Below are 72,089 nucleotides of genomic sequence, written 5' to 3' on the forward strand. Positions count from 1 at the left end.
CCTCAGTTATGTTGAGAAAACCTCCTTTTTTTCCTTCTGACATCTATTATGGGAAATTTGTAATTTTTAAAGTAAATTTTGTTTCTGCCGCCCCACCTGTGCTGACTGCCTGATGCCACAGGAACTATGTGAAATGGACGCGGCAGCTCATGGCTTCTTCCTCAAAACATGAGTTAAAGGGTTGGACAGACAGCGCCCACTGCTCTCTGCAAGGTGGCATAGAGCAGCAGTGACTGTGTATGATCTGTCACCATACCAGACTCTTACTCAATCAGTCTGAAGGTGATGCTTTAAAGGACAGGAGTGAGTATGGCAGAAATTCCTCCTCAGGTTGTTTGTGGTAGTTTTGAGCATTAGTATGTCATGCTCTGCGGGAACTCAAGAGCTTGTTACACTCTTCACACAGGCATGACCAATCAGGAAACAGCAATGTGGAGATTATCCCCAAATGCTCATTTCTCATATGCACATTCTGTGTTGCTGAGTCCAGAGCTGTTTGACCTTGCCAGTAATGTCAAAGAGAAGTTTTCTTTCTTCATATAGAGAATCAAATGCAAGTGGAAGCAGTTTTGTTGATTACAATAACCTGATTAACTCAGAGGACAAGTTAACAGTTGGTTTGTTTTAGCATTGACTTTACTCGTAACCTGAAGGTTAAAGTGCATCAGGCAGCTGCCTTCAGTGACCCTGCACATGATGAAGGACAGGCTGAAGATTCACCAGAGAAAGGGCTTCAGCATTTGAAGCATCACTTGTCCTCTTCAGCTTGTTACTGCTCTTTTCTGGAAATGCAGTCCCCACAGCAGAGCCACTGGAAGGGACATGTGAAGGCTCAGCCATAGTTCCAGAGCACGCTCAGCCTGCTGGGTTCCAGCTGCTCCAGTGAGCTCTGGGAAGGATGTCTGGGCACTGCTGAGGGCAATGCCAGGGTGGGTGACCCCAACGGCAGACAAGCAGCCGTGCTGGCTGTGGCTAGGGTCACTTCTCTCCCCTCTTGTGGAAAGATTTAGTGTCTGACTGTTAGCAGTTTTTATTTTCTCTTTTTTGCTAATGCTGAAAACTCTTGTCAGGTGTATGTGGCTGGATGCTTTCTCCAGGCAGAAGTGCTAATGGGATTGTCCACAGGCACCGGTTGGAGCAAATGTCTGGCTGTTTCTGATTCCTTTGGCTAAAGGCTGCTGCTGGGACTAACAGCTCATGTGGAGGCATGCCAGTGAGCAGTGCCAGTGAGGAAATGGCATTTAACACACAAAAAAAGATCTAATCAGTGCTTAATAAACAAAGACAACTTGTCTTGTGTCAACAATACACTGTGCATGTGGCCACAGCTTCCTCCAACCCTGTGACCTCTCTGATTTGTTCAACAATGTTTAAAATAGCCACTCACACAGGCTGGCTGTCTTAAAAATGACATTGTTCTATGCTGAGGCTCATCAGTGTGATGAGAGACACTAAAAAAGGAAATGCAAAATACAGTTCTTTATATTGCATAAACTTCAGGACTCAATTCATGTGTTTTCTGCTGTCAAATTGAAACTCTGCCTTGCTTCTGCCTATCCTTTGATAAGGACATAACTATGGACAGATGTGACAGAGGACAGCTGTCAAACACACTTTCTGAAGATGGGACAAAGTTTCCACTACTGCTACTACTAGTTCTACTATTACTACCTTATACGTTTACTTTCAGTTTCTGATTGGGATTTGATTACCTCACTGAGGTTATAATCTCTTTGAACTTTAGATGTAACTGAGCTGAGTGCTTTCAAAGGGCACATTAATATTATGAGTAGATCAGCAGAAACTAAATGCAAATGTATTGTTTGACATTCAGCTGAATTCTATGTATGCAGGATAAATAGAAATATAAGGTGATTTTTACTCAGAAGTTAGAAATATTGCACATTTTGTTCAGTATGTCAGGTGCTTGACACATCATACTTTGTGTTCCTGATTTCAGTGAATATCAGAGAACAATGACACTCCAGAAAAAAAGCCTAAAGGATTATGCTATAACTGATATTTTATACAGGAGTGACAGACCTGATGGAATAAAGTACATGCTTAGAGTTAATCTGTATTAGTGTTTGCATGATTTCCTTTAATTAAAAGATAATACATGGGGATCCTCAAAGGGGAATTTTTTTCAGGAACACGTTTCATGTGTTTCTTCTTGTGATTTTGTTGCTACTTTTCTTTGGGTGCATGTGAATTTTTCTACTTGCTTTTATTGGAGTAACTTCATGCCAGACTGTACTAGATATATGGTGAATCAAGTCTATGTACCTTAGCAGAGATGATCTAACTCTTTGTGGCAAACAGTTGACTGATATTTACTGACTTCTGAGCATTGTCATAGGAATACTTGGATTTTTATGAATACATTTGTTATTTAGTTAGTTCTGGATGGTTTTAGTCAGATGCTGGATTTCTCACAAACTATTTCCCATCACTTGTTTCAGCCCCAAGTGACCAGTAACTCACACAATATATGATGCATTGGCCATCTGCATCCCATGGGATTGTGCCTGCTGTCTCTCTGGTGAGCTGAAACTTTCCATGAAGGCTTGAATGAGTCCCTTGAGGCTTGGACCTCAGCACAAACATGTATTAGTATGAATGTTTCTATAGCAACGTGTATTTGCGTATTATCCATCACAGATTGCATGTCTCCCCAAAGCGGCAGCAGTCATTCTGCTGAATTCATTTGCACATTGGCGCTCTCCAGGCCATCTCTGCACGAGAATTGTAATGAATGAAGTATTTCTGTGGACAGGAATGAGGGGAGTGGAGCACATGGGTGGTATTTGAGCAAGTGTTGGAGAAAAGTTAGTATTTTCCTAGTTCTCCACCTTCTGCATGCCAGCTGAGAGAGAGGTTTTCATGTCTCCCCTCTGGAGTGAGGGTCAGATGGTGGAACCTGTCATTCTGGTGAATCTTTGTCCCTTGCCTTGTCTTGTTCACCACCTTCAGCATTGCTATGTACCAATGTGAATGCACTGGTAAATTTACCAGAGCAAATAAAAAAGCTTTTCTTCATTGGTCCTTAAGGGGACAGATGTAACTAGAGAGTTTTTTTTTAATCCTTGGTGATTTTTACAGTAGATGCTAAAATACAATGTTTAGATAGCTGTAGTTACTAGCATAGACCTCCAATAGGGACACTAGCAAATATCAAAGGATTAAGATATCCAGAATATATGAATCAAAGAAGTTGATGGAGTAGTTTCCAGCGCTCAGATGAAATCTCAGCACATGAAACCCAGGAGCACAAATACCACAGGTCTTCTTCACATGTGCTGAATATTGTATACTAGAGGCTAAGAGTGCCTGTCCCCTCTCCCCTCCCCAGTCCCTCAGTAATAATGTTTATGAATTCCGAACTTCTCTCAGTTTCACTGGTTTTTCCTTTTTTTTTTTCTCCCCCCCCTCTCCATGCAGGTTTGCAGGAAAGCTGTTTTTAGCTTTTGGGAGGGGAATCTAGACTACAACAAGCAATTTCTAGTTGGAGCTCCCAGTGAGAGAAAGCTGTTCCTGGCATCTACAGCTGAGGTGGGAAGTGTGACAGAGCCTTCTGTGACAGACAGGGTGGGCTTGGACATTTGGGGTGACCTGCTACTTTTTTTCCAATGCTGGCTTGTGCAACTCACTGTTTGCTGTGTCCAACAGGGAAAAAAAAGTTGCTTGTCTTACTGGTTGCTCTTTTAGAATGGAAACAATCAATTTTGAATGTAAGAGAGTTTTTTTTATTCTCATTTTAGTAGTTTAATTCACGGCGTTTATCATGATGATCAGTCAAAATATATTATCAGGCTGTACTATTATAAAATGCTTTTTCACACACACATGCACATAAAACTGTGAGGCCTTTCTGTGATGTGGCATTAAATCTGGAAGATGCTGGGTTAAGAGTTCAGCACTTAGTCGACTCCAGTGTTTTAGCAAAACTTCCTCATACTGAAGAAGTAACCTGGCCCTCATGGTAGCTATTGTGCTTCGAAGTGGCTGGATTACAGGCTGAGCTGGAATTTACTCACGCTCCCAACTTCTGAAGTTAAGGATGTGATCCTTCTTCTTCTGGTGGCACAGTGTCTATGGCAAGGAGATGGTTTTGGTCCCATCCAGATGATGCAGGTGATACAGGTGATAACCTTTTATTTATTATTTTTTTTTTCCAGAAATATTGAGCTTGTCCTTGTCTTTCTTTAGTACCTGAAGCCAGGTAAGATATTCCCATTTAACAAAAATGTCTGTTTGTGGTTCTTGCAGCGTGTATGAATATATAGAAGAAAATGTTATCCCTGACTAGGTTGCTTGACTCACCCCACCACAAATGCTGTTACACTGAATGCAACTTGATGTATTTCACATAGTACTATGAGATCTCAGGAACTGGAGACAATGCCAGGGTAACTTGCTTTCTGAGTAATCTTGTCTTTGATTTCCCAATAGCTTATAGGAACACAGTTGCTTTAATTACCTGCTGTTGCTTCAGCTGCTTGTTGTGTGGATGTTTGCTTAGCTCACTATGGGAGAAGTTAGAAGCAGTATGCAGTGTCTCACAGACTCTTAATGAGCAATGTAAGGAACCACATTCCCTGTGACAGCCTAAGGTCTGACATTAGATTTCCTGGAGAAGATAATGGGGAATATAATTTTCTGTTGAGCCTGTATCTGCCCAGTTACTCACAAATGTAAAAGCAGGGGTAATTCAAAAGTTTGTTTTCTTTAAGGCTGGATTAAAAAAAGGCCTGAATTGCATCTTGCAGAGTGTTTATAAAATGAATTGTTGAGTACAAAACATTATTAAGAGCAAAGGGGCGTATTATGACATCCCAGGCTCCATTTGAAGATTTCATTGCAGGTTCCAGAGGTGACTTATATCACTCTGTAGCTGAAGGAGCGAAACAGGTGGCTCCTAACCCCTGCAATAAGGTTTTGAGGACATAAGTAGGGCACCTGTTTCTGTCCACTACTGATATATAATATTAGACTGAAGTACTTCTGAATGGTGAGGAGGTGTTGTTGCATGTCAAAGGGAGAATATCAAGCAACCTGTAGGAAACAGTAAGTAACATGAGGTGTGTGAAAAGGTGTCTGCCTCCACAGCTGCTTCTTCCTGGGGAAGTTCAGAAATCTTAGGCACTGGTGGCTTGTTTTGTGCTAAGCCCTCTAATTTTGCTCATGATGGACCAAGTTGAAGGTGGGGATTTAAAGGAGGAATATCACCCTTAGTGTGAGCACTTGTTTTAACTCATGCACATGAAGTTGTTTATTGGGTTGATTTGACCATGGCAATCTGGAAACTGGGTAAATTGCTTAAGCTAAACCCAGCCATCTCAGAAAGAAAGGGTGGTATGAGCTGGATGCTCTGTGATGGAAGATGCAAAGTGTCACCTTGGTCAGAGAGGGAACAGGAAGGTGACTGATGGCGTGCAGCCATTGCTTCCCCCTGAGAGGAGGTACAGACCCTCCTTTTGAGAATACACAGTTAGGTAATAATTTACATGTAGACAGTCTGTTACTGAGGACGGACAGCTTTCCCAAGCCTTAAGATAAACGTGCCAAGAGAGGCACGTGCTGCATGGAAAGCTGAATGAATGCTATGAACACTTTCCATTTGAGCATGTGGAACTTGAAATATCTACTTCAAAGTGTCCAAGAGAGCTGTGGCTAAGCTAGCATCCTTCTATATTTAGTTTTGCTTCTTCTGGGAGATAAACATCTTCTGTTTCATCGCTAATAACAGATCAAGGTCTCCATCATTTCGTGCAGCACAATTAGGAAATTGTATTGATTTCTAAAGCTATTTATCATTATATGATGCACTGGGTTTTGAACTTGGCTCAGTGGGTGGGCAGGGGAACTCAGGCTGCACATGACTCCTTTAAGTGTTTCACTTTGCTGACAAAGGTGTCAGATCTGCAGCACTGCAAAGACCACGGGGCTGCCCAGGCTGCAGGGGAGCTTGAGGCTCCCCCAGCACCTCAGCATCCAGGGGGTACTGGGGTGTCAGCAGAGTCGTCTGTGTAGCTGGAAACAGCAGCTCTTCACAGGCATTAGTTAGTGGTTCTGAGTCCAGTGAGCACAGCAATTATTATTTTTTTTCCGTGTAATTCACTAAATGTCTGAAATGAGCAGGTGGAGACAATGTTGCTGCCTGCAAACACTAGCCTAAGATGGTCTAGCCCAAGTGTGGAATAGGAGGTTACTTTAGATCCCCTACAGCTTCATATCTCTCAAGCTCTTACGAAAACAGTTTTTATCACCCAGATTCAGCACAGGATGCAACTGTACAGCACAATATACCATGGAAATGTTGATGAGATTGTTCACTGCAGTGCTGAGGCCAAGCTCCATGGGAAGAAACCCTGAGCTCACCCTGGACCCCCAGGCAAAGCACCTTGGCTGCCTATGCTGTCAGAGAGCCCTATAGCAGGTCCCCCACCTGAGGGACCCAGCTTCCAGGGGAGGTGGAGGCCGGGAGATATGGATCCCGGGAACGCCCAGCACCTTGCCAGGCAGGTCAATGCAAAACCAGGCAGATTTCCATTTTGGTCCGCCTGGGCTCTGCCAGAGTTTTGTGCAATAGCACATTTTCAGTAAAACTTCCATTGAAATTTTAAGTCAGATGAATGGAATTTTTCCACCTATACCACCAACTAGACCTCTTGGTGATTAATTGCTGACTAGCTCTAATTACTATTATGTCAGCCATTGAGAACTAGCCAAGCATGCCAGGGTTTACTGAAAATTAACACCAGAGCCAGCTGCTTTGTGACTTATCTAGGCCTGCTGCCCTTCTTTCAGATAGATGTTGTTTAACATCATCTTTGAGTATTTATGGACTGGAGAGGACTTTGCCCTCTGATGGGTATCCCTTTTTCTGCCTCTTTCCAAATCCAGGGCTGAAATATTTATTGATTATTTCTGTTTTCTCTATATTACTTTTGGCATTCTTGTCATGTCCATTTAATGACATATCTCTGTGACCACTAAAATGTTTAATAATTTTCATTGCTTTCCTTTTTGTCCTCTAAGACACGTTTCTTCATTTTTTTTTTTTTTTTTAAAATCCCTCATTCATTTGCCCCAATTTTAATTGTTTAATTAAAACAACCTCCTGCTGCGAGGAATTAACAGCTCAAGAACCATCAAGACAGAGCAAAGGAGATGCTGCAGGGAATGAAGGATACCTAACCATAAGGGAAGGAGAAAATCGGGGTGGGGGGGGTGTTTGTGTTGCAGGTGTTGAACAAGCACCTGGGGCTGCAGTGCCTCCTTTGTTAGTGAGCAGGTTGGAAACACTGGCTGGTGGTGCTGCTGCATGGTTCTCACATGAGCTCATCCATCCTGGAGCCCTGCATAGACCAGTATATTTTGGGCTACGATTATACACCAGAGAAATATGTAACAGCAGGAAAACCTACAGCTGCAACGATAGGAAGTATTTATACAGAGTGGTACCATCTGGTCTGCGCTTCTAATAGTGACTATACTTAGCTGCTACACTGTGTATCCCGGCTAATCCCATGCTGTGAAGAGCGAGGCATTCAGTATCTGACTTTTAACACCAGCCATTCTCTACTCGGTGATGTCTACGCAGGTCCATGAATAGATACAAAACAGGGTATGGAAAAGGGATATTATACAAAGGGGCAGCCATATCTGCTGTCTTACTCATCTGCAGAAACACGGACACACAAATTTCTCTCTTAAAAGGGAATGCAGTTTTAGTGATGCTTGTGTTAAGGATACCAGTTGGATTCTCTTTGAGTTTACAGAAAAAAAAAAAAAAAGTGTCCTGCTAGCCTAAAACAGAAGAAAAAAGATCTGCAGCCTTTGAAAAATTCATTTATTATACATCCATGGATGGTTTTGTAATAAAAATCCTCAAAAGGCCTATTGTCAGCATTACAAAATGAACAAGAAACTCCAGCATCCACCATTCCCAGGAGTGCTAATAAGTTAGTGTACAATACCACCTCTACTCCAAGTGTGCATGGCAGCTGCTTATTGCTGTGATCAGTATATGTTAACTTGAAAAACTGACATTTTGCAGACTCTCTACCTCTATTTTAGACACTGAGAGTTTTGTGCCATGAAAAGGCAGTGAGTTATGCCATTGTTCCATAGTTTTTATGTTATTTTTCTTGACATTATCTATATTCTAGGTGGGTTACATGAATTCCTAAGTCTCTACATTCAGCTGCACTCACTATATGTGCTTTTGCTGTAATGCAAAGAGAGGTGTCTGGGTATGTTACCATTAACTCTAGTCCACATTAAAGGTCTCTTCAGTAATAATGCAGGATTATTTGTGTTAGTACGCTTAAAATAGAACAAAGATTATTGGCATCTTTTTCTTTAACAAATGCAAAGCCAGATTTAGCATTCACAAAGAAGTGTGCCCCAGTATATGAAGGATACAGTACTCAAGTGAGCATAAAATAATTGTCAGAAAGAGAGCATTTGGTATGGACCATATATTTGATATGCTTTTCCAGTTAACCTGTGCATATCTACACATTTATATACACACACACAGAATTTCATGCGAAGCTGAGGAGTGACCAGAGACAATTTTTGTGTGCTTTATGGCTTTCTGAGTTCACAGGTGTGTTTTCAACAAACTTCTAAGTTGGAAAATGTAAACTCCAATGACATGAGCCTGGATTTGTGAAACTGTGTTAAAACTAACAGTCGCACCTTCCCACTCATTCCCTCTGCTATGGAGTTAATGTGACTTCTCTGACTATTTTTCCGTGGTGTGTACAGAGAACATATGTACTGGGTACTCCACAGCACAGCCAAAATCACAATCTGGAGGGTACTGAGCATTAACTAAGCACCTGTATAACATGGAACTTTTTTTTTTTTTCCTTGTCTTGCACAACTACATAGCATGATACACTTGGCAAGTTACCCAAATTTGTAGCGTATAATGGTAATATAGAACTTTGAGTCATGTATTAAAAATTCTCAAGAGGAAAACATCTTGCAATTTATTGTAACATAAGAGGTAAACATCTGAATGTGTTTTTACACAGGTAAGAGTTAGGGCTTGCTACAGATATATTTCAAACGTTGTTGAAAAAAAATGAACCTTTTACAAATGCACCAATCCAATATGTTTTATCCAAAACAATATGAAGTGTGTGGCTATGAAAACACAGTGACACATTAAAAAAATTTCAAAAATCATTTGCCAAAGGGTAACATTTTTATAACTAGAGGAAAACAAAAAATTATGTACATAAATACATATATTTTTATATATAGCAAATTACAGTTTCCTGCACTGAACATTTATCAAATACACAAGTACTGAACAATACTGGATAGGGTGTTTTGCCACACCTTATGGTCTCTAAATTCCTGTGAAAATGGAAGACAAGTTTCTATGGAGGACACAACTTGTTCAGTGATGTAAGCTCACACAAGAATTAAAAAAAGTAAATAGAACCATAAAAACCCACAGCAGATAAGCCTGATGTTTCCAACACAGGCATCTTTAACAACAAAACACGGATGCTCAACTGTTCTTCAAGCACATGCCCCAGCCAGAGAGCTCTGTTCTGTATGACAGCCATCACCAACCAAGGGCGACAAATTTGGGCAACTAATAGGATGCTTAGCTTTGTCTGCTGGCTTGTCAAGGCCATCATCTTTCTGATAGGTTGGTAGGGAGCAGTGGCTTTCCAGATCCCCTACAGAAACTATACCCTTTCTCTTGGAGCTAGGCAGCAGCTCCCACAAGCTCTAGATCAAAAACAAAGCACCAGCTGGTTTTCCAGCCATTACCTTTCCAAGGCTCTAGGAACTGTGGTTATTAGCATGATGGGAGAGGTTGAAAAGGGTGATACCAAGATATTTTTGAGAACTATGTACACAGTTATTTTGGTTTGGAAAACAGAAAGCATCCACACCACACATTGCATTTCACCTGGCCAGAAATGCTGAGCTCAGGTTCCTAATGCATAAATAAAGATCCTTAGTGAAAAGGATGACGTAAACTCCATTGGGATCTAGTGACCATACCAGAAACTGTCTTCAGAATACTGCAGTTACTAGCTAGGAATAACAGTTCCATTTAGATGTCCATTGGAGCACACAATGCAAATATTTATGGTATAAAAAGCATTCAGTTTTCTCCACAGGTTAGTGATGTCTGGAACTTGTGGGATTGTAAATCCAGTCCATTACAATAAGAGTCATACTCACAAACATGAAGATTATGCCAAGTATGAGAAAAATCAAAGCCTGCAATTGGAAAATGAAATTGTATTAATAGAGCAAGTGACTGAGCAGACTGTAGTTCACAGGCTGTCCCACTGGAACCACAGATATGTAACACCCAGTGTCCGAGTTTGGGTCCTTTCTGTGGCCCAAGTAACGATGTAACACAGGGCTACATGAATCAAAGTTAGTCATGTGTGAATTTCAGCCCAAGAGAGCCAGGCTTTGTAAGACTAGACCTGAAAACCTCCCACTTTGTTATTATGGATAATAGTACAAAGTAAAACAGAGGAATATTTTTTTTTCTTTAGATCTGACCAGTTTTCAATGAATGATTGTTGTCTCTGATATCAAGAACAGCTTCAGAATTAATCCTTTTCATTCTTATTAGACAAACAGGTAAACTCATCTCTCTTCTCTGAAGCAATTTCTGTATATATTCAAGTGATTCAGATGCTTACATTCCCCCTTTTCTTTAGTGGAGTTTAGTTTGCCATAATCTGTCCACACTTAACAATATTCAGCCTTGCAACACAAAGATGAATATTGTATTTGATCTCATCTCAGGAGGTGAAATTCTAGATGTGCCTAGCACACTGCAACATGAAGAATGAACAAAGAGGCATGAACAAATATTCATAGTCTCTCTATAATAATAACAGCTCCTAAAATCACCCTCAGAAATAATCTTATAATAAATCTTTTTTCTTATACTTGCAGTTTGTATTGGTTGAACTTCCACTTCCATGTTTTTTTGCGAACAGGTACATTGATCTATAAATGTACATCTGTTAATATTATGTGCCTGCACATATATTTCAACAATAACTTTTCTGATTAAATTTTCAAAGGGCATCTCCTTGGTGATGCTGTTAAATGTGCAGACAGCTATTGATGTTCAAGATGACAGGTACTGCTGTGGCAATCCAGCATGACACAAATGACAGACCTTCATTTATGTCTCCTGTAGGTGTATGGATCTGTCTCAGTGAGGAGCTCTCTATTACTTAATTATCTCCACAGTACAAATTTCTTTTCAACCTTGACCTCAACTCTTCCTCTTAATCCACAGCTTGCCTTCTAGCATGAACCAACAGCTCTTTATACACTGTCTAGGGAATATTTGTGCAAGTACAGGTGTTAACTAGAGACTAGATTGGATTACATAAATGCCTTTTTCTAGTGTCTTAGGACATACTTTAACCTAGACAGTATTGTGTATCCGTAGCAGTTGGGCCCTAAAGTCTTTGGCTTGTGAGGCCTGGCTCTCCACTAAGCTGAATCTCACTGTCCGACCTGTGTTTTGGGTGAGACACCACGATTTGCGATCAACTACCAGGTGCTGTAAGTCAAAGGGCCGAGTACTTGTGACCAGTGGAAAGCACACACCCTCCCTTCCTTTCTTTTGTAACTGCTGCCAGCTCCCTTACCCCGATCTTCTGGGGAGACCTCAGGGGCTCCTTCTCAACGAGCCGCAGGTAAAAGGCAGCAGGGAGGATGAAAATCAGCATTGTAGCAGAAGAGGCACCTGTAAGAGAAAGCAGAGCTGAGTATTGTGCCATTTGACACAGCAGCAGTATGGTGTACCTCCAAAAGAGAGCTTTTGGGGAAGCAGCTGCTTTTCTAAGCTCAGCCACACAAAGGGCTCTCTCTGTAGACAACATTCATGCTGAGCTGTAGATGTCCAAACACTTGAGTGCTTGAGGTCCAAAGAGGCACTTGTTACTGCAAGATTGTTTCAAACCAGTGTGACTGCCTGTGATTTGGATGTCTGCATGTGAGCTGGTCAAGTGAGGACAAACAGGCACTCCCAAGGCATGATGACCCTGGAAGGCAGGTGGTGAAAAGAGGGCAGATGAACAGTGCCCTGGAAGTGCCTGTTCCGCTCCTCTCCTCAGCCCAGCATGATGGCCCAGGTGTAAAAGGCAGGGAGGAGCAAACCAGCTGCCTGTGTGGAGTATAAAATATGAAAAAGGCAGAAACTCCATGGAGGCATCTTTCTCAGGGGCATCTACATCCCCACCCCCAAATCCTCAAGCAGCTCAGAGCACGGAGGCTCTTTGGTGAGAGGACAAAACTGACTAAAAGAAAGAGGCAGGGAGAGAACCGTGAATGTCAAAAGAAAAGTGTCACTTTTTTCCTTTTTCTAACATCACAGTTTGGAAGCCAATACATTTTGTCCAGGCTATAGATGCTTAACAACCAAAGGTGATTTCCCTCACTTCCATATGCACCAAGTGCCCATTTTGTCAAAATGGGAATTTCTTACCAGTTTTTATACTGGGGTTTTTGGATTCCTTGTGCCTCATTCAAGGTAGCAACTAAGCTGGGTAGCATTTAGCTTTGTATGTAACCTCTTTGGGATTTTTTATTTCCCTTTTAACTAAATTGTTCTATTGTAAGACATGAACTGAATCTGTTTTTCAGTCCATAAAAGTAAATACGTTGTGAAGAGGATTAACAGAGTAAACCAAAAGTATTTATGAAACCTACCAATAAATCCAAAGATGTCTTTAATGGTTGGGACAAAAATTACAAGAAGGTTATTAAAAGCAAGAATCACTGCTGCAATCAGGAAATGTCTTATCCAGCTGAATGGCCTTTTGGGAAACAGCAATGCACTGATAGATGAACGGATCTGTAAGATGAAAACCAGCAGGGAAAGTAAAACAGCAATTAATTTATCTTTGCTTTTCACTTTTTAAAATGATCTGTGCTAGTTACTTTTGCTGTGAGAAATTATGACTGAAGAAATGTGTTTTCAGTTTTTGATTCCCTTAATGTAATCTCACTCTGATGTAGGTTTTTGAGAACTGAGTTCACAGTTTAATGCAGAAACTCAAATATTTGTAGTGTAGAAGAAAGTCAAGTAAATAGCATGTAAAATCAGGGACATGAAATCTGTTCAACTGAAAGATGCTAATATCAGCAAAAAAATCCACAAAGAAACCCCCACTACGAATACTAATCAGCAGGCAAAAAATACACAGATGAAATATGAGTTGCTGTATGCCTGAACCTGATCCCTCTGAAAATCCCACAGGAGTTCTGTCATTTACTTTTGTGAGAGAAAGAGCAAGCTGTTGATTTACTTCCATTAAATACATACATATACATACATATATCTCTCAAAATAAAAGCACATTTTTCAAGGCCACTTGGAAATTATAATCCTAAAAGCTGTTGCAGAGTATCCTTTCTGCTCTGCTGACTTTCTCACATGACAGAGTTTTTTTGCTTTTTCATCAGTGAAGATGGTAAGTAGGAGAAAGGTCACAACAAATCCTTTTGGTGGCAGGAGATAGTGTTACTCTGAAGTACTGTGACTAACTTAAAAGCTTTGAAATGTAGAATATGAACAAAAATGGTTTTACACTGAAAAAAGCTCAAAACCCACTTCTGTTTGGTTGTTTTAAAATACAAACAACTGTTTCTGGATGAGTTTGTCAATTCAATAAATGTACGGGCTTCTGTCAGATTTGGAGCCCATCATTTGAAACCACAACATGAATTTTGCACTTTGAGTTTTTCAGGTTGATGGAAGCCAATATTATGTAGAAGGAGATAGGTTGCAAAAATTTTGTCCAGTCCCTGAGTTGGTGCAAAGCAGCTTTATTCCACTGAAGAACTGCTGCCTGCATTCATGTTCACTAATTGTCAGTATCTGGCGCATTATTCCTGCTGTGGCATAGTCCTTAAAATGAAGCTATTGAACTTAAGTTTTACACTGACTAATCATACATAGACCTATATTTAATTATTTTTGTAAGCAATGCATTTGTTTTTTTTCTAAGAATAATCTCTGGCTACTCTAAGAAAACACAAATGTTCATGAAAAGTGGTTGAGATATATATATATATATATATATACTGCTTATTTGCAGTAATTAGGTCTGCTGAGCTGGCTGTCCTGATAGGCTATATAAAATTGTTTGATATGCTGGCTTACAAACAAATGATATTTTCTCTGGAGTTCTTTTAATAGAGCAGTTAGTGCTGTGGTACATAACTGCTAAGCCCTTGCACACTATTCAGATCTAAAAATGACTATACAGAAAGTTAAAAAAGCATAATGCTACATCAGACAGGAAAGGCTTTTGCAGTGATCAGTCAGTTAAGACTAATTTAAGTATTTAGTCACTGGTTTAAAGATGACATTTAAGGCAGAGCTCCAGAGTGCTCTAAGCTAGATGGACTGATCACTCGGGGTGCTTTATATTAGTTTTTGGTTTTGGTTTTGTTTTTTTTTTTTTTAAGTAGACAGCCTGGAGTGGTGATCCCTGCTCTTAGGTATTTGTCAGCAAGCCTGGAAACAGAACCTATGCACAGCTCATGTTTGCATCTAGGACAACAGAGCAACAGGACACCAGGATTACTGCTCTAATCAGACAGGAACATTATGGTGTGACGCAGATTGCTGGGAGCCCCCTGACAGCATGATGCTGGGCCTGTACATGCTGTACAAATGGCACACTAACCACTCAAAACTTAGTGACAGCATTTAACTATTTTCTCCCCTGCTGCACAGCAGCTCAGCGAAAGCATGAGGGACAGTACTGTATATTCAGGAGCCTGGAGGTCTGCTTTTCAGATGGAGACTGATCCCTGAGAAGGGTCAGTCCCTCTGCAGAGCAGTTTGTTTAGCTCTATCCTTCTGTTCCTGCTATTGTAGATAGTGTGCTTTAACTTGTGAACAGCACCTAGAAGCTCCAGACTTTATTCAGATATCTGACTACGTGGCTGGGTTTTGACTGCCTCTGTGTTTCTGGCACTTAGCTTCCTTCTCTGTCCATTAGACCTAAGTACAAAAGATGTGCACAGCGCTTCTGCGTCTCTACCTTGGCAGCCAGGTCTGGCAGTCATGCACAGCGTGTGGACTGAGTTGCATGGGTCTTTCTTGAGTTTGGATGCTATAGTAGGTGCCTATGTCTGTATTAGGAAATCTCATGATTTCAGCACATCCCCAAGTCTTCAGTACTTACACTGCTTCTCTGTTAAATATAATACAGAGAGCAAGAGAGAGGATGGACAGGGCAGTTGTTCCTGATTTATTTGTGATTTATTTATAAAGATGAATTTATTTAAGTCTTTCAAAATTTACAGCCCTAACTACCCAAGGTCCTTGCTCTGTGCAAACTGCATATGAGAAAACAGACCCTCCCAAATAAAAACTCTGTCTGACTTTTCTTTTGTGTTTAAGTCTATCTGTGCTAAGTCTATACAATCAGTGTATATGGGCTAGCCCTGATTTCAGCTCCAACAGCTCTGTTACTTACAGGGAAAAGGACAAGAGGCACAGTCAGGGTTACAGCCACCAGCACTGCCAGGCGAACTGATAGCAAGAGGGTGTCGAAGGTATACACTTTGGTGTATGTATGGAGTAGCTCATCTTCAACTTCTCCTATGAAAAAGAAACAGAAAGGAGTTAAATCTCTCAAGCAATAAATCTCCGTGCAAAAGGATCTTTATACCGCAGCCAGATAAGATTAGCTGTGGCCCAGCTGCTGTCATTAGATACATGCTATGGGCTAGGCATGAAAGAGGAATTTTCCCAGCATGACCAGTACAAGTCCATAATTCAGAGACGATGAGGGTAATATAGCTCTGAGGTGATTCTTTATATTCCAGTATCTCAAACGATTTGCTCAAAGTGGATGTGGAACCTGATACAAAAATAAGAAACAACTCACTGAACTGGGAACAGATCGCTCGACCTCCACCCAGGTGTCCCCGCTCTTAGACAGAGCCCTCTTGCCCCAGTGACAGAGCAGATTGTGCTGTCATTTACTTCTCTGCTCTAACGGAGGAGCTAACGTGGTAAAAAGAGGTGGCGTTCGCATAAAACAGTGTGCTATTACAGGGCCTACAATGTTTACCTATCAGTTAGTCTAGCTCATCCATATTTTTTTTACACTAGAATGGTTTGAACTTGTTTTTCAGCATAGGTGAAGCTGAATTAGTGGCGTCAGAGCCAGGGTGGGTAGCACTTAATAGAGTTACATTAAACTGTTGAGCACTAGCATATTTTTAATACAGTCCCTCTTGGCCTTTGCCAAGAGCCAAGTTTACAGTAGCTTGTTGTCTGAGTTCACAAAATCAAGAGATGCACAACTGGTCCTCCTAGTAGGCGCCTCTGAGTATCTCATGGGTGAGGAACCTGTGGCCTGGCATCTGGATAAGTCCCACCGCTTGTTCAGGAGGTTACACGATTGCGTATTATGTCTGAATAATGATTACACCTGGATTCAGGCCCACTGAAAATACATGAACACTTGAGTCTCAGTGTGATAGAACCATCTCACCTGCTTTAAAATGAGAGGGAAAGTTCTGTGAAGAACAGGGTTTTGACCTACCATAGAAGGTAAGGTATCCAAAAAGAGCGGCCAGAAGGTACATGATAAGCATGCCAGTGATGGAGATATTTGAGACATTCTGCATCCGCTTTCGGGAGCGACTGAAGTAGGAGAGAAAGAGAGTAACAGCACTATTATAAAGTCTCTATTTGTACAAGAAGTATTCTGAAGAGTCATAGCTCTACTGACATCCCCTCACTAGCTAGTTAGTTCAAAGCAACTATATTGGTTGTACAGAGCTCTTTACCTGAAGATTCACAGATTATGCAGAACTGCACAGACTTATAAAAATGTGTTGAAACTCCATTTCTACTGCTTACTTAGTGACAACAAATAAATGTGCCACATTATTTTGTATATCATTATTTATATACTATCAATCTCAAATGGTGTATTTTAAATGAAAGATGGGGTGGCTAAAATTGGGGCAGATAATAGTAACAGACAAGAGCTTTCAATCTGTTCTATATGAACATACCCTTATACCTACACAGGGCTGTTCTGCACGTTCAAGGACGTCCTATAGGTAAAATTGATTCTTTAGAAATCCTTTGGTTAAAGATTTTGTATAAGAAAATCTTCAGCTTATAGGACCTGGAAGCACGTTCCCAAGTCAGCTGAGAATTTTTATTTCTTCTGAGGTTAAGTGTGCTGAAATAGGAAGCAATGGGTCTTGGCCTCCTTCAGTTTTGCAGCCCAACCTCCTGTAATGCAATCCTTCCTGTTGAACAAATGCATTTTCTTAGCTCTTCCCAACCATCAACTCTGCTGATTCAAGCAAGTGTATTTGATTTTTGATATCTGATAAGCAAAACTGGCTGGGTAAAGATTATATGTAAGACACTCAAACCAATGGTATCCCAGGAAACCTTAGGAGTAAGCAGCAGCTGATCCAGATACAGAACTCATTAAGGTATTATTAGAAACCAAAACTATTTGTTTCAGGGCAATCATATTCCGCAATAGATTTTACATAATTTGAAGGATTGTCCAGATTTCTCCTTTCCTAAGTAAATATTGTTCAATGCTTCTATCTGAACAGTGGTTCTCTGTCACTGATATCTGACTATTAGGTCAAAGCAAAGCCACTATCTCCTCACTATGAAAAGCAATAAATCATCACCAGGTGGGTGTCTACACATGAGCAATCAAGGTAGAACATGTAGAAAGTGATCTCTAGGTATGGTTAACTGGAATTATGGGACAAAATTTAAGAACCTTACTCTTTCAGTTCACTGTATATTGGTAGCACCTCAGGGTGGCATACGAATGCAAATGCCAGGATGGGTATTGCATAGGCAGTCTGTAAAATAAAGCTCCCATTAGTAAGAATGGTCACTGCTGTACCTCTGACTTTTGGCAGGCAGCAGGTTAGCTCTGGTATGAATGACTAAAGACAAATTCTACAGAATCTCCCTTACCCGTGAGTTGAACACAAAGTATTTTGGCTGACACATGTCACTACTGTCACTGTGTGCTTCGTATTCTACACCACTGCTGGCGGAGGTATCTTTTGGTTCCTCAAGGCCTGGCAAGTGCCCAGCGGTGTTGTCCATCATGAAATTCACACCAGAACTGAGAGACTCATTTGGTAACATGATCAGGTGCATTGGCACTGTGTTGTTGGTGGTGGTCCAGTTTTCAACCCCGTGGTCCATGATGGGGAGAGGACAAGGTATTTGAGATTTCTTGAGGATTACCTACAAAAGAGTAGACAATGTCATCAGAAGAGTAGCACTGTAGGAGATTACACTTACATCCATGATATGACAACAAATATAAACAGGCACACAGAAGAGAGAGGGGAAAGAGAGGGAGGAAGAAACCAAGTGCTACCACTTCTGCTTCTCCTGCAAGTATTTGTTGTTACTCTGCCTCTCAAATGTTTTTTAGGCTGATCTTTTTTTTTTTCTGGGTTCATTCAGCAATAGGCTTGTTGATTTGACTCACTTGCAGGTGCTAGTCTAACATCCACATTAAATTGTCATGGTAAGAAATATAACAGCATTGAACAGTTCACAGGCTCCGTGTTTGCTTAGAGACAATACCCAGTCACCTACCACACTGACAAAGAAAACCATACAGGTCAGCGAAAACCCACTCGTATAACCAAGATAACCTGTGCAGCAATAAAAAAAAAATACAGTTCAGCTACATATAAATTCACAGTCCTAATAGAAATAAGAAATTAGTTTATTTGGAGCATTAATCATACCTAAACTCTTTAGAAGGGAAAGAGGAAGAATAACCCCAACTGTTACGAGTATGACGAGATAGTTCCCATTTAGGTACCATTCTCTAAAGAGGAGGAATAAAAAACAACAAACATTATCATTGACATGAAAGAGAAAAATTTTCCTCTGAGGTTCAGGTTAGGCAAAAGTACCTACCCAGAACTCTCCTCAAGTTTCATGAATGCTCTGATCACTTCAGGAAGTTCATATTTAATAATAAAGAGGTAGCTTGACATTGCTGAAATGAAACAAAAGAAACCAAAAAAACAACAACAAATAAACACTTTCAGAGAAAACAGTGTCCAACAAAAATAATATGTTTTAAAAAACTTTTATGCTGCATGAAAAATGTATTGTTTTGGGAAACCAGTTTTTGCTAAAATAAAGAAGTTTTGTTCAAATAACAGTATGACTTAATAGATGGTGTTTCCTTGGTATTGTTATAAGAATGTCCTGAAGGACATCTAGCATTCAGTATTAGAATACAATACAGATATTACTGAATTAACAGCCTGCTCAAATCACTGTTCTGATGAAATTTACACTCTTAACTTTTCCTTTTGCTCTTCCGTTGTAAATGTTGGTTTTGCAATGGACACTGTCCATCCATGTTCTGTTCTTGTAGTTTCGTAATTGTTACTGTCTCTAAATATCTTAATCTACTTTACCCTTTCTGTTTTCAGCTTCTTTCTTCCAATACTCTACTCCTTGTATAAAAATACCCCAAATCCTGGTTGTCAAGATTCCTGATGGAGGAGTGGATTTCTATACATCTCATTTAAATGTACTGCTAGAGAGCATACTTTTTTCAGCTGTTTTACTTTGACCACAGAGAGGTCTCTGGAGACTATGGATCAATCTAGATAGGAGGCTGAAAACCACTGGACTAGATGAACAGTTATTCCTCTCCAACAGGGAAGTATACTTCCTTCCTGAATTCAGCCATATTTGATATCCAGGCTTGAGGAAGGAAAGGAAGGCCATGGAATAGGATCCCTCATGAACAAGATCAAAAAGTCTCTTGCAGTAGAGAGATGAACCAGGATTAATACTTTAAACAATCACTCTTAAACACTTTGCATCTTAGAGAGATCACAACCCAACTGTCGTTTCAAGCAGAAAACAAATTCAAACAAAAAATTGCTGGAATTCTCTAGAATTCAGCTGGAAAATGAGCTCCTTTATTTTATGGAGAAATCAGAATGACGTGCTTTTCCTTTTATGCGGTATTCATCTTTCCTAAGTTAAAGCAGATGATATTTAATCTGAGTTGTAGTCAATGAAGAGAAATGGCTGACTCCTTGGGCAGAGTCAGCCAAGCCGTTTAAGCCATCACTTCACAGTCATGGGGAGATTCCAGGCAATGAGCTTTCACCAGGCACTGAAATGTCACATAGCTGAATCAAGGCAAGGTGAATTTCTCCTGTCCTTCCTTTTACGATTTAGTGTATACTGTACCTGCCCCATCTCTGATGCCCTTTAGCCCAACAGAGGAGAGAAAGCACTTATATTCCGTAGAAAGCTTCGTAAGTTGGAAAACTTTTTTTCTATAAAACTTTTTCCCCTTACCTCCAATGTTTTGCATTGTAACAGAAATGAAAACACCACACTTCCCAGGCCAGCCAAATGCCTTTTCTCCCAGTTTTTCATATATTAGTGATCCTGGTGGGGAAAAAAAAAAAAGAAGCAACAAAAAAAGAAACATGAGCCACTGCATTGAACATACTTGATTAATTGCATTCCAAGGTAAAATACATGCATGCAGTAGGGAACCTTAGTCACAGCCTGATCCTCATACCTCCTTCTTTTGATATCTTCAGTAAGAGGTGGACTGAGTAGAGTGACATTATTGCTACGCTGAGCAGCAGAACTCTGCAAGGCAAAGCAGAAATCAGAATCCCAAGCAGGACATTAGAGACACTCAGTTAGTTTGAATGTACTCATTCTCATGAAGTTCAATGTGTAAATAGTTTTCACCAAGTCTGTACTTTGGAGTCCCAGTGCTGAATGCAGAAGTAAGTGTCAACTGTAGCTTAATTTTAAGTGCGGTTGCACCTTATACACTCCACAAGACCCTCAAGGCTTATTTAAGCCCAGGTAGGTGCCAATTTTCGTTATTCCACAAGGATGTCTTAACAAGATGCTACTAAAGCAAATGCATTTCTATGCAAGAGTCAGGTCTTTGGTCTTTTACCTGGTCACTGACCTCTCATTTTAATCTATATCCTTACTCAGAGCTATTAAAAAAAAAAAAAGCAAACCATGACTGTGAAAACTTCACTGCCAGCTCCTGGCTAGTCACTACTTTTGGATGCTGCCATGTCACCATGAATTTGTGGAGCTTAGCTTGTGATGCCCACTTTGCAAAGTAAATTAGAAATATTGCATAATGTTAAAGCGTGATATGACACTGGAAAACCTGCTCTTGGAGCTCTTGCAGGTTACTCTTTTAGTCTAGTCTGCTTGAAGGTACTGGTGCCTGAATTCATTAATTCTGATTACTGCCATATTCCTTCCACACATTTGCATCCTATATGATTTCAGCTGTCTGCCTCTTGCGAACTGCTGGTGAAAAATGTAGCTTTGTATGACATTTTCAGGGCACAACACCATGGGCAGTTATTACCATAACTGTCTTGTCATCAGCCTGAACAAGTGTTGGTGTGAAAGGGTGCGCGATGATAACATGACAGAGCTAGGAAATACTGATGTGCCCTACTCCATGGCTGAACAGGAGGTTGTGCCCACACCTTCCACTCCAGTGAACACGCAGTTTGGTATAGATATGGGAGACACTGGCAGACAAGTTCATAAATGAGCTACAGCCTAACAGAAGGCATAGGCCCTGGGGCCATATGATGGTCACTAGACCATCATGTCTCTCTCAAGTTTATTTCTCCAAGAGAGACAGACAACTCTACAGAATTCATTTAAGTGGGATTGTCTTTTATGCTGTGGACTCATGCAATATGGCAAGGGAGGATCATTTCTGAGGCTGCAGTGTATCCTGTTAAGATAGCACCTTTCTTGATGTGGCTGCTATTCAGAGACATGGTTTCCATGCCCTGACACATAGGGTGTTGTAAACCGAAGCCATCCTGATTGCACTTGTTAGAACACACCAGGCAGCAGAAGAGATGCTCTAATGTGTTCTAAGTGCCACTGCAAACCTCGCCCATGGGAGAAGAAGATGTAATGGGAACTTCTGGAGAGCTTCTGAGTTTTAGGACACCTCCTTCCACCTTCACCTTGTAGAAAGTCTTTGAGCACGAGAGCAACAGCACTTGGGCATCATGAGAAGAGGAAATTACAAAAATTTAGACAATGCTGCCAGCATCATCTAAATTAGAATTCATGTCAGCAGTTTCCATTTAGTAGATGGGATTTTTCTGTCCTGCTAATGCTAACATCATGATCTGTGAAAACAGAGGAACCTTTGGCAAGTGGATGCATGCCATGGAGGTTACAGTATCCCCACACAGTTTTGCACTTTTAAATAAAACTCCTTCCTCTACCAGGAGGGAAAATGTTCTCATGCAGAAAGTATGGAGGCAGGACAGAAAATAAAATGGGCCGCGGGGTAGAGACATCCTTTGTCTTTCCTGTTTAAGACTCCATAGGGTTGCTTTATCATTACTCCTTGCTTTAACACTGCCAACAGTGCTAATGTCATTAGGCTCATTTCAGATTTTTTTAGCCACCTGTGTGAATGAACAGACACTTAAATATTTTACGCAGGTATTTTTTTTTCCCCTAGTAAGCATTGATGTATCACAATTTTCTTTCCAGTTATTTCTGGCCACACTGATTAGAAAAAATGCTCAGAGAAAGTTGGAGGAAAAAATTCCTACATTTTTCAGACTCTAATGCAGTCAATTTTAGAATTTTCTTTTGTTTCTGTATCCACAAATACTGTATCTAAACCATTTGAATGCAGGTGCTGGGACACACTTATCCAGGACAGCGTTTGCATCTACAATTGATTTTCAGTTAAAATTTCTGGTGGTGAAACATGAGGTGTCTCTTGGCAACTGAAAGCTACAAGTAGCATTTCAAATGTGTTGTAGTTACATGATCTCCAGAAGAATGAAGCCACACAAAGATGGCCAAGTAACTTGATTTAAATGTTTGTTAGATTTCAGTAATGTGAAACAATGGCCTGTTGTCATACAGTGCTGTCAAGCTTTATTCCAGCCTCATGGGTTATTAAAATTAAGGCTTCAGTTAAAACTGAAACTAATTATTAAAAAAAGATAACCGTCTCTTTTTTTCTTGTACAGTCTCTCTCATTTTGCAAAGTTATCCATAGATCAAAAAACTTAACATGGGTCTCTGTTGCTGTCAATCAAAACCCATTTTGTATAGATACTGAATGTTAGCCACATACTGCTGCTGTCACGGGTGCATATTGAGTACAAATAGACTTGAGGGAGCAATATGAAATCTGAATAAGTCTGTGAATGTCCTTACATTCAAAGCATGCTGCTATTTCAGACTTATATGAAATATTCTTCTTCCATTTCTACATAGGGATTAGATTGTTGGGATGATGTAATTATATACTTTATGAGTGGTTTATTTTCCTTGTTGAATTCCTGTACTGAACCAGGAAGACTGCTCTTCTTATTTTAGGACCAGTATACTGTTCTTCCCCTCTGTTTTTTTACTGAACAGTGTCAATTCACAGTTGTGTTCCTGATACAAAATAGGGCTAAAATAAAAAAAAAAAAAGAGGTTTGTCAGCAGTGGACATTGGACATTTCCTTGTTGTGCAGCTAAAATGTTTTTATTGCAGATGATCTTACAAAACTTTTCAACTAAAAAAACAAGCTTAACATACCTGTATAACCACAAAAACTTTAGCTCCAGCTCACTCCTTATATTCTATTTGCTTTTCTTTCTACGTACTTACATGAAAAGGATAATTCCTGTGTTGGCCATGGCATAGGAAAGCCCTAATATGCCGCTGCCCATAATGGCATTGCTGAGGTTGAATGAGGACATTCCAAAGGAAGCTCTGCCCAGATGCTGTTGGGATCAAGAACATAAAATGGCAACAATTTGCATAATAATGATCCTCATTGTTGATTTTCCCCATATTGCTCCCTTGATCCTTAGAGGTGGAGCCTTATCAAGGTTCCTGAGCCCACAGACACTTGCTACCATAAAAAGTCTCTTTCACCACCAAGTCCAGTTGTGCTGGTAGATGTTTCCCTCTTCCCGCTCTCCCCTTGTCTCACCGGGGGGGAGGTGTACATCCCTGACAGGTGACTGATGTGACATAGCCACAACCAGCTGTGTTGGCCAGCCTCTATAGAAATACATGCTCTTATCTAGTGGGTTTCCTAATTATAGATTTAGCAAATTCAGATGCTTTTAAAAATGAATCCATCTGTTTTTTTCAGGGCTCCAAGTAGGATGTGCTTCTTGGGGAGCTAAAAGTGTGTCTGGGCAGGAGAAGAAGTGCTATGTGGCTCAGGATGGAGGCAGGAGAGTGGGAATGGGCAAAAAGCTTGGAGAAGAGGGATGGGGTGTGAGGGAGTCACATCTGCCACCAAGTGGAAAGGAAATGGGGACAATATGGCTCTTAAATTTAGCTTCCAATCACAAATAATATTGTTTTTGTTTGATCAGTCCTAATAAAGCCTGTAATGTGACCAGTAAAACAGTGCTTTTCTTTGCACCCAGTTCATGAAAACTTTGAATAAAGTTAAATCCTGAGCAGAGAAGTACCCACATGCACACTCCAGGAACTGGTGCTGTGCTTCCAATTGCACATGGAGTTGTTTAAAGAGTTGGAGGCATGCTGAGTGTGTAATGTTCAGCATTATAAAGCCAAACATGAATGTCTTTTCTTTAAAGAAATGCAGCTGGATGTGGATTCATTTGCACAGATGCTGTAAACAAAAAATACAAGCACGCACACACTAAGTCCCAGCTCTACCTTGATACAGGAGCAACAAAGTTCCCCTGAACCAAATCTCCTGTCAGAAAAATGGATGCAGACCCACCATGGCTGAGCATCTCTGGTGAGATGGTCAGGTGTTACTGAAGTCCAAGTATAATCTGGGGAATTCTTCTGATTACTTGTGAAGTAAAGACCCAGTTTATTTGCTAAACAGCAGAAAAAGTTTGCTGCACTAACTGTTAAAAAATGTGTTTACTCTTCCTAAGCCAATATTATGCTGATCAAGCTCCAGAGTAACTTATTTACTGAAACTTTTGGAAAAAAAATCAGGTCAGTAATATTTATTTTGTTACTACCCCTAAAAAAGGATAAAACTTACATATTCTTCATTATATTCTTCCAATTTCTTTTTACCCAGATATCCATTTGTAAGGAACTTCTGACTTTCTGCATCATCACTGGTAAATGGACTGAACACAAAGAAAAATAAGAAAAAATATATATAGGGTTTATGACACACGTTATGTTCAAACAGTTCCTTTTGTTATTTATGGAAAATTTCATTTGACATTGAAATAAATATTTAATTGTTCTTCAGAAAAAACCCCTCTTTTCTCCTGTAAGAGGCTCATATCCAATGACATGTTTAATAAATCTCTGCTTTGCCTTGGAATTTAGTTCTAAAACCAGTAATCTTCAAATTATATCTGATTGCAGATGTTGGAAAGTAACAATTCCTTACTGCCAGCAATGTGCTAAAGTTGAGCACATACTTCACATCCAAGGAACTTGCAACTGCCCTGTTGGAGATACGTGCTGGGGAGGGTCAGCAAGCTGAGAGCTGGAGGCTGATGGCTGTTTTTGAGATGTTCACTTCAGGCCACCCAAGTGCTGGTTCTATGTTGAGTCCTGCTGGAGACGCCTGAGTGCAGGCTGTCCCCACAGGAGCATGGAGCTCCTGCCCTCCACACCCTTCTTGGAAAACATTCCTCCTCCCCGTTGGGGTGAAGCATAGAGGCAGGGTGCTCAGGTTGCACTGCCCAGAGAGTGTATTAATTTCATGTGTACTATCCGATTAGAGTGGTTGGAAGTTGCCAAGTGGGTGCTCAGCCCTGCAGAGGTCACCTCAGGCAGTGGCCAGCAAGGGGGACCTGGGCTGCCCAAGTTGTGCTGGGCACACCATCCTCCACAGAACCGAGCAGGGAGGGTCGATGCTGTGGGAAAACAATAACTAAACAATCATACTAATTTCAATGTATTACCTAGGAAATGTTTTGATGCCAATAGTGAAGCTTGTTTCATGATTACCGCTTTCTAGCCTTAACAGAACAGCCTTCCCACTTAAATGCTTACCTCCTAATTGCAGCCTTTTCCAAATCAACCAGCTCTGTGTAGTTGTCTTCGAGGCTTTCCCCACTGTTGCTCTGATCATCGAGTTCGATGTTGACTTTTTGCAGCTCCATGCGATCCATTAGAGCGGTCAGTGCTTTCCAGCACACACAGACTCGCTTCCTCAGGGTAAACAGCACTGTGCCGCCTGCTTGCAGGTCCTTTCTACCATGCAGGGACTGCCAGAACACTCTGTTCTGCAAACGAAACACAACAGAACTCATTAGAGTTTTCTACAAACTAGATAAACCAGTGTGAATTATTTGGTTTGTGTTTGTTCTTTGTAATAGCATTAAGAAGGGAAACAGTTGCAGACTGGGAAAATTCTGGGCGAGCACAATGTCCCTTTATATGCCAGCACTTGGTCCTTCTGTCTCCCTTCAAATGGTGAAGAGTGCAGGGGCCATGGGATGCACAGTGAATGTTTGGCATCCGGCAAAATCACAAAGCCAACAGAAAGTAATTTCTTGAAGTTCTGCTTTTGAATTTCTAGGGGATGGTGATGCAGAAGTATTTGCTGTTAGAAATGAAGGAAGTATATGGGGAGTTTTCTTACCACTGCTTCAAAACATACATGCTCTTGAGGGACATGCTCAGGGCTTCAAATCATTTGTTGTAAGATTAATGTTGTCACAGATTTACATGTTTTGAAGATATGTCCCTTTCTTTGGGATCTGACAGAGGTGAACACCTCTGTGTGGTCAACTCTTTAATAATTAGAAGGTGCAATTCTGGTATAGCAGTCTCTGTTTTTTCAGTATATCTATGTTTAATTCTTAGTTTTCCCATGACAAGAAGCTCTGTCTCACACAGGATGAGTGCATGGATATTGCTATCTTTACCCTTACTAGAAAAATTCCTGCCTTTTGAAAATCATATGAATAAATGCTCAACTCTGTATGGACCAAAGAAAACTGTCCAAACTGAAGCTGCAAAGAGGACTTCACCTCCAGGATTTCAGCAGCTTTATGTTACAGTCTTATCTGCAGTTACACATTCACATTCATTTGCTCATTCCCACCTTCAAGAGGAAAACATTGTATAAGAAATATTACAGTTTTACGAGACCTTTCACTTCCAAAACTATTACTTGATGCATTTTATATCTCCATTTCACAGCTGAGGAGACAAAGGGGCACATCGCTGAAGGGAGCGAGCACAGACCATGTGGCACATTGCTGGCACACCTGGGGCTGGGATTGCAGATTCCTGGCACTTCACCTGCTACTTTGCAATCAGCCACACTGGATGGAACCATTATATTTTTCATAAATATCATATGCTAAATGAAGCCCAGCACTGCATAATAACAGTATCAGAAAACACCACAGCAAAAAATTACTATGCCTGGCTCTTTATAGCACTAAACCTACAATTATTTAATAGCTTTTTTCTTGATTTTGCATTTATAGATGTATAGGTACTCGCTCGGTGACCAGACCTTCACTGTCCTCTGCTAACTGATCACATGCTGATCTTAAGAATGTCTACAAACATAATTGTAATGGCAAAATGTTAGAATGCAGGTTCTTGAAATGCAAATATAGACTCTAAATACCAGTCCTGGAGGCTAAAACTGACCCCAGACCAGACATTAAAGTCAGCTCCCTTGCTTCTTACTAAAAACGTTCACCCAGATCAGACAACTGAAAAAGCAAAGCAATATCACAGTGCATTAGGAGATTTCCTACCAGAGAGACCGACTGTGTTTACTCCTTTCTGCTGCCACACAGGGAGTGCGCGTGAGGGGACGAGGGATTTGGGCACAGCAGCAGAGCCACCGGCACTCACATTCCAGGGGCTGGAGTTCTGCCCTCTTGGGATATGAATAACTCCAAGAGACAAATAATAATAATAATAAAAAAAACCCAAAACAACAGAGCCCTCCTAACTGTGGTTTCATTCACAGAACTGTCTTCAAACAGAGACGCTGCTCAGTCTGAAGAACAGCGTCCTTCCAATTCCTGATGTTTATTTTTAATCTGTGATGTAAAAGTTAGGCAGACAAATCTGACAGCGCTTAGCCCCGTTCTAGTAAAGGGTGAAATCTTCACTGTGTGCACTGCCTAATGCTTGTCAGAGAAACATCTTTTCCAGAAGTGGTGATCCAAAAATACAGATCTTCAAAGAGTCAGGAAACAGTGGTAAAGTAAGCAAAGAAGTTGCCAGCAGTTAAGTTACATGGAGATTAGACTGGGGAGGAAAGTCTGTGTAATACAGCAAACACGATTTGGAAATGGGAGCAAAAATTGACTAGAAATATGTGTTACAGCATAAGAATAATCTGGACATTGTCCTGTCAAACATTTACACAAGTGATCTGATTTATGGGCATTATCTCAAGAGGCTATGGAATTGCTGCATAAAGCATTGATTTTTTTTTTTTTCAGTTTTTGAATTCCTAAAAGTCTTCTTCTGAAGGTGCAAAGCCTCAGATGGCAAAATTAAGCCTGTTGAGAACCTCGTTTCTTACGGTTGTCACTTTTTAGGGTGTGGTTGGTAGACCTCAAGGGGTCTGCAACCATGAGCTGAAAACCAATGGCATAAGTGTGCCCAGTATGAGACCTGTGAAACAGGCTTGGTATTAAATTTGAATCCTAGAAACATTAATAACTGTAATTACAACCAATAGCACCTTTAAACTTCAGCAGAACTTGGCAGAGCTGGTAGTTAGTTGGTAGAAATCAATATCTGCAGGTTCCTAACACTGCACATGCCAAAGGGCTTGAGGGGATGTTGAGGTGGCGTCGACTCCCCATGAATACATACAAGGGGCAGAGCTTCCACCCCTTCTCCTGAGGAGGAAATGGGGTAGCCCAGCACCTTTTGGCTCGCTGCTTGACATGCGAGATATTATTCAGAAAAATGGGGATGCACTGGCTGACTGTGTTTAAAATAAAATGCTAGAGCTGCCCACTGTGCCATGTCCAAGCCCACCACCAGGCCTGGCAGACAGGTGCTCAGTTGTACCCTTACAGGGGTTCATGGCAGCCAAACCGCTGCTGCTGGGTGATGGCCAAGGACCAAGGTCAGGCAGGCCTGGGCCATGCCAGAAGTTTGCACATGATATCAGAGGAGAAACCCAAAGTTCATCTGCTTTAGCTTCCCTGAGATTTAGCACCTCGTGCTTCACAGTTCTGAATGTGGTGCCTGAAGTCTGTTTCAGGCATCCAAACCCATTGTGATCTGCCCAGATTCCTTTCCATAGAGAGGAATTTTGTAAGTTTGGAAGCAACCAAAGAGCTCTCCACTACTTTTCCCTTCACTTTAGTTGAAGTCAGTACATTTCCCCCTTATGTTTACATACCACAGAAATCGCTTAGCTCTATAGTTTCCCTTAAACTTGGCTTCAATACAACCCATGGTTTTGCTGCCTCCTGAGGTATTTAGCTAAACAGAAAAGATTTTTCTTAAAGTACAGCATTAAAATGGAAATACTGGTTGCAGAAGAGATTAGCCTATTACTACTAAAGGAACGTTATTTATATCTATAGAACTAGTTTTCTCTTTAATATAGGGTACTGTTCTGGATCTTTTATTAAATATCTGTTTTCAGAAATGACTCAGGAAATGCCAAAATTTTTGGCACCTGATTTCACAGTGTTATTGGTTTCTGTCCAGTCTGCAGTTAGGACATCAGGAGAATGGGCAACCATTAGGCAAATAATGCCGGGTCACAGATATGATTAACATGTCCATAGCTTTTGCAGTATCAAGATTTGTAAGCTCTGCCGTGATATCTTACTTAGCAGATTTTGCCAGATTTTTTATCTTTATGTCAGTGAGTTTATAATATTATTGTCTGTGCAGCTATTTCAAAATGAAATATGTATTGTTACTCTGAAATAAACAATTAAAATGCAAAGCCTGCTTTCGCAAATTCATTTATTTAGCGAAACATTAGTTAAGTAAATCAGGAACCTTGAAAAAAAATTGTCAGAAGTTAGCTAAGGGCTGAAAAGGGAAGCAAGCGTTAATTTCTTAATTGCCTTGTCGGTTTTGAACATCTTTTGCTGCTTCTCTGGTTGCTTAGGTTTTGATTTGCTGTACGAAAAACAAATGACTAAATTTCATTCCTGAAGAAATATCAAAGGTACTTGCCAACATAAATTATCATGTCAGTAAATCTTAAGGAGCCCATCCTTCACATTGCACTTCTATTTACAGATTAATTACATTTCTAATTCTCAGTTTTTAAAGATGTGACCAGTGTCTAAAATATACCAATCAAATATTGCAAAGAAAAAAAGTATTAGGTTTACCTCTGAGTCAAGCAGTTTCTCTTGCTTGCTTGCTAAGCAGGTTATATCTTTTAGAAATTGCACCTGTAATGAAAAGTTTGCTCATGTGCAACCTAGAGCAGTTGGACAGTGATTTAAAGACAAATGGGAGTGTATCAGATGAACCAATCAACAGCTGCTACAATCCAACAACTCCCTTTGACAAACTTGCGTCAGCACTTTTTTAGAAAAAAGGGAAAAAAAAAAAAACAGAAAGAAGCAAGGTAAATCAGTTTATTGGAGCACACTGAGGGCAAACATCTCAGTTACCATAGCTATTTGCTCTCTGAGTTTAGCACTATTACAAAATGTAGATACACAGAATGCTTTACCCAGTCTTGATTTTTGAATGATCCATGTGCAGTAAACTTGCATAGCAGGATAATAATAAGCCTTGAAAATAAGACCTGAGAGAAACATTGTTCTTATCTCTGCAACCACAGAGCTACATCTGGCAGCTGCACTGAGGTGTGCATGGCAGGACTTGGTGTGTGCACTTTTCAAACTGCCTGGTCGACCTGCACCTTAGTTTCCCGGTTGTAATATTCACCATAATCGCAACTGCAGAAGTGTGTGTCAAGTCACAAATGTTATTTAGCTAACAGCAATACAGACCTGTGGAGAAGTATTTCGTTACTTGTGATGTGCCTGTAATACTGTAGAATTCACAGCTTTTTATCCTATTACAAAATGACCATAATTAAAAAAACCCAACCAACCCTCCAGCCCTGCCGTGAAGGTTTTGTGGTTAAAATCCTCAGACTGGCCTGACTGTGAAGGCAGGAAGGTGAGTTAGGGGATGTAATTTTTCTCGTGGAGCATTTCAGACCACTTTAGCTCAGGCTGGGTGACAACCTGTGGGAACCCAACCCTGCTCCTCCGTTAGCAGGACTGCCTGCTTGCTGATGGCACTGGCTGTGGTGTGCCGTTTCATGGTTCCTCCCCTCCAAAAAAATCCTCCTTTCAATATAGACTCAGACAAATAGTTTAACAAAAATAAGTTCTGTCTCCCTCAGTTCTGCATTCCTGTGAAAATACAACTGATTGTAAGGCCTGTCATGCCATACAGTTCCAAAAGTAGTACAGTCCAAAGAACAAGAAGTGCAAAATTCAGAGCTTGATGTCCAATCTTGCTTTACACCTATCACATAGTTGGAAAAATGAGCAAACTTTTGGGCTTAGACTGGTTAAAGAGACTTTGAGTTTGAAAACTGCCTGTGTTTTCCATTTTGTTAGCTGGTCTAATGAGGGAAACAGGTTCTTCCTCTATAGCACATGACGCAGAATAGATCTCCCTAATGAATTAAAGCAGTTCTCAATTGCCTGAAAGAATCATAGTTTGGCACCATTTTGTGCCATTTCTAGGGTGAGAGGAGCAGAGCTTGCCAGAGGGGCTGGGAAAGGCAGTGCAGCTCCATTTGCACCTGGTTGCTACGACACTTGACAGGGTTGTGGGCATAGGCAGTTTCTTTGTTGTGCTGTTGTTCATGTGAATGTCTCATGTAACAACAGGGGAGAGAAAAACATTTCTTTAAACAAATGAAAATAAGATTGCAAACCATAAAGCAAACAGCAGGGAGATTTGAGGACAGATGTACTAACAAATCAGCAACAGCTGTGAAAATTACTTCTGATGCATATTTTGAAGCTGATTAAAAAAATAATAATCAAGATTAGAGTTCATTTCCTTTCCAAATGCCACAGATATCAATGTCTATGATGTCTGACACCCATCAAGCCTAAGCAGTTTGGCACAATAATTTCTGTAGCCACAACAAAATACTTAGGTGGGTCTTTCCTCAGTGTACAGAAGGATGGAGTCATCAGGATCAACGGTGCTCAGCAGTGCCCCTGTCCCAGCACCTGATGCCCCAAAGATGCCAAGGAGCATAAGGTATTCAGGCAGGCGGGCCTGGCAGAAATCATCCACATGCTTGTAGGTGATTTTGTCTGCAAATGAGAAGCCAGCTGTATTAACAGGGATGGGGTTTCTTGACATTGTCACTTCTTTATGCTTATCCCTAACTAGAAAGTACTGCTTAATTTTCACCAGGAAAGACCTTTCCCAGCAGACCAAGTGTCAATGTCCAGTCTTCAGACTGAAAGGAGACACATCATAACCCTAGGACTGCAGAGCCCTTTCTATCTTGTCTTCAACATGGCTGTATTGTATTTCACTCTTTCTAAAGAAAAATTCACATTTGCTGTGATTACTTGAGGTTGTGCATAAGTTTAAAGAAGAAAACATATTTTCTTGTTCTCAGGCAAAGAATGGGATTAAATTCTTCATTAAAATGTTGGAAATAGTGGGCAGAAGAAAGCACAACCTGGGGATATACCCAACACCCATGCCTGGCATTAGCTTTCTGTGAGACATGTCCTTGCCACAGATATTGTGCAACCAGTGTATTTTCTATTGTACATTCAAAGAAAGGCCAAGTGTACTACTTTTGGATAAAAATACCCCAAACTTGCTAAATAAGTCTTCTTTTTCTCTGTTAATTTGTGACACCATTCTACAAGCTCTGATAGTCACCTCAGAGCCAATGAAGCACCCTGCAGCTCAGCATGGAGTGTTTCCCCATAGTGCCCTGATCCCTCTTTACCCTCCTCTGAGTAACCAGGTCAACTGCAACTAGAACCATGGTATTTGGTACACCGTACATTATGCTTTCTTTTTCTGGTGCCTTTTGGCTACCTATTATCTCATAGAGACAACACATGGTGTAATAATACCTGTCAACATCTACAGGAAAATTTCCAGATGTGGCAGATCCAAGAACTAAGGACACATTTCCTGACAGACGAGGCCTCCCTTAAGCAGTCTTTGATAGCTAGAACTGTGTTTACCAAAGAGAGGTTTTCAGCAGGGAATGGAGGTAGCAGTGGTGGCAGTGCCATCAGATAAGACTCAGTGGTCCTCGTGCTCCAGAGACAGCCTCTCACATTTGCCTCCTCAACAAGTCCCATGTTCTGAACACTGTAATGCTCTTTACAGAGCAAAACCTACCAGCCAGTGTTCAAAGTCCTCATCTGAGTCAAAGGGCAATCAAGAGCTGGTCTGACTGTGTGAACTCGAGGTTCTGGCCCAGAGCTTGGTACCTCAGGTCCCTCAAACGTGGGGAGCACAGGGGTACTGACAGGGGGAGTCCAGTGCACTCTGCTGCCTGCCCCTGTCCCAGCTCTTGTACCCCACACTTGGGATGCAGTGGTCAGGCTCTGGTGTCTGGGCTCTGTCAGAGTAGGTCAGGCTGTGCTGCTGCCACTGTAGCTGCTGTTTTGCCTGTGCCTGGAGCCTGGGTCAGCAAAAAGGCTTTACAGGGTGAAATAAGGTTGATTACTGAAGGTGCAGGAGGTGCTTTTACCAAAATACTGAGCACATTTTTACCGCCTTTCTGTCTTGTTTTTTTAGAATGTGAGGTTGTATTAAGTGTTTTATTAACATTTTCCTGTTTTCTACAAACAGGAAATCCTGCTCTCACCCAGAAACGCCCCAAAATATTGGTAAGTTGCCTGTTTTGAAGTAACTGCTGCTCTCTGACTCATACTACCTTCTTCTTGGCACCAGATCCTTATGTCTGTCCATGTTTGCTTCTTGCACAAAGACTGTCTTCTTAAGTTGCAGAAGATTTTGTTGGAGCTCTGAGTTTAGTCTAGTTACTCTTTACTCATCACCTTTGTCACTGAGGCAGCCAGTCTGTAGAGGAAAGTGAAGTATATTTTGCTATTTTGTTGTGGCTGTCTGCTCTTCAGCAGTACACTAGAAGAAAAGTTATCTGGTGATGACAAACCACCTGCATTCAAAGCACCAGACCCTACACACACATCTACACATAGGTCTAAATCTACATTTCAAAGGGTTAGAACACCTTTTACAGGGACCATTTCAACAGTCCAGTGATTTCTGGAACAGATTTTCTGGTGAAAGACCAGCATGTTTTGGCTTAGGAAATCTTTTCATCTTCACAAATACACTCTAAATACATAACTACCACAGAGAGCTCAAAGTGCCCTTGAAAAATAATAATATATATGAATTTCGCAAAACAAAATTGAGGATAGTTGGTAAATGTATTTAATTCTCTGTAGCATAATAGCTGGTATGTTTGGAAAAAAAAGTTGCAATATCCTGTTTTTCCTTTGCAAAACCCTAATTTCTTCTTATTCTCAACTTTATTCTAGTCTCTCTGTCAGCAATGACCTTCACAGGGCAGGCATGAAAAGCTGCATTTGCAACTGGTTACAGTGAACTGAGGAAGAGCTAAAATAAAATATTAAATAAAACTCAAATAATTAATTTTAAGGAGTAGAATTCCTTATAATAAATACAAGTTTCAGAATCATGGCTATAATTTACAATATCTTAATTGCTTTACTATTATGCTTTTTGACTTAATGTGCTTATAACATAAAGCATGACTACAGATGGGACAAGATATTTGTGTATCCCTGTTGGAACAATTCTTGCCAGTGCAGAGTGTATTTATTGTTGCCTATCATTTATAAGCAGTAGGGAAAGACAGAGAAGTTCAGGTTCATAACACCTAACAAAAGGCACTTCACTGCAATGACTAAGAAAGAAGACAATTTGCCTTAGGGTCTGAATGATCTCGATGGACGGAGACAGGAACAAGGCAGGAAACAATTCAGCACACTTAGAAGGGGCTTATGGTCACCAGCCAGCTTCTTTCATACACTCCGTTCAAGTACTTGAAGGCTGATGCTATGAGTCTTGGCTTTGGGAAGGGTTTATGTGTTGTTTATACTATTTAGAAGAAGGAATTACCATGCAAAATTCATTTTGCCTTCTTTCTAATTGAATGATGTAATGAAGGGACAAAAACATCCTCTCTAGATATTTTCACCAGGCCTTCTGCTGTTCCACACCCCACATAAAAATGATTACTTCAGTGGTGCTGATCCCCCTCCATTATTTTCAGAACACATTCAGGAACATCTCACACTGTCAGGACAATTATTCCTGGCTTCGAGCCTTCCCTGAGTGAAGACAGGGGCTACCTGGAGATTTTTCACTGCAAGCTTGTGTCTATTGTTTGCTCTGAAAGTGCCCATGTGTGCTAGAGAGAACATATTGTCCATTCTCTACATGGAACGAGGCTGAGCAAACAAAGCTGCAGGGCAGAGGAATGATGAATTCACTAGCTAGTGAATAGCCTCTGCTCGATAACATGCAATAAAATACTATGGTTTTATATGTTTTTAAATATAAAAATATTCCTCACTGAGGAATATTGAGTTGTTAAATCACTTTAGCTATCTCCTGATATGTATAAGAAGTCTTCTTAACATCCCTGATTGTTTGGAGCTATATATTGCAATTTATCCAGTCTCTTTACACTGTGTTATTTGCTAAGTGTAGAGAACTGCTCTTTCATGTAACTAACAGCGTGCCTGTGCTTTCTCATAGCTGCTGCCATGTTCTGCCCAAATGTGAGTGAGTGATTTCAGGCTCTTGAGGGTACCACTGTTTTGGCACCTGTGACTTGAGCAGTGAGTGGTGCTGAGATTCATGGGCCCTGGGAGCATCCAGAGCTGGGCACTAGGTGTGTCTTTGGGACCTCGGCTTCTTTCAAGATCTGAAAAACCCATAGGTCCAGATCTGATGGTTGTAAAGGAGTTAAACCTAGTTTGATATTTTGGTCCCCATCCTCATTTGAGCGGGCTATTTTTTGCAGCAGCTGCAATGACCCCTGCATCCTGAGCAATTAATCAGAAGCAGCCCAGCTTAGATCCAACCTGCCAGAACATTTCATCTGGGTGGTTCCCATCTCTGCTGCCACCTCTCATGAAGGTCCTTCAGATGTTAGTGAGGAAAGGTTTCCAGCAGGATAACTTGCTATGCTAGCCTGTTTGTGGCTCCCTCTTCCCTGTAGCCCAATGCTTGTCCCATTGCGTGACCAGACGTGTCCACCATGGCATGTGTCCACAGTTATCTACCATGAGACAAACACACTTCCAGTCACACAGGCTGGGGAGAGCTCACCATTTATCATTTAATAGGCAACACATACATACGTTTTTGTTCATGTCTAGTCAGCCAGAGAAGCTCATATTTGTTTAGTAGTGTACAGCTCTCAAATGCCTCCATATGTGCTGGCATGATGTGCTGGAATGGCAGAGCTGGCCACCGCTACTTCTCACCTCAGGGTCACAGAGGGAAGGCTTGGAAGAACTCTCGTGAAACCATATGGATTGTATTAGCTAGAGTGCAGCCAGCAGGACAAGGGCAGGGAAAAGATTATTCCCCTCCACCTGACACAGTTGAGTTTTGCCCTCCCCTGCTACAAAAATGGAGTGCAGCAAAACGGTGGTGGACTGCAAGGCATAAAATGGGACTTGGAGGAGCTTGGCTTGGTCAGCCTGCAGAAAGCAAGGCTAAGGAGAGATATTATTGCTATCTACAACAACCTAATGGGGATATGGAGGACAGAGACAGGCTTTCCTTGGAAGCAGAAAGGCACTGAACAGGGTTAGCAACACCTGGGTCCTTCCTGACCGAGGCCACAAGCATAGTTGTAGCATGGTGAGCTAAGGAAAAGGGACAGGCAGAGGGACAGGTCACCACTTTTGTTGGACCACTGACCTAGCTGGAAAAGTGTTCCAACTCTTCCTAACAGGCATTTGTCCAGTCTGTCCTTGACCGTGTTTTTATTAACCATGATTTTGCCATTTGTATTCTGGCTGTTATTACATTAGGAGTCAATGTTTTTTATGAAACATGCAAAAAAGCCACTGATAACTTAGTTTCACCAGTAATCTTTAGGGTCCTGTGACCACATTTCTTTTAATAAAAATAACAATGTGTTCATATAACCTATATGCAATTAAAATCAGCCCATGAAAACAATCATATTTCCCTTTCATTAGAAGACTCTGTGGGAGAGCAATACTGTTATTTGTGCTGCCTGAGCAGTGTATAATGCTTTGCAGCACTTAACAACATTACTTAAACCCTGAGAGCAGAGTCAGCTCTTTAGAAGGAATCAGGATGAGGTACCACTCTTAAAAAGTTTTATATTTACAACAGGAAAAGCATGCCTTCAGAGACCTATGGGTGTTGACAGATTACAAGGATTTCCCATTTATTAAAATGAATGAAAAAGATGTGAAACCAATACATTCCTGGTCTGGTAGAGGGTGAGACTCTTACCAATTCTGGCAGTGAGAGGAAGACTGTTGTACACCTGGTCCTGATCTCCCCAGGTGCCCTACAGTTAGTCCAGGACATAAAACTGAATGCCCTGTCTGGTGCACCTATCACCTGGGCAAGGTTGAGCAGCTCTGGACTTGGACAACTCAGGCTCTACAAAGTCAAAGTTTCTTCACTGTTCAATCTGCTGAATCTGTTCGAAATACAGCATGTAGACATGTGTATATGGTTGAGTTGTAGCCTAACAAAGCCTTAGTTCTCCTCTGCTGTGCTCCTAAGGGTTCCATGGTTTGGACTTTGAGCACTGAAAGTTCCAGTGCGTGTCCACCCAAAATACACCTTGTAGACAAACTCACAGCAGCTCAGAACAAGATGTCTCAATGTCCTTAATGGGTCTGATCCATTCTCTGCTCCCCAGACCTCCATCTGCAACACTGGGGATGCAGTACATCTCCATTTCCCTTGGACATCACAGGCATAAGTACATTCAGGACTAAGCAGCAAAGGAGCATGTAGGCCATGAAGGAGAACCCACTGCCATTTATCAGCTATTTAATGAATTAATGATACAGTAAAGCCACATAACAAAAGACAGTGTACAAAATGGGTTAAAATAATCAAAACATATTCTATGTGAAACATTCTTGTTCTTATTTTTTTTTCTGTTGAAATTTCATATCTAGAAAATCTTCGTCAGTTTCACATACATGTCTTGATAGTGTTCCTTACCCCATGGTAGTGACTTCTTGTAATGCTTTGTGAGTTTCTAAAAAAAATTTGAAAATCACCAGATGACTTATAACAATGATTCATGTTATTGTTATTGCTCATTATTATCATTTGTCATATGAGACAATGCCTGGCTGTGTATTTTTCCTCTTTTAAAAGAGAAATTTGGCTCAGCACTGAAAGCTCCAAATTCTGTTTATTATACTAGCTGAAACATGTTTATTACACTGTCATGTTTTTATATCCCTCCTGCTACCTTGTGTAAAACATACTTTTGTTCTGACCAAACTGTGAAAATTCTGCAAGGTTTTGCACTTTCTGATCAAGCCGTTGATCCACTGAGTTCAACAGCCTCACATGATGGTAGCCGGGATCTGACCCAGCAGATTGCCTCCCATCTCTCAGTACCACACCTAAACCTGAGAGGCACTCCATGGGGAAGATGCCTTCATTAATCCCAGTCCTGATTTATGAGATTTCCTGAGTTTTAAACTCTATTTTTTCCTAAAATTGTGAGTTAGTAACAGTTTTGTACTGCCTGTCTTTATGGGTGTTAGCATAACGGCATTTGATCGAGAGGCCACAGGAGACATATGTAATAGCTAAAAATAACCGTGATAAAGAAACAGTAACGAAACTCTCTTTTTTTTTTTTTTTTTTTTTTTTTTTTTTTCATGTTGCAGCTGCAAAGAATTTGTGCAGAATCTTGGCCGAGAGGCTTTCCAGGCACTTAACTGAGCTTTTTGGACCCCTGATCCACACTGACTCCACAGCTTGGTGGCAAGATGTCTGCTAAGCATCTTTCTGTACACAAATAGCAATCAGAGAAAGTCACCTTATGGGAACTCAGTCACCGTTGTTATCTCCTTGATTGTGGACTGTATCTGAAAGACTAACAAGCTCTCCCTTTTGAACCTGGTGTCTGGAAATATGCATTCCTAAATTCTGCCATTAGATCTAATGAATTACATTACCTTGGTCTACAAATCTTACGCAGTCAGTATTGTCTGTGAGTCAATAAACAATGAGATGTTGCTAGAAATACACTAAACGTTCATTGTGGCATGAAAACCTCCCAAAGAGTTTGCTTGGTTATATAGCGATGTCAATATTTATTGTCATTGTCACAGACCCAGAAAAGTTACACAGTCATGGCCAGGATGCTACATTTCCAGTCCATTTAGGGTTACATACGACATTCTCCCTCCACTTTTAAATTTAAGAGATATTGCATCAGAACTAGTGCCAATGAAATGGGTTTTTCAATCAGTTCAAACACTGTTGGGAAAGGAAGGGAACCAGTGACCAACATAGCTGGGCTGCTGTTTCTTTCTCCAGAGATGCTGGCTGGGTTTGAATCCTGGTGGAGTGATGTTAACACTGTAGTGCCACAACTCCCATAAGTCAACATAAATAAATGCTGACGCTAAAAGAGGCACTGACATCTTCCAGCCATGACCAAATCACTGTTTTGACTCTCCTTGCTTCTCCACTGACTGCAAATAGTCATAAATACATATGGGAGAGAAAAAAAAAGAAAAAGAAAAAAAAAAAAAGGGGCTGGTTTTAACCTAGAGCATTGCCCCGTTCCCACTCACCATGTGGTTGCACAAACAATTGGCAAAGGGAGAGAGATGCAAGTGGCAATAAGCAGGTAGAGAACTGGAAGGTAAACCAGGACTGTGTATTCCAGTTTAAACTGATTGTGGAGCTAGCAAATAACCTACAGCACTTGTACAACATTCCCTCACAGCTAAAGAGGAGCAGAGGGCGGATGAGCAAAAGCAGGAGGCAGACTTCCCTAGTTGATCGTATCCAGATTGGGCAGATGGGACAAAGCTATTTTTTGACTCAGAGAAAATGCCATCAGAAATTTTAAAGATAGTCTAAACATAGCTAAAGTACCCTCCACTCACAAAGGTGCTTCATATCATCCATGATGATATCCAAAATCAAGTACTGATAGTTTTGTTGCTCTTTTAAATGAGAACTGCTGTCTCATCTTTTTTTTTTTGAAATGAAAATCACTTGCCTCATAAAAAGTTTTTATGTTTCAGAAAATTATAGTGAGAATAATGTTTCTTAATAATGACTCTTCTAACAGAATTACTTAAAACAATTAAATCTATTAGTTCAATAAAATTCTTCAACTGCACTGCAATATTTTGGCACTGTGACTGGTTGAGTTTACTGCCTTTCCAATTAATGAAATATTGGTTCCTTCAGCAATTACACTCTGATTAGTCCGCAGTGAGAACATTTTCAATTACTCATCCCCCAGTGCTGTCAAAGGACTGTTATTGCTGGCTTTTCATTCTCCCTTTAATCCTAAATTAACAGAGTTTATAACAATCCTTGTTCAGTAGAATTCTTGGAAAAAATTGATTTTGAATTTTATCTGTGTTGAAGCTTCATTGGCATAGGCAATCCAAGGAGTAACATTATTAGACAGTGGAGCGTCATGCCAGCCACAACCATCTAATGTTTTTGGCTTAATTTTAGAAATTGAAGATATTGCTCTTCAGGTACAAGTAAGAGTTAATGTCAAAAAGTGGGATAAAAAAGTAACTGTTTATCACAACATAGTGTAAAGAGTCTTTTCATAGCCCAAGTAATCAAGCTTCTGTCAAGGTGAGATAATTGTCAATCAAACTCTGAATTCAAACACAGCTGCTAAAAATCAGAGACAAATGAAGCCCAGCACTTCACTGCAGTTTGAGCACCCAATTCAGAAGCAAGTGAAGTGTCTTGAAAGTAGCTGAGACCCTGTTGTAAATCCATGCAGTGGTAAAAGCACTCAGAAAATAAGTCCAAATTGGAGAATTTTGTCTTTCTGAAACTAAGAACAAATGTATTTACCATGCTGGTCAAAATTATATTTAATGATAAAGTCTGTTAGTGTATCAGGTGGGTGTTGTGTGTTTTTTTTTTTTTTTTAAATTCTGAAGAAAAAGTGGTTCAAGGGTACTGTCAGTAGGCAATTAGTATTTATTTTAATCAAATCCTATCAGTAAAAGCTTTTTCCTGGCTCAGCACACTGAATGAACACGCCAGAGAAGACTGTGAGCAATAAGCAGTCACCATTTCTGCAAGGACTCATACACTTTTTTGTTTCGCTCTTGTAAGTTGAAAGCAATCAGCAATTACATATAAAAATACTACTAAAACAGAGCTCCATTTATATTTATGTTTTACAACATTGTTTTCCATGTCTTTTTTTCTCAAATGTTACAAATTATTTAACATGTTATAAGTTTTATCACTTACTCTATTTGACTCCGTTATGTACAGTTTGGATTAAAATCTGGAAATCAACAATTCTCACAGGAAATTAAATTTTTACTTTTACGTGCTCCACATTCATACACCACTATTGTGTGTTATACTATTGCCTAATTTTGCACAAATATCGATTAGTAATTTCGTAAGTCTGAAAACCACAATACCCAGGTGACGACCATGACCCTAGAAAAAGTCTAGAGAAAACAACCTCATTACGAGACATACCTTGCAATAGGTGTTTGTTTAAGTGGAAATCCACAAGAGCAGCTGCCCGGTGCAATGGTACATATTTGCTTCTGAAGCCTTTCTCAAAGGCACTATTTAAACATGTTGATGAACTGAGCTGGATTTCTCCCCACCTTCATTCCAGCAAAACAAGGAGACTCAGAAGATAAAATTTGGTTTGTTATTGCAAGTAGTGCTATGCGGTAAGTGAGAAATTTACTTTCTATAGTCCTATTTAAATATGAAGGTGGGAAACTTCCATGTTCCTGTACAGATACAATGTCTGTGTGTACCGCTCAGTGACATTTCTATTTGAAAATGAATATGCTTCTATTTCTAGAAGTGTTTGTGTATAGAGCTCCTTCTTCTCCATATTTGGCCTGATATTAAAGATCTGGCTGCTCTAGCTTCACCACTTTGTCAAGAGGGAATTAAGAATTACAGGATAGAGAATATCAGTCCAATTCAAGATATATGACTTCTTTCAGATCTGATTCTGATTTACATTAAACTGTAAAAAACTGGGAATGATAACAAGGGTTTTATGATGTGTGCGGCTGGCCCAGCTATCACTAAATTTCACACAGCATCCTGAACAGCAGCAGCGATAACAGAGACTTTTCAATGTCCCCCAGTCCGGGCTAAGTTTGATCCTTTGACGTAGAGGGGAATGTTTGTGTCTCCTGAGCCAGTTGCACTTTACACTTCCTTTCTGGGATCTGTTTTAGCCTTTCTGCTGCCAGTGTCTGGATGGGAATCCCTTCAGCCTGTCAACACCTAACTTTAATTAGCTGAAGAAATTTCTCAAAGTACTCCTTCTCTCCTGGAGCTGCTTTCTGCAACCATTCTAGCTCAAAATTAAGAAAAAAAAAAAAAAGGGATCAGGAGAGACAAAAGGCAAGTCATCTGTGGACCATGACTGAGTTGGTGTCACTCTTCTTCTCCTCCACTGTTGACCAATAATGTAAATTGTCAGAAAGAGGTTGATCCAATGTTCCTTCTACTCCTGTGGGAAATATTTATGCATGTGACCACTCACGCATGGAGGAAGATTTGAAGGTGGTGAAACACTGGCACATGTTGCTCGGAGAGATGGTAGATGCTCCGTCCCTGGAAACATTCAAGCCCAGGCTGGACGGGGTTCTGAGCAACCTGATCTGGTTGAAAAAGTCCCTGCTCATTATGGGGGAGGTTGGACTAGGTGACCTTTAAAGGTCCTTTCCAAGCTAAACTATTCTATGATTTTGTTATTCTAATTTAACAGTATGCTAAGTTCAACAAAAGCAAGCTTTCTCAGAGCAGGAGTGATGTTTTCCATCGTAAAATAGAAACAAAAATGTACAAGATGAGTCATGCTTTTCAGATGTCTGAGAGTTCTGTGACACCTATTTCAAACAAGCTAGAAGGTTCCATCAGCCACTTGCTCTTTCATTTGTTTTGTGTCTTCACCTGCATTGGTGTCTGTAGGCAATAAACAATAAAGTAGAAACATTGACTGAATCCTGAGATACTCATTCAGGCTAAAGTCTTATTACTGGCAAAGGAAGACTTGAGTAGGGGACTTATCGTCCCCTATTTTTTTCACTGTAAAAAGGAAAAAATAATAAAAAATCACATTCCTGCAGAATCCAGCAATTTTCCTCCTCTCAGTTTCAGTAATCAGAACATTACCAACTAATCTGTTTTAAAAACAAGAAGGGTAAAACCATGCTTCCTAACAGGACCTGTGGTAGACTTGAAAAGCAAAGGTTGGTTCCTTAGATTTCAACCTTTGGTTTCACAGTGGAATTTTCTGATTCTTTTTCACTTACCTGTCTTTTATCCTCCTCTGTCTTTAATGTTAATTTCTGAAATATGACTTTCAAATTTTCAGAGCTAATTTCTGGAAAAATAAAGAAAAAAAGATAAAGTGAGCTATATTAGGAATCAAAAGTGTTCTGTAAATTAAGATATTAAATTGCTAGAAATACAGGAAGATGTTATAATTTTTTGTTGTAATGTTATGTAATTTTCTTTTTACTTTAAAGTAAACTTTACCTTGAAGCAAAATGGGCTAATGCTTCTATTTTTAATAGTGTATAGAGAAACTGTCCATAGTGGTTATGAAATCCAGATCATGAAGACTAGATGGTAATCTTGACTACTACTACTTGCAAAACTCATCAGTGGTAGGGACATATGATACATTTTTCAGCTCCTAATATTCAGTTCTGGAGAGACTAAAAGTGTGATAATAATTTCCTTCCTATTTCACAATGACTTTTAAAAACCCGTTAGTACTTGTAGAATGTTTTCATTGGCTAAAATGCTGTACAAAATTCATCTTTTAATTGGACATCTGACCTTAATGTAACATTCTTAAACATTTTCATGTATTTCTTGATACTAAAATTCTTACATTTTTCTATTACTTCCTTCAAACTCTGAAGTCTTCAGCCATGATATGGTCTAGCAGCTGATCTTACACAAAGCTGTGTCTTGCATAATTTGAAAGTGACGTTCAAAATGTTGACACACTCAGATAATTCAGTTGATTTTTTTTTAGTGATGAAAATTATCATACAGTGGTTCTGAATTTTTGCTTTCTGATGCAACAGCAGCAGGCTAAAATAATGTCGAATTATGTACCAAGAGTGTCTGTCAGATGACTTTCAAGATCACTGGTGGTTCTGAGGTCTTTTGGTAAGATGTAACGCATGAGGTTGTATTTCCAAGTTAGCGGATAAATTTTCTATCATAAGCATAAAGAGAGTAACAACAAGAAGTCTTAGCAGCCAGTGAGGTTCACTAAGAAGTGCTAGATTTATCACAAAACAAAAGCAATGAATATGTATAGTTAACTTCAAACCAATGCATTGTGCCTCAACAAAGTGATACATTTAATAAATGATATCACACTAATACAACATTTTTAGGCATGGACCAAGATTTTTTCCATCCCTTATAAGTATTTTAATACATATTTTTGTCATTTCAAAGTTATACTTCAAATGCATTCTGGTTGGCACTGTCTATAAGGAAACCAGAGAAGTGTCAACTGTTTCAACACATAGGCACCGACCTCCTGAGGCGTGGTAGGAGGTTGCTCTTAGCACATTGCCCTGATATATCACACTGTTTTCTGCTGCTTTTTTCAATATGGCTCAAATGCTACTTTCTGGGTTACACTTATTTGAAAAACTCATATGTGCCTCATCATGTGTAAGATCGACAGGGCTGCCATGATTTGCTCTGCTGATATTATACAGATATTCACCCTTGGGGTCTGAAAACTGTTTTCCAGTGAAGATGCTTAAAAGTAGAACTTTACCATCTTCTTCCGTCCTCCTTGCACCAGTTTTATATGCACAAACGAAGGAAAGAGAAAGAAAGAATATGCTGACTTGCTCTCTTAGGAGGATTTTTTGCACATTGATGAGTAACACTGAAGATAACTGATATGCAAAATGAATACTTGCTCTTAATGGGAAAAAAAAAAGAGATGTATTACGAATGCTTCATTGTAATAATTCTTTTGAAAAGTGAATAGGCTAGTGTTTTAATCACATTCTGGTCATAGGTAGGTGCCATAAGACCTGTAGCATTTAATATGCTCTATTATTCCTTTATTTATATTACAGGACAGTAATTTTTTTACTGTTGTAGCTTTTTACTCTGAATACAGCAATGTTAGCTACTGGCTTGTGTTTGGGAAGAAGGCTTTACTATGTCTGAATTGAAGATGAAGGGCTTTGATTTATGCTATGTAATAACCCAGCTTCTATAGTTTATGTCAGGGCAATATTTGGAACACATCACACCTCTCTCTTTCTGACTCTGGGAGTAAATTCTCAAAAAATAGCCTTACCTTCTCATTACCAGCTAATGATGTACATTTATGATCTGTTTGAGTTTCTCCATCCAACCGTGTTCTTCCTGACTTACGGGAAAGATGTGTTTGTTCAGTGGCACTGTTCAGCTAATTCAGTAATGAGTAGCCATCCTTACTGGCTGACGTGAAGCACAGAAGAAACTGCTCCACTTAAATGTATAGTCTTCATAAGGTAAATGTACAAGCACACATGCAAACCCCAGTATAACAATCAGACCCCATGGGCAAGTTGGAAAAGTAAGTTTGTTTGTTTACTGTAAAATTTTGCTTTTCCACCCAGGCCCTTAAACCCAACAATTCTGAGAAAAAAAAAAAGTGTATTTAAAAATACTTTCGTAGCAGTTTAAAAAAAAAAAAAAATTATTTGGTATAAGGGATTTTGTCTAATATAGACATTTTCTACAACAGTTATTTTAGTAAAAAACAAAACACAACAGAAAACAAATCTCACAAAATTAAAATATTTAATCAGGTCAGCCTACAAATTTATATGTATGCATAATGCAAGAGTTACCCTGACATACTCAGGGGAGCTCATAGAGAGAAATATTCTCAGAAAGTTACTTACTCTTTTTCAAAGTAAATGAATAAAAAAATAAATAGGTGCCAAAAAGATAAATGCATTCAATTGCTTCCAACTATTCACTCCCTTTCTTAGGTGTTATCCTGGAAAGTGACTTAAATAATTGCTCAAAAAGAATGCACTGGAATCTACAAGTTAAATTTATGATGCTGTTTACTTAAATTGAGACATTAAATACAGGAACTGAAATCTGGTTCTCCTTTACACAAAAGTGTCTTTATGCCATTCTGGCAGTACAGAAGGGTTATAAAACAAGTACTGCAATTAGTGCCTGACTCAATGCCCACTGGCACCGACTGTAACAGGGAAATGAAAACTAATCCCCACATTTTTCTAAAGATTTTTCTAAATCAAAAATCCCATAACTGTCATCAAAATCACTAGCTACTAAAGAATAGCAAAAAAATCCACTGATTTTTTTAATCTGATTTTTACAACAGAGAACTTAAGGAAGTGATTGAAGCTGTGAAAAAAATACACTAGAAGAGTGCAAAGACTCCTGTGGATTTGTTTAAGTCGCAACAGGAAGACAAGTATTTTTGATAGAAATGCTGACATAACTTTACTAATAGCACCTCTAATAGATATTGTTACAATGTGTATTTACTCAGGTACAGCATTAAATAAGAGATGTGAACTTACCATAGCAACCCCTGCATCACATTGCAGATATGCTGCTTCTAAGATACGGCAAACGTTTCTGAAGAAATACACATGGATATTAGGTAAACATCTATTGATTCCAAATTGTGTTTCAAAAATACTTTTTTGTACTACAATATAAGAAATAGGAGTGTAACCTGATGATGTTTAAATTATTTCATTGTCTCATGATTATTGCCTCAAAATGTAAGTATAAACAACTCTTCAACTCACTATGACAAAAACAGTGGCAAACACATTATTGAGTTCCTCCAAAATATCACTGTGAATCCTTACACTCCCTACTAATGCAGGATACTCACCTGCCAGCAGAATATCCATGTTACATTGTCCTCACTACTACTGAGAAACACAGGCCAACAAACACAGATCAAGATTAAAATGGTTCTGTCATCAAACTGCTGAAATCTCTATCTTTGAATGTAAATTGTCTTTCATGCTCAAATAATGCAATTTCTCCTTTGATACACAGAATTATATTCTTTCAAACCTGAAAACTCCCAGACTCATGAGTTTGCAGACCTACATGGCAGAATTTGGAGAATGAAAAAACATAATGTCAAGGAATATAACTTTGACAACTTCTGCACAACTAAAACATTTTCACCTTGCTGATAGGGCATTCCAATGTATGACAGCCCTGAGCAGGTTCCAGTGCTTCCTTTCCTTTTCCCCGTCTTGTCAAGCTTATCCCACCTGCTGTTGTGGTAACAATCCCATTCTATTTGTGGCTTTTACAGGACCCAAACTGTTCTTGCTTGTATTTTGATAAATATGTGTTATGTAATTTGCGGTTCATACAAAAAGACCAAGGGAAATATGCCAAGGCAGCATAAAGTAGGTGCAGATTAATTAAATGCTCTTGTTTAAGTATAAAAACTCCCCTACAATAAGAAGTTATTTGTTGTTTTTTATCTGTAAAAAGTTATGTCCACTCTGCTGCACCGTTTCAGGCTACAGGTGAGCCATCGCTTTCCTTCCCTGCCTTTAAATGTTGGAGGAGCTCCAGTCAACCAACAGGATTTGGGTATAAATCTTTCAAAGGGTATTCTTAAACTATAAACAAAGCATACCTCACCAAACATATGATCACTTGTATTCAGTGTTGTTCAGCATGTTCATTCACTAAAAATCTAAACTTTTCTGATTAATGATAAACCTTACAGGTCTTCTTGAGTCTTAAACTAGTCAATCTGGGGGTGTGTTGTATTGTTCTAATTAATTTTCATAGTAGTTTTGCTGAACCAACTAATTAAAAAATATATAGACCCTGAAGGCTTGTCAAAAAAATACAGAAGTTTATGTTTAGAATGACTGTGGAAATCTAAGTTAGTGGGATGCTGACTACAATAGATAATTAGTGCAGACCAGAGCAGTAAAATTTGCATGATTTTTGCATTCACCGTTCTGGACAAGTCTGGTTTTGCACATTTTGTGGCAGAAATGATCAGTAACTTTTAGAGTAAAAATAAATACTTGTTAACCATCCCTACTATCGTCATCATCCTTATCTTGTGCTTAGATTTTACTTGTCCTAAACTGTACTATTTCTTCTGGAAGTTGCATTAATAAGGTTTTTTTCTTCTGATTTGGCTGCATTTATGACTGGCTTATGCCAGCAGCTTTCAACCGTTTTAAATTTAAAGACTTCTTATGAATTTTGAATGAGTAAGGATTCTCTGCAGTGAATTTGATCCCACTAACAGAAACCTTGATTTTCTAGATACTTCTCACAAAATCTCAGAAACTGCCAGTCCAGTCAATTTAAAAGGTTAAAACTCCTCCTGTGTTCTATAAAGTCTCTGCTGCCATGCTAGAGTTCCAAAATTCTTCCTCTTTGCTAAGCAGTGAATGATTTATTACCTTGGCATGCTCCCTTCCTCTGCCCTGAGAATTCATGTTCTTCTAAAATTAGACAGTTCAGGAAGGTCTTCTCTCTGCAGTATAGAAATGCAAAAACCTCAAGTATATTGTGAATATTTTTGGTAGCAGAGGCAGAGATTCTGTTAAAGCCTCTAACTATTTTAATAAGCCCGAAGGCCTCATCGTCAATCAGAATGTCTCCGTTTTATCAGAAGGAATTGTGGTTTTTTTCTAACGAACTAGTGTGTTTCTTCACTGAAGATGTTTAAATTCTGATGTAGAAATCTACTGATGAAGCACATCCACCTCAGATGTAATTTATTTTTATTACAACACCATTTCCCCACTGGTTTTCTATTTCCTTGTGTTCATGGAAAGTTATTTATATTTGGGGTAAGGGATGATGCACAGCAACAGAAGGGATGGTTCTCAGCATTGCTCTGCACTGGTGGCATGCCTTGGTCTGGGGTAACCCTGGCTGTTGTGGGACTCATGGGCATACCTTTCCCCTGCCTTGGGGTCTGGGTGCTGCTGGGTGAAGTCCCCACGCTGACTCTGTGCCCCCCATGATCAGTGCCATCTCCTGGAGGGGGGCTGAGGCCGAAGTGCTACAGCTGCCAATAGGCTCCAATCCAGACCCCCATAAGGACAGTTGGCCTACATCCCAGACATACCACACTAGGAGCAGTATCAAATATCTGATTTTTACTCCCTTGCCATTAGTATTCCTCAGTAAAATCACGGTGCCACTCCAGTGAGAAGGGGTCGTTCAGTCACCACTGGTGAAATCACACCAAAGTGTCTGCCTCAGAAGTTGTGTGACAATTTACACCTTTGTTATTATTCAAAAGTTTCTTTAAGCTACTCCCTGTATTCAGTTTTGACTGCCTCTTTGCTCAGCATAGGGATAATGCAAATTGTGACCCTGTGGCAGCATGGTTTGTTGTAGAGTACGTGAGCTGTGTCGTGGCTTCCTGACATCTCATCCCTCCTTCCCAAGGATTTTTTTCTTTTTTGTGTGTGTATATGTATCACAGTATCACAGTATCACAGTATGTTTGGGATTGGAAGGGACCTCAAAAGATCATCTAGTCCAATCCCCCTGCTGGAGCAGGAACACCTAGGTGAGGTCGCACAGGAACATGTCCAGGTGGGTTTTGAATGTCTCCAGAGAAGGAGACTCCACAACTTCCCTGGGCAGCCTGTTCCAGTGTGTGTGAAGAGAATTAGGAATTGTTGGTTGTGGTCCTCAAATGACTGAAATAATAATATGCCCCAAACTTATTGTAAAATAGTAACAATTTAGATTACTTTTCAAGACCTATGTTTATAAATTTACCCTAGTTTAAGTGGTGGAAGTAGACTAGCCACCTTCACTTTGATTTTCTTATATTGGCTTGAGACCATTGTGATTAACTATCACAGGGATATAAGTGTAATATTGCTTGTCCCTGTTATTGTAAATCCAGGTCACTAAACCCTCCACAAGATGTACCAAAATGAGTCAAAGTTCTGCCTTATGTGGGTCTCCAAACAAGTATGACCAAATTATACCATTTTCTGTAACTCGTGACACCCAAGGGTATGATGTGGCCAGCATCACATTTGATGTTCTTGGCTTCAACAGATGAGTTTCTATTTATAACTGGATTTACTGAAAATGGCCTTTGTCACCAGTAAAGACCAGAGCTTGGACTTTGGTCTCTGGATCTGAGTGGGGGAGCCCTGTCATTCTCCTGCCTCCAGCCTCTTCTCTGCACAAAATGGCAATCACATTAGGGAGCCGTGGAAATAGCTCATGACATCCTGCTATACGTGCCAGTGTAGATATTCACTGGGTGGATCCATTCATTAAAAATCAGACCACATCCTCTTGCCTCATTAACCTTGCTTTACAAGAATGCATTTATTTTTTACTTTTCCCTCACCTGCCTTACTGGTGATGGAAACGATCTGTTCCATGTATTGCAACTTGACATTATAAATTATTGTTTTCTGGTACTTAAAGTTTTATTTTTCTTAAACTCTCATTTTTTATTTTCTTTCTGGGGGAAAAGAAAAAAAAGTGCACATTAGTTTTTGTAAAAGTTAAATGTCAGCACTCGCATGGCTCAGAGAAGTACCACAAATCTTCCACTGTTGCCATCTCCGATTTCTGGACAACATGACATATTTTTTGCTATATCTGTTTTTTTGAGTGGTGTTTTCAGTCACAGTATTTGAAGAAGAACTTCTCTTTCTATTTTGTAGTGAATGTTTTTGTCTGACATCACATAGTAATTCCTTATCAATGGTGCTTGAAATAAGTGAACATTAATGATTGATATAATATTGTATGCCTTACTGCTGAGTATGCACTGCACACCAGCCAAGGGAATGGGACACCCTGAGTGTTGAACAGATTTAGAAAATGACTAAGCCTCTCTCCCAGACTTATTGGTACAAATGGTTGCTTTTAATGTTGCACTCTGAAGCCAAATTTTTCAGTTCTCTTTTGTTCCTTTTTTTTTCCTTTTTTTTTTTTCTTTTTTTTTTTTTTCCCCCCAGCAATTTGATTTAGAGGAACAAAGAGATCCAATAATCTTCAGCTTTTTTCTTACTGGAAATACTTTGTGTAAGTTCTTTTACTATTCTTTTCCTGCCACTGCATTAACTTTTCCATAGATTATCATTACAGGCATATTTTGCAGTGAAGTAATGAGTAACACAACAGAAACACATCCATTCGCTTAATAAAATGAGCTACAGCTTTTTGGCTGAAATAAACAATAATATTATTTATAACTCAAATTACATTTTATAAACTGTGTTCTCATCTGTAAAGAGACTATAAATGGTGCGGTAGGGTTCCATATTTTCTTTTTTCTTTTTTTTCCTTCTTTTTTTTTTTTTTTTTTTTTTTCCCAATGACTTTCCTGTTAACCTCTCTTTTAATTTACAAATAAACCCATGACTTTCTTGAATGCCAGCACTGGAAATTCACCCTGCAATCTGAGATCAAGCTGTGTTCTTTCTGCCTTATGCCAAAATAGACTCCAGTTCACCTCCCCAGCTCTAGAGGTGTCTCTGCAGGCCTGCCAGGGATCAAAAAAAATAACAGTACTTTTGCCAGTAAAAAGATGAAGAGACTGAATTCTCTCAGAAGTAGGAAGATACCAATTTTCAAGTCAGCTTTATAGAAAACAATGGTTTGAAATAAATGCTTTTAGCAGAGCAAGTCTCATTTCTTGGTGTTCCTCTGCAATCTTCCTTCACTCCTCCCCTTTGATCTTTTCAGCTCGGCTTGTGGGTCACAGTATCACAGAATGTTAGGGATTGGAAGGGACCTCAAAAGATCATCTAGTCCAATCCCCCTGCTGGAGCAGGAGCACCTAGATGAGGTTACACAGGAATGTGTCCAGGCAGGTTTTGAATGTCTCCAGAGTAGGAGACTCCACAACTCCCCTGGGCAGCCTGTTCCAGTGCTCTGTCACCCTCACTGAGAAGAAGTTTCTTCTCAAATTTAAGTGGAACCTTTTGTGTTCCAGTTTGAACCCATTACCCCTTGTCTTACCATTGGTTGTCACCGAGAAGAGCCTGGCTCTGTCCTCGTGACACTCACCCTTTATATATTTTTAAACATGAATAAGGTCACCCCTCAGTCTCCTCTTCTCCAAACTAAAGAGACCCAGCTCCCTCAGCCTTTCCTCATAAGGGAGATGCTCCACTCCCTTGATCATCTTTGTTGCCCTGTGGTGGACTCTCTCCAGCAGTTCCCCTGTCCTTGAACTGAGGGGCCCAGAACTGGACACAATATTCCAGATGTGGTCTCACCAGGGCAGAGTAGAGGGGAAGGAGAACCTCTCTCGACCTACTAACCACCCCCATCCTAATACACCCCAGGATGCCATTGGCCTTGTTGGCCACAAGGGCACATTGTTGACTCATGGTCATCCTGCTGTCCACCAAGACCCCCAGGTTCCCTTTCCCCTATGCTGGATCAATCAAACTGAGGGGATTGCAGTAGTTGCGCAGCCTTTTTCCATGGTGGTAGTGTTGGACTCATGTGTTTCTGCCCTCTTTTAATTGTTTGCACTCCTACGCTTCTGTCAGTACGACTGTGCATGAGGCTGATCTGCACATCAGATGGAGTGGATTTTTGTGAAGGCCCCCAGGCTAATCTCTTTGTAGCCAGGTCCCAACCCAGCTCTGCAACCAGTTGCACTGTCAGAGATATATACTTCCCCTTCTGCTTCTGTATTTGTGGGACACCAGATGAAATCTAGGGAAGGCAGTTTCCTAGATAATTTTCCCCAGTCCTGGACAAAGATGAATGTTCAGCGAGTTCTTTGCACTTAATTATAAAACCTTCCAAAATTTGTGGTTTTGAAAGTCAGTTTTCCATAGTATAGTTGGCAAATATATCTTTGCAGTGAGAGTCTGATGGATGTACAATCCTTAAGGACAAAGCACGAAGACTTAACTCCGGGGTGCCCAGTTTTCTTAGGGAACTGAGCATCTCTGTGGGGCTTGGGCACCTGCACTTACTGAAACACAGGAATCTAGTGCTCTCCTGCCATGGAGCCCATCATGGGAGAAGGGCTCCCTCCTTGCTGGGACAGAAGTTTACACAAGGCAGAGAGATGCTGGCAGAGCAGAATGGGTGCAGTGCCAGACAACAGTCAAAAAGGTTGCACATGGGGACTGGTCTAGCATTTTTCAGAAGCTGAAATTATTCCTGCTGCCAACCGGGAGGACTGGGGCACTTGATAGGTGAGAGCTGCTCTCTTAGGAAAATGCTAACAGTCAAGGCCAGGCAAAGACAGGGTTGTATCCAAAGCCACACATGAAACCTCCTTTGCTGGCTGCAGTGGGTATCAGGACTTTTAGCAGAACTCAGTTTCAGCCGCTTAATCCTGTAATTGCCTGTGTTTTATTTCTCATTTATTAAGAAGCTTAGAGAAAAAGAAATGAAGCCTAACAAAGACTACTGCCCTTGGAGCTCTTTCAGGCTGTGGACCACAAAATCCCACATTCAAACTCTGGGAAATATTTGGCTAAGGTTCTGTTAGTTCTTAGGAAAATGCATGGAAGGCAGGAAAATGACCATGTAAAGTTAATGGTGAACTGGTGATGTCTGGATTGACAGCTGCCCAGCACTGCCCTCCTCTCCTGGAGGCTGTTCCCTGCAAACTCACATGCCACCAGCCCCTCTGAGAGCACAGAGCTCATCATCTAGTGTTGCTGCAATCCTTCTGGAGAGCCTGACAATCATTGAGAAGCAAAGCTGAACAATTATTTGCACTTTCTGACAGGACGAATTTAACAGGAGAAGAAACCCTGAGCCATGGGCAATTTTCAGTGGCATTTACAGTTCCTTCTGCTGACACATCTTCTGTGAAATGTGATTCTCTGCACTGTCTCATTAGGTTTAAGGAAACAGAAATTTAATGGAACCTGATTTTTTATCTTACATGTAATTTGGCCCACTGGATATACACTGACATGTAGACTAAGAGAAAAAGACGACAATTACAAAAGCAAATTAAAATAGTTTCCAAACTAACCAGAGATTTATGCGGAATTTATTCTAGAAAAAGTAACTTTTGTGCTTGCTTTGGTTGGTCTGATGCACTTTTTTTTTTTTTTTTCTTTTCTTAATGCACTTGTGTAGACTACTTCTGCAAATACGTGGTTGAGACTTTAAACAGCCACAGCAATTTGAATATACACTTGTTTTTACTGGATGGGTAAACACCTGCATGTGTCAGAAAATGTATCTGTGACACTGAACTCCCATAAAGCTCTGCTTTACCACCAGCCACCACCAAAAAGGTAATTATTTTTTAGGAGTAAAACCAAATGCATATAAGTAAAGACATTCACAATTAAGACATCAACTCTTTTTTCCTCTTAGCTCAGTAAAATTTGTTTATGTATTACAGCATCTGCTTCAGGTTATGCAAGATCTGTTGCAAGAACTTGTGATATCTGATGAATAAAGGCCAAAGTCTCGGTTTAGTTTTGAATTTTCAGGGCTTAGTGAATTCTGCTATAACCCTGTCCCAGGTCTTACTGCTCCAGTTGGTACATTTGCAACTGACCTCTTTCTATGATTAATGGCAAAACTACTGCCACTTAGTACCTTGAGGTTATAGCCCTGTGTGTTGGGTGCAGTACAAATGTAATCAAACGGTATCCCTTGGGTCAAAGTGCTAAAATTCACACAATAGTTAAGAGATAAATATCTTTTTGAATTGGACGAACTGCTAGATTTCATTATCGGAAGTAACCTTTGCATTTTATGAGTTGTCGGTCATCTAAATTAGAAGAATGATCCTCAGAATCGAAATTCCATCCTTAGATCGATTTTTAATATTCAGACTACATGGATATCAATTTTGACATCACACAAACTAGATCAGAAAGCTTAATCCTGCTCATCTGATTCAGGTGAGTAGTCACACTGGGGTTAACTGACTTGCTCAAATGAATAATGTGAACATGGTTACTTAGATAATGTTAAACCATTTGTTTAAATCCTTTTTTATTTTTTTCTTTCCTTGTCAAGGCCACTGACAAGATTAATTAACTGAGACTCACAAATATCCAGTTATGATCTAGTACAAACCACATACATTCTTAAGGAGAAAAATAAAAATAAATTTATTTTAACATAAGGAGCTTGTTGCTTTTAATATCAGAGTGCAGACAGAGTAATACTACTGGATTACCATAATTAACTAGGTCAACTTTTAAAAGAACCCACAACTATGCAGCCAAATCACATTTAGAAATTAATTGGATTCTGCATAAGAATTAAACATTTTGCATGCATTACTTGCAAATGTACACTTTTCCTGAGAACAAATGAGTGCATGTTCGTTTACTTAAATAAGGCATACTATTACATACATGAGAATATGCAGAACAGATTAAAGGACACATGGACAAACCAATTATGGCACTTCTTGACTTCTGAGCTCTTGAGATGGCAATTAAAACACTATGTCTGTCACACAGGTGAAATGCACTTTGAGAAGACAGGCAATATAAACTTAATTACTCCTCTTTATTTCATGGATATATAATCTAGAGCTGATAAGTGGTTTTAATCAGCATGAATACATGTTGCATACAGAAAATGTCATCAGACAAATGTTGAGACCTGTGGAGTGATCTCTCCGTGCTGAAGAACATTTTCAGTAAGGATTGCACCTGCAAGCATGAATGTTGTGCCAATCCCTACTAACAAACACATTGTGATGGTTAACAGTTAACAAAGAATCGGTGAAGTCTTATATTCTATATTCAATTCTAAATTTTATATGTATATATGCATATATATATATATATAAATAAATTCCATAAAGTCCTCTGTTTTGTTGCTTCAGTAAGAGACTGGATGTTAGTATATACAATGTTAACCTGTCCCACAGACAAAGCTGGGCTATTGCTTCAGGCAGTGCCATGGGAGGAGACCACCAGTGAACAGTCATCCCATGTGGTTTCAGCTTCAGTTGCACAGTTAGCTCAGTAAACATGGGGTAGGGAACAGCATAGGGAACCAAATAACCAATAGCTATAGCCAGAATAAAGATTCATTGAATTACGGTTATGCTTGCAACCTTTGGCATTTTCTGCCTCTTGATTTCTTAATTGGGTAAATAACTATTACACTTTGCTCGGTTGATTAAGTAGTATTTCCAAGTCTGCTTTTGTGTTCATTTCTATCTTTAAATTACAAAACCACAGAAAAATAATTAACTGGGAAGAGTTTAAGTCTTTTTGCACTTTAAAATTAATTTATTTTTGGGAAAGAGTTTCTTCTTTACACTCAGTCCACATGAAAGATAACACTTTCTTTTGCCCAAACCTCTCAGGATATTTCACCTTCAGTCAGAGCTCAGATGGAAATTTTTAGAAAGAAGAAAAAGTTTAGATGTTACTGATGTGTGGTAATACAGCAGAAGTAGATAAGAAATTGTTTCAGTGTTCTGAGCTAGTGTGTTCCAGCACCTACATCATCATCCCTGCGCTTGGAAAATTAGCATGTCTTTTTCTTCAGGAATCTCTCAGCCCTCTTTTCTTTCATTCTGCAGTCCTTACTTTCAGCTTGCTTATGTTTTTCTCTGTAAAAATATATGTTAGCCACAGGACAAGTGGAGAGGGTAGCATGAGCATGACTTAGTGGACAAAGGATGATAGACGGGTAGACTCAACAAGAAAAACATGCAACATGAAAATGGTTGAGCAGATTGTGGAAGATAGGCTGTATGTAAGTTCAGGATGATACTGGGATGAGACAAAAATAGAGTATTTAATGTATGCGTGTGGCAATTTTCAATATTAATATGACTATGTAATGGCTATTAGGAGCATAAAACTAGGAGAATAAAAATTGATCATGGAATTTATACAAACCATTATGATAATTTAAATCCTTATGATCACTGTTTACTTATGTCTTAGAGTAGAATAATGAACCTTTAATTGCAGGCAAGCAATTTTATGTCAGAATAAATCACAGATTGGCTGCAGTGATACCATGTATCCAACAATGCAGTTGATTTTGGCACTCATTCAGCATTCTTTATATTAAGTTTTAATGCAAACCATCTGAAGCACACTGTTAATAAAGCTGTTAGATACAAACCATATACAATGAAATGTTCCTCATCCTCCCCCCTTTTCTTCCTTTCGACACACACAAGGCTTATTTTTACAGTACAGATTAACTTTTTGATCTCTAAACTAAGGGAAACAATGAGCCAAACAAAATAAAACACACATGCAACAAGCACAGTTAATTTCTGAGGCTGGAATGACTTCTTATCCCAGGAATGTTTTGTTAAGCATTCAGAAATATTGTTTTCTGAAGGAATTATACAGATTATATGGTCTCAAACAATGTCATATCGAGACACTGGTGACTGTATTTTAAAAGCAGGAGATGTTAGTCTAGAATGGAGTAGAGATATATCTGTGTTAATTTATTCTTGTTTCAGTGTGTATTAAACAAGATGTGACCTGTCCTGAACTTAAGACTCATTTGAGCAGTAATGTAAAAAGTTATTAAAGGATAGACAGGTTAATAGGATAGCAAAAAAACCACCCTATGTCAACACGCAGACTCCTGAATGTCTCAGGCAGCCCTCGCCAGAGGTCTGTAGCCAGCAACCTCCCCTTCACATATTACCGGAAGATGGGGCAATGCACCTAAAGTGGTCTGAGCTGCAGGTCTGGCGAGGTTTTTTTTTGCCATTTAAAGGCAAGTTTTGTGTCCTTTGCAATGCACTAGCATGATCATGGGAGATGTGTTGGCAGTGAATGAGCTGCAGCTGGAGGGCACCCTGGAGTGTGCAGGCAGGTTTACCCCACCTCTGTTAAAATCTCTCTCTCTCTGTTAAAATGCTTGAAATAGAATGTGGAAAACCATAAGACAAATGACAAGGTTGTTGTTATTACAGATCAAAGGAGGGCAATTATAAGGACCTTCCAGAAAAATATTAATCTAAAAAGAATGAAGTATATCTAACTTTCTGTATGAATATGGAAAATGAATTAGAGGAAAATTAGGCGATCTTACTTAAAACTAAAACTTCAGATCCTGGTGGTCAGTATTTTATAATGGTCAAAATCCCAAACTCAACCACCTAGCCCCAACCCCAGCCCCCTAAAATTTATGCAGACTTTGAAAATAAATTGCAAATGCTGTGGCAAGAGTTGAGCATCAAAGATATAAACAGGATATGTCTACTTACCTGCCTCAGCCACAGTTCAAGCAAAGATTCACTCTATCAGCAGCATGCTGCCATTGACAGGAACTGGACATGGTCAGAGAAAGAATCAGAATGAGCTGCAGGATGTTCAGAGCATTATCAGAACATTATCTGAATATTACCCTTCTTCATATATAAATATGTATACAAAATACATATAAATATTATTCTAAAATTTTAAATGCCAATGGTACTATTGCTTTAGTTCATCTATTAACTCATAATAAGCTAGCTCTGTTTCAAACAGAGTATTGTAAAGTCTAAGCAAGAACTAAATTTGAGTTGAATCATACTTAGGGTAAATGCAGTACTAAATACTTCAAATTAAAAGCATTTCTTCATGAAGCAAAATTCAGTCTCTGCAGGACTTCATGTTTAAAAATTAAATTAGTTGTTGTACTTTGCATATTACTAGGCTAATTAATGGTTGGACTCAACATTTTTATGTTTGATTTCCCGGAAAGCACTTGATGTAGTATATTTTGCCTAAGCTATATTATTTTGTATATGTTTAATGCTACTTTCTATTGAAAAATTTGCAAAATGAAGACAAAATCTTATTTTGCAGAACCTTTTTCATAATTAAGCCTCTCTGAAAGTAAGGTGATTAAATGAACAGACCCATTTTGCTTATTTTGCTCATATCACTTTTATATAATCCACTTACTGCTAATATGTCCTGAGTTCATGTTGCATGCAGCCTTATATTCCTGATCCCTCTTTAAAGATGATTTTCTAGGTAGTACTTAAATACACAAGCCAACTTACACACACAGGCCTCCCTTAACAGAAGTTTAAAGCTACAAGTTCAAGCACTCAAATAATATAGAAGTGCAAGAACCAAAACTGCCAGTGAATTCTCAGGTCATGTCACTTTCACAAATATGCATAATCTTTAATGATCTTATCCTGTTCTTTGCTGCTGTGCCCAGTAGGATTTTTTCAGAGATTTTTATTTGGCCAGCTCTGGAAGGCAGTTCCTCAACCCCAAGAAGGCCACTGCCAAAGCTTGATATTTTATTTTAAAACCTGGAGAGATTTATCAGAAATAATATTTTTGCTTCATATTGATCACTCATTAGCAGCTGAAGCATGAAAATTATATATAAGCCTAAAACATGTTTGCCTTATCATGTTATCCATCATGGAAAAATTCAGCCCAATTACAACTGGACGAGGCCATAAGGCACTTACATCACAGGTCAATAGTGGGAAGTATTAGGCAGCCTGATATTAGTTGGGGCTAGGGCTGACCAGTTCTGCCTGAAATGCAATCCATATGGAATATAAGAAAATGGAGAGCCCAAGTTCATTATTGGTTTGGTAAGCTTTTCAGTTTTTTCTTTTCAAAACTCAATTTTCAACAGCATGGCATGTTCTTGTTCTTTCCTGTCATGGACAGCCCTGAAAATATGACCCAAATAATAAAGCACAGGAGAGGAAAGCTTAAATGTAACCACTGGAGTGGTACTTTTGTCTGCTTTAATTTCTGGGAAGCAGCCTATAGCTCTTAAGGATCCTATAGTCCTTCGTGGAGCCCACAGATAAACCAGTATTTGACTCAACAAGATTAGGGGAAAAAAGTATGAGGTGGACTGAAACTAAACATAAGTTGAGATCCAGTTTGGCAGACATTTTGAGTCTGAAAATACCCCCAGAACTTGTAAAATATGGCAGTATATGTTTAGAAAATTTCAAAAGCAAAATGTTGAAACTTTTTATATTGAAAGAATTGCTTTGTTCCAAAATTTGCAGAAGTGTCAAGGAAGGGTTAAATAACCTCAGAATCAAATGTTATCATACAATTAAAACATCTAGCGTGGGTGAATTGTCGCAGACTACACTGGGCCAATATGTGGAAAGCACTAACAAGCTAGTCTTACATCTACAAGGGAGGGGAAAAAAAGAACCTATTTAATGATAATTTAATGCTGTTTCTAATTGTGCTTTCTTTGAGTTCAGCCTGGTGCAACACTTTGTTGCAATCAATCTGCCTTGGCTTGCTAAAGAACAAAATGCAAACAGGTTCAGAAGTAAAGGACATGACCTCATGCGCTTGAGAATCTGCCCTACCATGTGGCTGTCATTAACTCATAGTTGTTGACCAAAGGGATCATAAAAAATTTGCAGAAATTAATGACTGATATTGAATTTTAAAATCCAGAGACAAATCTGTTAAATTAATCAACAACAGTTACCTTGAATATGGTTATTCAGGCTTTATTGTGAAATACAAGATGACCTATTTTATTTGTCAATGTTGAAATAATGATATCAAGAGTGAGAAAAACCAAAAATACCTAATTTCAGATTTTGTGTTTGTATTCCTCAAAAAGTTTCTTGCTCTTTGGCAAAGCTGTCTTTCATTATCATTCTTATTTCTTTAGCTGGTTAAATCCACTGCCTTTTGTGGTGCAAATAAATTCCTAAACTTCCAGAATTTGCAATGGACCTATTTTTAGAAAATCCGTATAACCTGATGGAGATGATAATAATTCAGTAAGTATGTGTAGCCCTCTGGCCAGATGAGCTTATGGAGCTTCCTTTGTTCATACAAAGAATACATTTAAAAAAACATCTGTTAATGAAAATTATGAATAAGATGGGATAAGATGGTCTGTTTAGAATAAGGTTCACAAAAGCAAAAACTAAGTACCCAACCCCTAAATAAATTAATGTCTTGAACATTGTCATCTTCAGGGTGGCAGGCACATGGATTGCAGGAAGGTCTGCTTCTCCAATAGACTGGACTTTTCACAGCCCAGACTCTTCCTGAAGTTAGCTGCCCAAGTCATGCCTTTGAAAAACAGATCTTCTTGTGTAATTCCCCCTCCTCCTGTTTTTATAAAAGAATTAGCTCAGGTGTGGATCACTGGCCCAGAATGAATGTACCTATATTTCTGTCTTTCACCTGAGGGATCTCAGACGAAGAAATGCATGTCTTCCAGGGAAGCATTGTAGGTCCTAGATGAAGAGAGGAGAGGGGGAGGTCTGGGAACACCAGGTCCACACCAGCAGTGGGAGAGTCCCCAGAGGGGAGATCAAGCATGCACAGGAGAGCTTCCCTGCCCTGGGAGACAGAGGATCTTCCTTGACTCAAAATTCCCATTGCATGACTTGTTTCAGTACCTAAAGGAGGCTTGTAAGAAAGATGGGGACAGACTTTTTAGTAGGGCCTGTAGTGATAGGACAAGCAGCAATGGTTTTATACTGAAGGAGAGTAGATTCAGGCTAGGTATAAGGAAAAAAGTTTTTATTATGGAGGTGGTGAAACACTGGAATAAGTTGCCCAGAGAGGTGGTAGATGCCCCATCCTTGGTAACATTCAATGTCAGGTTGAATGGGGCTCTGAGCAACCTGATCTTGTTGAAGATGTCCCTGCTCATTGGACTAGATGACCTCTGAAGGTCCCTTCCAACTTAAACTATTCTACGATTCTGTGGTTTAACACAGAATATGGAAATGGTGCTGGAAGTCAAGGCAGGAATTCAAAGCCTTCTCCTGCCATACTAAGTGCTGAACTACACATTCATGTGTCTTTTCTGCCCTCTCTCTGCCTTTGTAAATCACAGATTTAGAGGCAGGCATCAGCTTCTGACATGCTTCTGATGCCTGACCAAATATCACCTTGCCCCTATGTCAAGCAGTCCTAAATCACCAAGATGCTGAAACATGCATCTATCCTATGCACACATTTAAGATGATGATTTGACAAAATATTGCAAACAAACACTAGACAAAGAAAAACTCTTTAGTGTCGAGAGATCTGACAGAAAATTAATTTCCAATGAGTCTGGTTTATTCCAGCGGCTTGTTTCCTTGATCTAGCAAGAAACTGAACATGTACTTCTGTGCCTTCTCACATGCAGTCTCATCCAGCTTGCTTACACAAGAACAGTTATAATTCCAGAGTGGCAAAAAAGACATGTAATGAACTTAGATGATTTAATTAGAACCTCCTGGATAAACTACATAAAAAACCTGAAAATTGTTTTGGTGTAAATGGTGTAGGTTAACATGGATGATCAGTGTGCCTACCATGTTTTTATACCAAAGAGGTTCTAACACTTCCTAGTTTAAAGTATCAGGTAATATTCAGAACTCAATAATTTTCCTCCAAAATGTTGCTATCTTACTCCAATGGTGAGGTGAAAGGTGTTAGTTCAAACAGCTCAAAGGAAGCAAGAAAGCGGACAGATTCGGGGACAGTTACTGCAGTGGGAAGGCCACCCCTTGCTAGAGAGAGCAGCCCCTTGGAAATGCAGCACAGCTCTGGGGCTCTGTCTCTCTGGGACGGGATGCTGTGCCCCTCTCTAAGTTTGCCATCACTCAAAGTGGTGATCCTACTCTCACTTTTAATTCCTGCAAGATACACTTTTTAAAGACCAAGGTATTTTGTAATTCTTCTGTAACACTGGTGATATTCTCAGAGATAATAGACTGCCTTCCTATTATAGACATGATTATATCACATTTTCAAAAAAATACTAAAAACATTGGATTGGTAAGCTATTGTTTTAGATAAAGGAAATATCATATGCAGCCATCAGGCCAGCTAGCAGGAAATTTGGACCCTGATGGTAAATTTTAAAGTTAAGAAACAAAGTTGCTAGGTGGAGATTCAGTTTCTCCCTTTTAGGGTCTAGCTACAGTAGAAGGATAACATTTTACAAAATAGGAAAATCTTGTGTGTGTTAAGATGGCCTCACAGGCATCACCTCCTTTTCCCAAAGGTAGGGGAAGAGGTGGAAGCTCTTAGGTGGAATAGAAGCTCTTGTGAACAGTGGGCAGGTGCTGCTGGTGAACACACTGAAGATGGAGGATGACAGTGAGAGATGTCGCAACATAACACAAAAGAAGCCAGGAGTTTCATATTAGAAATAATCTTCATTTAGCACAAAACCAGCTTTGCATCTGACCAGAACACACTTTTATTTGATGCAGAAATTTATTCAAACATAGGTTTTGGCACATGTTTATGATTCAAACTTCAATTTTTGTTGCTGAAAACCTTTGGAATATGGTACAACTCTAGCAAATGTTTCCATACATTCAAATAATCTTTTTTTAAAGGCAAGACCATTGTGAGTATTTCTTTGCTTTAATACTTAACTGTGTTGGAGAGATTATGCATATGCCATATACAGGAACTGGTGGTGCCTGGCTAAACTAGCTTGGCATAGGCAAGTGTGATCTGGCAAAGAGCAGATGTTTCTTTTGCTAATGAATCAGTACGAGCAGTTCGGTTTGGACAGAAACAGAATTGTAAAATGCCAGCTCAGCAGGAGCACTTCCTCGAATACATCAAAGCTGTTCCTTACTACATGACACAGCTGAGTTCTTTCCAAGAATTTCTAGGCCAGTATTCTTGCTTTTAAATTGTTTTTAAACAATTGGGTGGGTATAAATCCCCACTCCTGAATGTCTCAAAACAAACAGAAAGGTATGTAAAAATTAGAAGTGTCAAAATATTAGAATCAGCAGACATGCAAAGCATGAGCCCAGCTGGAAAGTGTTCCCTTGAGATCTTGCTTATATCCTAAGCTTATTTAAACTATACATGTTGCTGTTATTTCTAGGAAAGCAGATATGTTAAAAATTCTTGTTTTCTCTGTTTGCAGTACTTACTTAGAGTTTTTTTATTTTTCATAATGTTTAATTTGCTCTATAACTAAGGATTAAAGTACTACCTACATTATTGGCATGGGATAGATTTCAGCTGTATCACTAACTGTGGGGTAGTTTTGCCTATTTCAGCAGAATGTGATAGAAGACTCAGAAGTAATATCAGAAGTAACATGAGAGCCAAGTTATAACACCTTAGAATCATAGAACAGAATCATAGAATCATTTTGTTTGGAAAAGACCCTCAGGATCATTGAGTCCAGCTATAACCTAACCTAACTCTAGCATTAAACCATGTTCTTAAGAGCCTTGTCTAAATGCCTTTTAAAGACCTCCAGGGTGGTGACTCAAACACTTCCCTGGACAGCCTGTTCCAATCCCTGACAACCCTTTCCTTGAAGATTTTTTTCCCAATATACAATATAAACCTACTCTGGCACAACTTGAGGCCATTTCCTTTTGTCCTACCCCTTGTTACCTGGGAGAAGAGACCAACACCCTCCATGCTGCAACCTCTTTTCAGGTAGTTGTAGACAGCGATAAGGTCTCAGCCTCCTTTTCTCCAGGCTAAACAACCCCAGCTCCCTCAGCCACTCCTCATAAGACTTGTGCTCCAGGCCCCTCACCAGCCTCATCGCCCTCTGCTGAACTCTCTCCAGCACCTCAATGTTTTTCTTATGATGAGGGGCCCAAAACTGAACGCAGTATTCAAGGTGGGGCCTCACTAGTGCTGAGTACAGTGGCACAATCACTTCCCTAGTCCTGCTGGTGACACTATTCCTGATAAAAACCAGGATGCTGTTGGCCTTTTGGGCCACCTGGGCACACTGCTGGCTCATGTTCAGCTGGCTGTCGATCAACACCCCCAGGTCCTTTTCTGTCATGCAGTTTTCCAGCCACTCTTCCCTGAGCCTGGGGTTGTTGTGACCCAAGTGCAGGACCCAGCTCTTGGCCTTGTTAAACCTCATAAAATTGGCCTCAGCTCAACTATCCAGCTGGTCCTTCCTACTCTCCAGCAGATCAACACTCCCACCCAATTTGGTGTCATCTGCAAACTTACTAAGGGCTTTGGCCCTTCTGAATTTCTCCCTGCATAGCTTCACGGACTTCTTGTATTTCTCTTGAGTAGCCTGCCCCTCGTTCCAAAGGTTATATATTCTCTTTTTATACGTAAGTTTCAGCCGCCACTCTCTATTCAGCCAGGCTGGCTTTCCCTGCCAGCTCACCTTCCAGCACAGGTGGACAGCCTGCTCCTGTGCCTCTAAGATTACCTTCTTGAAGAGAGACCAGCCTTCCTGGACTCCTTTGTCCTTCCACGTCAGTGGAAAAAGAAAGGGCTACTAATGTTGTCTATCTGTACTTCTGGAAAGCCTTTGACATGATCCCCATAACATCCTTCTCTTTAAATTGGAGAGATATGGATTCCATTGATGAGTGGACTGTTTGGTGGATAAGGAACTGGTTGGATGATCACACCCAGAGAGCAGTGATCAATTGCACAATGTCTGGATGGGCACTGGCAACAAGTGGTGTCCCTCAGGGGTCCATACTGGGACCAGTACTGTTTAATATCTTCATAGACATAGACATAGAGTGCACCCTCAGCAAGTTTGCAGATGACACCAAGCTGAATGGTGTGGTTGACATGCCTGAGGGCCAGGATGCCATCCAGAGGGACCTGGAGAAGCTTGAGAAGTGGGCCCATGTGAACCTCATGACGTTCAACAGGACCAAGTGCAAGGTCCTGCACCTGGGTCAAGGCAAGGCCTGGTCACATGAGTTACGTGGCTGTAGAAGAACTGCAAAACATATGGACTGGCCAGGAAAAGGGAGCATCAGGTTTTCAAACTGTAATTTCCAAAGTTGTTGTTTTCTGTGTTTTATGATTAATTTCTGAGCCAATACAACAAAACTTCTTTTGTTTCTGAACTGAATAAATTCTCATTTTTAATACTTTAACATCTCATTTTGCTTGGAACAAAAATAGTTCTGGAATTCCCCATGTTTCCATTCACATGACATTTTCATTGAAGATGCTAAACGAATGACAAGGAAGTTATCTTTAAATGTTTTCTTTTATATTAAATAAACAAATAAACATCTCCAAATTTGGGGGGGACAGAATTATAGACAACCCTGTAATTAAAAGCACTGTGCATATGCTTCATGCTGTATGATTAAGTCCAATCAAGGATGTAAGAGAGGAAAGTGGGACTCTGTTTACATGCAGAACATGGTTCAGATTCTTTACCCAGCCCTAGGGACACTCACCTTCGGCATGAGCCTCCTGTGTGGTTTGAATCTCTAGATGTCTATAGTCCTCTTCCTGGGTGTGCCTATAATTTTCTACACGGAGTAGTTCAGCATCTGTTCCTTTTCTGAGAGCGTTCGGGGTCCAGAAATGAAGTGAGCCTCTGTTAAGTAACTTGTAAAACTTAACCTGCCTGACAAAACTGAGCTTCTTTCAAAATTAGGTAAGTGCAAGTATTGACAGACATTATGATCGCTTTTTCTGGTATAATGACTTTACAAGGAGTAAGAAATTTGAGTTCAGATCGCTATTTATCTTGTCTGTCTACTGAGCTGTGATGAGTTCAAGCTCAATCCCCTGCTGCCCAAAGGCTATTCTGATGACTGGGTATAAGTCATTGCAAAAGAAGTGGAAGGGAAGAGAGGATCTGAACAAGATCTTTAAGATTGGTAATCTTAACAGTCTTTTCCAAAGTAAAAGATTCTATGATTCTATAAGATTTGTTGAAGCAGTGACATATCACAGCAAAAGGTGGCTTTTTACTGGCCCAGAAGGAGAAGAATAAATAGAGAGGACACAAGAGGGACCTGGAATCTGTATCCAAAGTGCATGACTTGGGATTATTGCAAAGGTAGTGCTTAGAGCAGGAGCTGTAATGTTCACACCCTCATTTTCTTTAAATAGACATCTAAATAGGCATTTAGAGTAAATCTGATTTCAGTCCTTCAATGCATTAATTCTCCAAGTACAAAGATAGGGACAATAATAGCTGCCTTCTCAGAGACAGGATGCGAAAATAAATTCTTGAATGTGTATGAAGCTCTCAGGTACTATTCTGAATTTTTATACAGCGGAAGTTGGGAGGAAATGAATTGATCTGTCTTTAGATAAGGTGTTGAATAGGTGGGCAGCTAGTAATGGTAAAACAAAGTGTTAAAGAACTGCTCATGGCTTTGCAGAAATCTGTTACTAAAAGGAGTATAAGTGATAGTACTGTGACAGAGAGTGATACAATAAGTCTTTACTAGATAGAAAACGCTATTCTCTGAACAGATGACTGAGCTAAATTCTGCTTTTCTGAGAGGGCTGTTTAAGCTCTCCTCTGTTATAATATGTTCCACTATTGATATTTAAAACCAGACAAATGTTCTGAAAATCCCCAAATATATCTGTATTCATATCCAAAAAGGCTTGTTGGCACAATCCTGTCAATGTGTTCTTCTGATAAACTATTCATGTAAACTGACAAGCAAGAAATTATAGTATTCCTGCAAACGGGTAGAGGTTGCATCTTTTTCAGTATGAAGTAATGTCTTTATGTGACTGTACATGCCTGCATTCTCATATTCACCCTCACTCTGCTATGTGGCACATATTTATGCAACACATAAATATTTTATCTTCATTTAGACTAGAGTGCCAGATAAGAGGTAATATCTAAGGATGTGGAGGGTCTTGTGACAGATGGGATCACAGATAAGAATAAAAGGCACACAAAGGAGCTCCTCAATGCTCAGAAGCTCCTTTTAAGAAAGGGCATAATCGCATTGCTGAGAACCACCCACTTCCAGTTCACTCAGCATTTCATGAATGGCCTTCTTTATAGAAGTGTTTCAAAATTTTTGACCAGTCTAACTTGTTGCCCACAAATGAGAGCTCTACATCCATAAACTCAGTTTTTGAAAGTTTTCTTTAGACATTAGCCACAACACTTGTGTATATCTGTATTTGCCACATACCAAAAAGTACTTCTTAGTAGCCCAAAACAATTTCAATAAACAAACTGTAAACTGAGATCTAATAGAATTTCACATTCAATAAATTACGTGATTCCTTTGTTATATTTTGTCAGGATAATGTTTTAATTGGTGTATTTATATTCATTTATATTAATTATTTGAGAACTGTCAGCAGTTGTCTGCTGTCAGATAGATCTTGGACTCTCTTCATCAGCTGAAGGTCCCTATGGGCACTGGTTGCCCAGCATACTGTCTGTCCTCCCCTTCCTGGGAGGTCTCAGAGGAAGGAGCATCAGGAGGAATTGATCTGCAGGGTTTAGCTTCTGGCTGCTGCTTGCACTCATATGAAATGACTGCAGGGGTCAAACTGACCTGGGACACAAAGCCATCACTATTTTGATAATAGGAAGCTCTGCCCCTTATTCAATGTACAGCCCAACTGACAGATGATTAAGTTTATTTGTTCCCCCAGTGTCTGAATGAGGTAAATCTCTGATGAGAGAGGGCTGGCTAAAGTCCTGTTGAGATAGGGTAGAAAAGATACTGGCAGACAGGGAAAAGAAATGGCTTTGGATATCAAGATATGCTGCCATAAAGTGCCTGCTACATACTATTAATTAATTTTGTAGTTCTCAGTTGCTCCCAGATTCCTAGACATCTTCAATGGCTTAAATCCTTTTTTTCAACTCACCTGTTGGTATTTCTAAAAGTTTCAATCTGACATAATGCTCACCTTTGTGTATGTGTTGTCAGGTTGTTATACTGCATTCGGTTTGGAGCTAATATTGCCGTCCACTGAGCTAGCTGAAATGTCACCCACCAGCTACTGAAAGTTTCTTCTGGCTGGTGGGGATTTCAAAGAGTAGAGAATTGAACTGCTTATGGAGCAAATATACTCCAATCTAGCTCTCATTCTGTTATTACTGGAGTCATAATGCAGAACAACAGAAGTGTTTTGTTAATAATTTTTATATCTAAAATCTAGATCTGGGAAAATCTAGATCAGGGAAAATCTAAACCTGAGATACTTCTGGTAGACAGATCATGTGATTTCACTTTATTGGTGGAGCCATCAGAATTCCCTCATCTTCACAGTGTGATATAGAGATCATCCTATACCTGGGGGTTATGCATGAGAGTATCTGCTGTGCATGAAGAAAGTGTTGAAATGGGTAGAAAATTCAGTCTTCTGTGCTTCTGTTGGCAATAAAAAAAGCCAGTCACCACTTAGGATGAGAGAAAACACCTTGGGGAGAGCAGTTCACAGGTGAAAGCAGGAGAGGACTGTAATCCTGCACTGGGGTACCCTGCAGCTAATTTCAGGTGTATGACGTAAGACACAATTTTCTTTGTTATTTTAAAAGGTGGAGATCAAAGTACTGTTAATTCACAGGAGAATTTGTTTACTTTTCTAATTTTTCTCTAAATTCCTGAAAAGCCTACAGCTCTTCTCAGGCATCATAATGTTTTTGTGTGAGAAATGAAGTTTCTAACCTGACAGAACATCAACTAGTAGTAGTAAGGCACCTCAGCAGTATTCCTTTCCCCCTCTTTTGAGAAAAAGGATTCACTATCTTTCATTCTGTTTGTCTTGTTTTTTTCCACTTTCTCCCTCAACAATTTTTCCACCACTTAATTCTGGTTTGACATCTCTGTGCTGATAGAGAATTTAAGATTGATGACCTCTTATGTTCTTCTGGTCAGAGAAGAGGAATCAAAATAAATTGTTTTGCTAGTTAATAAAATCGGCCTACTTATTTTTCACAAAGGAATTCAGGGAGTTAAGATCATGCAATGACAGGGGAGGCAGTGGGATGTAATCTGGTGGTGGTGTTTGCTAAAAGCTGAAGGTGGCTCTGAGTGTCTTGCCAGTTCATTCAGGCTGAGACTTAGCTCAGGAGGAACTATCTGAGTCTGTTAAGTTCATAATGTAAACCGATGTTGGTTTTGTTTTGTAGCCAGAACTAATATGATTTAAAATAGCCACGCTGTTTTTGATTTTATAATTGACCCTGGGCATACTTCTTGTCCTCTTCCATTCAATGGCAGTTAAGTACATGTGATCCTTGGAGACCAAGCTACAGCTGTAGATAACAAAGCCATCAAGCTGCCTATTTATTGGTTTTGGTGGAAAACGCTTCATAAAACTAGAAAAAAATCCCAATAGAATAAAACCACATATTCCTATGTATTGGTATAAAATTGCTCCTATTTCAGGATAAATTCTTGCTCAAAGATTTGTGTTTGGACAAGTCTTGTCAAGAGTGACTTGCTGCAGACATCAGATTGCTGCAGGATTTGAGAGATTCCACTACATATACTGGAAAGAACAGTCTTGGGCTCTATTCTAGATAGTAAGACCTTGTAGTAGCCATGACAGTGGTCAAAACCATGAGGAATTTCACTGTGCTTTGTGCTGGCAGGAAATGTCCATGGAATTTGTGGCACATTTTAAGATTTTCTTTTCTGGTCTTCCTTTTCAACAACTGAAAAAGTTTCCAGGGCTTGGGAGGCAGCATGTTAATTTATACTGCATATCCTCCAGAAGAAATCTGGCAACCATTGACTTCAAAGTGGTGGTTACCAGACAGGGAGGATGCTGTTCTCCTATTCCCACATCTTCAAGTAGTACAGCACGGTAGTGCACATGGTTTGTGTGTACTTGTACTGCTAATTTATGCTTTATTTCCAGGAAAATCTTCAGTGGTTTGTAGATCTTGTTCATCAGACACAGTCTACTTCTACCTCTGGCCACTGAAGCCATGTTCTTACACCCATTTCATGCACTTGCCCCTTCCTGCTCTACCCCAAAGCAAGGCTGAGCTGCAGCACACACCTGGCAACTGCACCAAGAACTCTCTGATTCTCTTCTGTTGTTCAGCTTCATTTCTACTTCTTTCTCATCAAGTCTCTCTTGAACCTTTGCAGTTGCCCTTTTCCAAACTGTTATCTCTTCTGAAGTCACTTTTAAAAAATATTTTTCATTTTTAGGGAAGTGCACAAATCTGGTGATCCTTTAGTGCAAGGATAAGGCAAAAACCTATCCATACAGGCTTGCTAGGTAGGAGCACTCATGTAGAAGTGGTACTTAAAATTTTCCAATGTTCTTTAAATAGAAATATGTTTATGTTTCCAAGCAGACATTTCAATGAGTTTCTTCACAGTCTGAGGATTTTGCATTTTGAGGACAGTAAAGTGGAGTCTGATTAAATTCCATGTGAACATTTCAAGTTCTGGATTAGTGCTGACATCTGCTGTTTATTTCTACCATATACAAGAAACATGGAAAAGGGAATTGCCACCTGTGTGCTTTCTGCTGTCTCAGTTCCATGCTTTATTTCACACAAGGTAACATGAATAGAAATCACAAGATACAGTAAAACCTCCACAGGTCACTAACTGTTTCTGTGGAATTTGGAGACGTGAAATAAGGAGCTGATAACAATGATGAAACTGAATTATTGTCCTTTTAAATGACTGTCAATGCTTTTAAGTGGGGAAAGGGCTTGGGATATGTGGCTTAAGGAACAAAGCTGTCTACATACAGGGTGGATATTTAGCCTGGAATCTCCTTAGTGCAAGGATCCCTTTTCTGTTACCATTTCTACAGGAGCCCCTAAAATGCCAGAGTCCTAATCCACAGTTGGCATAGCTGGCTGCTACTGCAGGGTGAAGGGGTTATGGCTGGAGTGCAAGAGCACCGTGCCCTCATCCAGGAGTGTCCACTGGCAGCCTGGCCGCAAGCGTGTGTGCCGCTCTGAGTCACCTTGGCAGGTGTCACCGCTCAGCACCACCGGGACCCACGAGAAAGCACTGCTGGGAGACATCAGCTCCTTTCATACAGGTTATTAAACAGCTGCCATGGGAATGTGGTCATTGCTGGGCTGGCCTGGATCAACGGCATGTGATGTGCTTTGTATTGC

At 39.8% G+C, this 72,089-nt stretch overlaps 1 protein-coding gene across 5 annotated transcripts; it reads right to left on the minus strand.

Moving 5' to 3' along the window:
* Window positions 1-7,838: 7,838 nt before the first annotated feature.
* On the minus strand, window positions 7,839-42,088 carry SLC38A4 (solute carrier family 38 member 4). 5 transcript variants are annotated; one of them, XM_082063761.1, is made up of 17 exons: window positions 41,811-42,088; window positions 33,955-34,100; window positions 26,088-26,320; window positions 25,114-25,204; window positions 23,739-23,854; window positions 20,625-20,698; window positions 20,396-20,488; window positions 18,983-19,064; window positions 18,808-18,890; window positions 18,653-18,711; window positions 18,014-18,292; window positions 17,816-17,895; window positions 16,593-16,693; window positions 15,516-15,640; window positions 12,733-12,877; window positions 11,670-11,767; window positions 7,839-10,263 (listed from the first exon to the last, which is right to left on the minus strand). In XM_082063761.1, exons 3-17 carry the CDS (start codon window positions 26,204-26,206, stop codon window positions 10,162-10,164), a joined length of 1,647 nt encoding a protein of 548 aa, XP_081919887.1. In that variant the 5' UTR covers window positions 26,207-26,320; window positions 33,955-34,100; window positions 41,811-42,088; the 3' UTR covers window positions 7,839-10,161. The 5 variants fall into 5 exon arrangements, with proteins under 5 accessions (XP_081919887.1, XP_081919884.1, XP_081919885.1 ...); XM_082063758.1 differs by having other exon boundaries at window positions 33,917-34,100; XM_082063759.1 differs by lacking the exon at window positions 33,955-34,100.
* Window positions 42,089-72,089: the final 30,001 nt, after the last annotated feature.

Source organism: Streptopelia decaocto (genome assembly GCF_964273445.1).
Source record: "Streptopelia decaocto genome assembly, chromosome: 1".
Lineage (NCBI taxonomy): Eukaryota > Metazoa > Chordata > Aves > Columbiformes > Columbidae > Streptopelia > Streptopelia decaocto.

Bases quoted from the DNA above. Each gene is read 5' to 3' on its own strand.
- SLC38A4 (XM_082063758.1), bottom strand. From the start codon at position 33,949: ATGAGTCAGAGAGCAGCAGTTACTTCAAAACAG. The intron at 18,712-18,807 runs GTATGATTAATG...ATTGCTGCACAG, and splicing joins TTCCCTTCTAAAGAGTTTAG to GTTATCTTGGTTATACGAGT. The intron at 17,896-18,013 runs GTAAGGGAGATT...TTTATTTTACAG, and splicing joins ACTTTGTGTTCAACTCACGG to ACTGCCTATGCAATACCCAT.